This window comes from Papaver somniferum, chromosome 1 (genome assembly GCF_003573695.1).
Source record: "Papaver somniferum cultivar HN1 chromosome 1, ASM357369v1, whole genome shotgun sequence".
Lineage (NCBI taxonomy): Eukaryota > Viridiplantae > Streptophyta > Magnoliopsida > Ranunculales > Papaveraceae > Papaver > Papaver somniferum.
Window position 1 is genome coordinate 172,835,531 of NC_039358.1, and position 72,089 is coordinate 172,907,619.

A 72,089-nucleotide genomic window follows, 5' to 3' on the forward strand; every position below is an offset into this window, starting at 1 on the left:
TCTTTCAATAAAGACAATGGAAGAAGAAATATCCATAATGAAGTTTCATGCAACAAGGAATTAGAGGAAAGAATAATATTGTCAAGATTCTACGAAGTTCAAGAGTTATCATCACTAGTTGAAGACCGAAGATGAAGATAAGGATTGAAGACCGAAGATGTTTCTATGGATGTTGTGAGAGTGGTGCTAACTGCACGCCGAACGGATAACGAGGTAAGTAAGCATATTCCCACCTTCGTTAAGTGGTTGATTTCCTTTCGTAGAGATCGTCAGAAAAATGGGTTTTCAAAATGAATAAAAGATGTGGGTTTTCAAAACAATTTGGAGGGTTTTTACCTTCCCACGATTCAAACGTGTCTCAGGATTCTCTCTTCATTCCTACATGGACACATGTGTGACCCATAAAAAGCTATTTATTATTGAGAGCAACTTCATAAAACCCTTTATTGTGAGGCAGAGTCGAGACTTTTGATCACTCCGAACCCGAATTTCTTTCGATAAGGGATGGTTATTTCTCTCTCAACTTTTAAGGATGAGATTGTGTTCATTTATGTGTCTAACTTCTTATGACTAGTGTGCAGAATCTCTATGTCTTCTTAGCCCGTTGGATGCTATCATTTCGGAGAACTAGTAAGTTGGAAAAGTAGGTTTTGTGGGTATATCTCTAGTAAACCCTCACGAGACTATAACTCGTCCACTAGGGACACCTAGGGGTTTAAAGGCTTGTTATACGTGCTAAGTGTGACCGTAGCCTCGACGGCACTGAGTTGTATGTATGTTTTAGAATTTATTTTGTTTGATTTGATCGAGGACTAGCAAAGTCTAAGTGTGGGGGAATCTGATAGGTGTCTAAAACACCTAAATTTATTATCTATGGATTATGCTTTCTTTGCTATTTTTCATGTGAATTATGTATTTTATGTTTACTTTTGAGTATACAGGTGTTTGGAGTCATTTTGAACGAAATAAGAAGAAATCGCCAGTAATTTCACAAAAGCGCAAAAGGTAAAATTGTCATTTCACAGGCACGTGCTATCTGGAGCCAGTCACAGGTTAAGGGGATACTACTGGGTGGATTGTATCCATTTTTGGGGTGCAAATAGCCGTCCCAATGTTAAAGACCTCATTTTGGTCGAGAAGGAAGAACTAGCGTTCATTTTCCCCTTTCTTTCTTCTCTCCTTTGTTGCCGTTGTTAGAGATGCTGCTGAGACTCTATGTGGTGGATCTGTGAGAAGAATCAGAGAATGGGTCTCTTGTGATTTCAAGTTTGGCTGAGAATTGCAGCCCTGGACTGATAATTAGAAGAAGGTTGATGTTGGGTGTTGTTGTGAACCAGATGGAGAGATTCAGGGAAGAGACTTAAACAACAACGAGTTTGTTGTTGCCGATTGATGGAAGAAGAATTGTTGCTCGAGTTCAAGGAAGGAATTGAGGTTGTTGTTGACTGAGAAAACAACGATGGGTTATGAAATTCTGTTTTGATTCTGGTGATGGGGGTTTATGCGATTGAGAAGATTTAAATGGGTTTTTGGTTGAATCTAACAATGGAGCTGTTGCTGTTAATGGGTTTGAATTGGATTTCAAAGTGGAGGTTTCGAAATTATTGCAAATGGGGATGAGGAATAGCTGCTGCCAAGAACAAGGAAGAGCAGAGTTATTGTCGGCATGAACACAGGATTGTGGATTTAGAAGTGGTGTTGCTGTCATCAATGGGAGTTGGTAGTGAGATTGCCTTGTCTCTGATAAAGACAGAAAGAATGGAGCAGAATGAGTGTAATTTGTTAGCCGATGTTGCTGCAACTGAAATGATTTGAACTGCAAACTGGTTGCAGTTGCAGTGTTGTAGGAGTTGTGACTAGTGGCAGTGAAAAGCAGAGAATGGAACTGGGAGTTGCAGCTGCAGAACTTGGTGCTGCGGTGAACAAGAAATTGGCAGCGAAAGCAATGGCTGAAAGGCTTGAGCTGGTGTTGTAAATAGGAGATGGATCTGCTGGTACACAAGAAGTGAAATGGATGCTGGGAAGGCTGAATTGAAGATGATAATGTTGGTTTGCCTGGAGATATGTTGTAAGCTAGATGGAAAAATAAGAATACAAGGTTGCAGCTGTTGGTGGCGGTACTGGATTCGAAAGGAGATGGAGTTGTCCTTGCAGGAAGTTTGTGTTGCTGCTTCCAGTTGTTGCTGCTCCAATGGCAGAATTGGAGAGGTGATGTGCTTTAACACAAGCATTGAAGCTCAAATCTGTGAGCTGTGAACAACTGAGAAGAATTAACAGTGGGTTTGCGTTTGTCAATGAGGTGATAGAGAGTTGAGCTGAGATGCAGAGTATGCTGTGTCAGGTGGAATGAGTTATAAGCATTGACAACAAGAAGATGCAGCTGGAGGAACTGAATTTTAAAGTTGCAGAGGCTGTATTGCAAAGAATGAGGAAGGAACTGGTTCTGATGCAGAGAAGCACAATGAAACTGGAGGAGTTGAGTTTGTGGTTACTGATTTAGGTGGAGAAGTGTGCAACTGGTGCAACTAAAGGCAGGTGCAGTGACTATGGAGGTTGAAACTCAAGTCTGGAATGGGTTTTGAATTAGAGATATGATGCAGCTGCAATGAATGAATTATAGATGTATGCTAGGATGAAATGTTGTAGGAAAGAAGATTTGAAAGGCCTGGAATCGGCCGGAAATGATCAGAAAACAGTTAAAACTCGGAAGAAATCAGATGTGGCTGAGTTGACTCGGTGAGTTGGACCGAGTTGACAGAGAAGGACTTGGACCTGGATTGACTGGGTTGTAGCTGCTAATGGGCTGGAATGTTCACGCCTTTTGGAAAGATGATATATAACCTCTCTTTTGGGTTCTCTATAATGATATCTTATCTTCTCTTCTACTTTTAGCCTAGGGTTTAGAAAGATGGAAACTATTATTTTTCTTCTTGTGATGAACTCCTATGCCATGAGTACCTTGATTTTATTATTGGTTAAGGAATAAGTTGGATCTCCAAATATGGGTTTTCATTCAATAAATTAGTTTTGTCACCATGTTTTGTCGATTATGATTCGCTAGAAATATCGCCATGTATGATTGATTGTTAGTTTTGTCAAGTTACAAATTGGTAGAACTCGTAATCATATCTATTGCTAGTTTAGGATTTATTATACGTAAACGTGATACACCTTGAATACACGTAGCATAATTTTGATTATTGCTTGTAGTGATACATCCTAGTAGTTACATGTGGATCATAACCTTTGTTAAAACGGATTAGTGCTTTTACGCGTTTGTTTGCATTGATTAGTCTTATTTCATAGAACTTAGTGCTCTTAGGGAGTTAAACTTAATTGTGTTTTTACACTTTAGGTTGCTTTCTAGGAAGAATTCACTTTCACATCTTTTAATGTGTTTGCTGATAACAAGAGGAAATTAGCGGGATATTCTTGCGATCAAGGTATCCTAGGACTTTTGATAAAAGTTGAGATTAAATATCAATTCTAGTTATTGTTACAAATTCATGTTTGTGAATGAAAACTAATCCTTGACCAATATCTTCATCTTATTGATTTGCTTGTTTATTTCATTATTTGCTTTTACTTTATTTTCCTTTACATAAAAATCAGAAATCCCCCCTTGTTTATATAGGAAACCGAAACAACTTGACAACCTAGATCCTCTCTGTGGGAACGATCCTTTCTTACCCTTGCTATATTATTTATTTTGAGTTGTGAGAAAGTGTAATTTATTTTTGATGCATACGACAGCGATCAACGAACCAATCAATAAAAATCAATGCCAGTATCACATGTTTACTCCATATATTTCACCCCCTTTTTGTCACAAAAATGACAAAGAAACGAAAAAATAAAGGAAAACACGAAAAAGAATCTTACAAATCTCAAAATAGACTTGCAAACCTGTAGAGTTAGGCACGAGGGTTCCACACATCATGTTCTGATAACCAATATCAAAACCGAAACTACAAGTAGTTTTATTTTGATATGTTATCAAGGAAACAATTGTCCGAAACAATTTTTCCAATTTAGTTTAGCAAACCAAAAAAAACAACTAAGCACTTTAGTCCCTTTGCTAAACCGATTGTTCAAAAACAACCGCTTAATTCGATAAGACCAAAATAAAGATAAACTCTATTTTTCTCATCAGGTTCTAATTATCCATAAACTTAGATCTTTCAATTTTAAACAAGACAAGTATTAGGTTAGTTAACTATCATTTCTTGTTAAGGCATTCGATTAGACTTGAATAACCGAAACCTCACTTCGATAAGTCTAACTAAGATCAGAATTAACTTAGTTTCTCTTATCCGGAATCGAATTGGACTAAACAACTCATCACGTACACCTTTTTATTTCGTTAAGCCATAAATAATTTATACAAACAAAAATAAATCAACTTGCATAATTATTCACCTCAACCGGAAGCAATTGAAACAACATAGACATTAAAAGCACCGCAATTGCACCGAAATTTTGTAAGCCTAAACAATTGATACCATACAAAAGCAAGATAACAATAGTTTTTCTTAACCGGAACCAATTGAATCACACACAACATCAATTGTACCGAAATTTTGTAATCCTAAACAATTGATACCACACAATAAAGCAAGATAACAATAGTTTTTCTTAAGAGGAACCAATTGAATCACACATCCACACACACATCATGGAATAAACATCAATTTGTTAAGCAAAAGCAACAAATATGTATAATATAAACTCAGGCTTTTCTTAAACAGGGAAACAATTAACTAACAAGATTGTTACCTCAAATTTCGCATCCACTTCTCCAATATGTTTGCATCTTCGTCCAGGGATAATTGATATCAAAATATCATCACGTTATCATTCTTATGCCAAAACAAAAGAAAAACAATAACCCTCAACCTTTACCAGAGAAAGGTTGAAAACCGGTTTTAACAATTGCAAGCAAGAGTTGAAAACCGTCGAAACACATATGCTTTTATGCTAAACCAAAACCGATTCAACATATTGTGACTTTTTCACATATTGTTTCTACCAAAACCCCTCATGATTCTTTGATAAATCCTACCAACATGGGTTAGAACTTAATCCTGCTAAACCAAAAAGTCACCCAAACCATAAGGGTTCACAATAGATGAGATCGAATATTAAGGTAGTAAAACCGAAATCAAACATCCCATAAACATACATAGCAATAAGATAAAATCATTCAAGCACGGGCTATGTAAACTGAAAACAATCACAAGAAAAATTACCAATCAAATAATTTTATTCATAATAATTTTATTCATTAATAGACCAATAAAATCAATGAAAGAAATCAAAAATTGATGTCTATTAATCTTCTCTCTCATTTCTTGTGAAGATTGCATTCAAAAATTGGATTCAAATTCCTCTGAGCACTTCCCCTTTCAGTAGATTTGTTCATCTCCAACAATTGAGAATGAAGGTTAGCTAGTACTTCTTTTGAATCCTTTATCATCAGTTCATGATATCTAATTGTAGATGGTGGATTTTCGACAAAGGGTAGAATTGTAAAACTATACTCCAGATTCGGCAACCGGATGAGTATTGAGACTTGTGTCTCTCATTAAAGCATGAAAGCTCATGTCATAAATCTCTGACTGAGAAGGCTGTCTCTCAGAGTACGTGTAGATGTGTAGTCTCTCAGCTGAGGCCACGGTACATCTCATGAATACTGAGCAATTTCAGTAATTACTCCGGATCCGGAAATCGGATGAGTATCGAGACTCATGTCTCTGTGCATGAAAGCTCATCCCACCTCTGATGGAGAAAGTCTCTTAGAGAAGATGAAGATGTGCAGTCTCTCAGCTGAGGCCATGTCACATCTCATACGGTATAGAATCGAAAGATTGGGCGGCTCCTAGACAACATGTATGCTAGTATAGAGCGACAACGTCTTCGGGATGTAACGAGATTTTCCCCGACTATGCAAGAGGAATATGACACTCCAGCAAGTTCATATTGCTCAACCCTCAGATAATTAATGCTCCTAGACAGGAAGCCCTTCTAGTACAGAGCCAGCAATTAATTATCTTAAATCGTCTGAATATCCAGCAATATTCTACGAGCCATCGTCTGAATATCCAGCAATATTCTACGAGTCGTCAATTAATCGCCTGAATATTCAGCAATATTCTACGATTCCTCGTTATATTTCGTTACTTCAATCTGTGGTTCTTCCCAGCAGAATTCCACAGGTTAGTAATAAATATTCAACGAAACAGGCATCTGGGCATCGAATAAGCCCTGACAAAATGGTGCAAGTGTAATTAGCAGATAATACACAGACCAGCATTTTGAATGCGCAAACGAACATTTCAGAAAATACGAATGAACGAGGAACCTATACAAAATAGGAAGGAAAAATAGTAAAAATATTAGCAGAGGCGCCAGGGGACTGGGCTCACCAACCGTCCGGTCATGCCGTGACCAGCCCCACGCCCAATTTTATATTTTTATCATATTTTACTAATTTTCCCTAAAATTATGAAAATTACCTAATTTCATGTATTTTTATCTAAATCACATGATTTTATCAAAAAATAATAAAATTAGGGAAAGGTGTCGCGGGACCGCCGGCCGGTCGGTCATGCCGTGGCCGTCCCACACCTCACGCCCCATTATTTTATTATTTCCTCTTAAATTATGAAAATTCCCTTGATTTCATGAATTTTCCCTAAAATCACCTAATTTCATGTATTTTTCTCTAAAATCACATGATTTCATCAAAAAATAAGAAATTAGGGAAAGGTGTCGTGGGACCGAGCACCAGCCGGCCGTGCCTGGGCCGTAGCCGGTCCCACACCTCACGTCCCATTATTTTATTATTTCCTCTTAAATTATGAAAATTCCCTTGATTTCATAAATTTTCCCTAAAATTACCTAATTTCATGTATTTTCTCTAAAGTTATAGAAAATATTAAAAAATTAGGGAAAACTTGTGGGACCGGGCTCTAGCCGGCCGGCCATGCCCTAGTCGGTCCCACACGCCTATTATTTTATTATTATTTGGTGTTTTGTTTCATGATTTCATGAAAACTCCCTGATTTCAACAAAATATCTTGGTTTTCAACAAATCCTTTTGATTTTATGAAAGTTAGCTAAAATCATCAAAAATTACATAAAATTGGGAAGAGTGGCTTGGGACCCGCGCTCATGGCCGACCGGCCATGCCTTAGCCGTGCCGGTCCCACACTCTCATTCCCTATTTTATTATTATTTTATCTCTCATGAGAGTTCCCTAATTTCACCAAAGTCTCCAGTTTCATGAAATTTCCCTCAAATTAGAGAAAACACATAAAATCACATAAAACTGGGAAAAACATGTGGGACCGCGTGTCAGCCGGCCGGCCATTCCCTATCCGTGGCCGGTCCCACACCTTGTGATTCCTTGTTTATTTATTATTTACATCATCTCATGTATTTTTGCCGGTTTCAGCAAAACCATGGATTTTGCATATTTTCTCCAAATATTGTTCAAACGTGCATCAGAAAATATCAAAATTCTCAGGACTGAAGCACGGAAACTGTGGTGACACGGGCACATCCCCTTGATCGACCAAGGGTGACCCTGAGGCTTGCAAACAACTGGTCCCGCATGTTTTAATGATTTTAACCTAATTTGCTCAATTGCTCATATTAGGTTCGAACTCTTTCCAAACAATTGGAAGTTCGCTCAAACAACCATCTACTGGTCCTACGACCATCAAGAGCCGGTACCATGAACTCTTGGTCGGCCCCTCATATTTTCTACATCAGGTTTTATGATTTTTTGCTCACACGAGCATTATTTCAGTAAATGATTAAACCAGCATTTAATCATTCTTTCACCAACTAGTCCTCAAGAGACTTTGGTATTTTTTGCTCATTCGAGCATCTGGGCGTTATATGGTGAACCCGTCGTCCCATCTAGCCGGTCTCATGTTGATTTGCAATAAATCATCATTTCGGTAAAAATTAGGGTTTTGAATCCAGAGCTCTGCAGAAACTTGATTTTGTGCAGATTCGAACACTCTGGTAATTTTATGTTGATTCCATGATTGATATTCATATTTATTTTGCTCGACCCAGCAGTCAGTAACTTAAATTAATATTTTATTTGGTCCAGCTACCAATAATTCATCAAAAGAACAATATTTGCTCGAACTAGCAATATTCGCTCGAACCGACAATATTTATTCAATTAGCAATATTCGCTCAGACTAGCAATATTTGCTCAAACCAAAGAATATTGGTTCAACTACCAATATTCAACAATTTTGCAACACAGTTTTGCTCGTCTTAGGTTATAATGATACCTCGTCTCAGCAGACACATTAAATTCATGAGTTTCGAAACATTTGTTAATCATGTTCAAATCAGCAATACATGGACTCATCGTCCCATAAAGTCAACAGCTGACTCCACAATCACGAGATTTCAATCGTGCCACATTGGGGGATACTAACTGGGGTTTTGGTCTGGCGGTCTACGGCACGTGTGTTCACCCACGATGAGAATGTGAGAAAGTCGTGCAATCAGTTGGAAGAGTCATCAAAGTAGTGGGTGGAAAGTTAACCAAGTCTCCGCACGATGAGTAATTGGTTTTAACACGATTTCCCCATTTCCTATTCTCTGATTCCAGCAACTGTCACACTTCATGGGATCATGATGTTTTCAACTACGACATTATAAAACATCTCTGAATCCTGATTGAAAAGACAGAGGTTTTTCGAACAATCGAACAACATTCGCCAAAACGAGCAATTTCTCATCAAAGTTCATACATACAATCTTCGTCTACACGAACTCACAGAAATTACTCTCAATTTAGCAAAATTCAATCATTCAGATCATTTTCACGTTGAGTTCACAACACACCTACAATCTCAGATCACCATTGATCTCACGCATTTCTCAGCTTCCCTCCTACAGATCAACCCATCCTCTCTTGTGACCGAATTGACTTTGGAACGGCCATTGTTCTTGGTTTAGGCCGGGGTCTTACAGATTGATCTCTCGAACTTAAAGCACTCCCTTCTTGCAGTATATCTGTGTGAGGTTCAACATTTCGCTCGGTTCAAGGAGTCTCCACTCGGTCGACTCTTCAATTCCGTAAAAACCAGCAAATCGTTTTTCCCCATCCACAGATTAGCGACCACAGTGGGAGATTAATCTCTCAGTTGCAATCTCACGATTTCACAAGATGGCTGGTCTTAGGTATGGGTTAGTTACAGGTTCCAACACAAACGACGCTAGTACTAGCAACAACAACAATGGCAATCAGAATATCCCGGAAACGATTTCGGCCTCCAACACTGACGGTGGTGACATTACTCCTCCTAACACTGAAGGTCACCCCCTGATCGGTCGACACCTTGAAGAAGCCAGAGGAAATCCACCACCTACCATTGCTGATCTTATCAAAGTGCAGGAGACTCTCGCAAAGAATTAGACTGACATGGCTACTACACAGAAGGAGCTGTGTAATTATCTCAAAACTCTTACTGATAAGATGACAGAGAAGACTCAATAAAAGGGACAAGAGAAGGAGAAATCCTCAGATGTTGCTGATCCTGAAGTAATCCCAATCCATACAGTGGATGATGATGAAACTGGCAAATCTACAGATTCATCAGCAAAGGAACCATCAAATTTCATTACTCGGGAAGACGTGGAGCGCCTTCTGGAGAACCGTGTAAAAGACAAGATATCACATGTCCATCGTCACCAACCTCCTTATCCTGCCACTATGCAGAGGATTCCCCTTACAAAAGGTTATATTTCTCCAACCTTCACTCTGTATGACGGAACTGGCAATGCTCGAGAACATATCTCTCGCTTCCTCGAAGCCTTGGGAGAGCATGAGCATAACCATGTTGTTCGCCTCAAGGAGTTTTCAAAATCCTTGAAAGGCAGAGCATACACATGGTACAACAACATCGCACCGGGGACTATCAACAATTGGGGAGAAATGATCAACGCCTTCTACAGGAAGTACTTTTTCGTGTCAGAGCAAGTCACTCTCTCTGATCTTGGAAGAATGTTCCGGAGGGTCAGTGAAAATCCCAATGATTACGTGAAAAGATTCAGAGTCCAGGCCCTGGACTGTCATGACCCAAATGTCACAGAGCAGCAGCTGGTATATTTGTGTATCAACGGCATGCTCCCGGTTTACAGAGCTCTATTGGAGAATATTCGATTCCAGACTTTCTCAGAGCTTCACGAAGTCGCGAAGAGATCAGCAACCACTGCACCTTCCCTGTTAGAAAGAGCGAATTCTACAAAGACTGAGGAATCACGTGATACTCGAGGAAGCAGACGCCTGATCAACAAGTAGTACAACCTGCAGCCCTCTGCAAACGCTGCTGAAGGGAGCAAGCGCAAGGAATAATCCCCGAACAAGCATACTGCAGCTCCTCCAAAGACGCAAAAGAAGGACAACCCAGAGACACAGGCTCCTGGCCAACGCACAGATGCTCCTGATGATGCACCTGATTTTCCTCTCCCCATTGGAGAAGTGCTCGAACTATTAGACGCCTGGATCCAAGATGGCGCAATCAAATTGCCATACGTCAGGAGAGATCCAACTGAGGAAGACATGGAAAATCCTCGTTATTTCCGATTCCACCGGTTCGTGAATCATCCAACAAGCAGCTGCAAAGTTTTGAAACGTATATTCAGAGAAAAGGTTGAGTCGGGAGAACTTAATCTTGGAGCCGAGGGAGTACACAGAGACCCTCTTCCTTTTAGGACTTTCTCCATTTTCGAAGCACCAGTCAAGGAGGCAGTTCATTCATTAATAGAGCATGTCTACGAATTGCTCTACCTGTCGAAAGCACAAAGGGGAGACATGTTCACAGCCTTGAACCACATAGTTTTTGGAAAACGCCTGCTGATTCCAGATGTACCTCCTGAACCTTCAGCCACCGAAAAATAAATGTATGACTGGGGTCTGCTCACCACAGTGTACATTAAAGGAAATGAATTCAAAAGGGCATTTGTTGATGTTGGTACTGCTGTCAACATCATCCCTTTGAAAACTCTCAAAGCTGCCGGCATTACTCGACAAGAAGCTACTCACTCACCCATAAAAATCAGAGACCACGAAGGGGCTTCCCGGGATACATACGGCTTCGTTACTCTCAAAGCTACAGAAAGTTTGGTCTGCACTGAGACCAAATTTTACATAATCCGGGAAGACCCTGGATATGACATGATCCTTGGAAGGGTCTGGATTCATGATGGAAGGATCACTCCAAAGCCTTCAGCACGCTGCACCGCCGACGAAGACTTTGAGTCATAGGACGCAAAGGATGCCCCACCATTTGAGCACCTGCAGGAGGATAAACCTTGATGGGACTTACACAAGAACCTGGAGAAAGTCCACATACCTTTGTCAAGAGGTTTCAAGTTCAGGAAAGTCTTATTCCTCTCCATGTTCCAATACTACCAATGTTCAAATATGCTACTTTGACCCAGGGACTTCTCCCCATGAATAATTTAGCAATTACCAAGAGTTACGAATGGATAACTTCACCTCGGCAATATTATACCCAATGGTTGGATCCAGCGCATCTCAATGTTGATCATTCTATCAAAAGGTTTATTGCTGAAGACCTGGCTAAACACGACAGACAGTATGCTGGATACTCTCCTCTACACGAGTGTCCGTATGTGCCACAACCATGGAATCAGCGCAAGATATTCAAGGCACGAATTACAAAGCCGAACAAATTCAAAGAGGGAAATTTGGTTCTCAAGGCAACTAAACGAGATCTCCATTCTGCAAGGAGCTCCAATTGGGAAGGACCATTTATGGTTGCTAAGTCCATAACTGGTGGATACTACAAGTTGATCAACACAGATGGAAGAACCCTGCCAGTAATTCACGAGAAGTGGCTTAAGGCATTTGTCTGAAATTATTAGATATTTGAGGTACTGGGCGTTTGAGCACTCATCACGTCTGGATTTGGCATTTAGGATTTTCTTTCGTTGTATTTCAGTTCCTCCAAAACGTTTGCAATACTTGCAATCAGTATTTGAATTCAGCAATTTATGAAAAATTCAGTTCACTTTACTTAAAAGAAAATCTCTATCAAAGTCAAAGGAAAATCCTCAGTCATAGACTCAACACCTATCAAAAATCAAAACCCAAATAGATCTCATATCTCTCACAAAAGTTCACAAATTCATGGGATTATGGAAAGGAAACTAAAGAAAACCATCGAAGAAAGATTTATGCTCCTCTGCCTCCTCCAAGACTTTCAGAGCCGCCTTTTCCACCTCCAGATTCTTGGTTAGATCAGCAACTTCATTCATCTTCTTCAACACGGCATCACTGGTAGGGAAGGGAACATCGCACTTTACTGCTTTCCTGATAACTTCAAGTCTTTGACGGAGCCACTTCAGATTGAAGCCAAGATCTTCAGCATTCTTCAAGTTGTATTCCCAATCAAAGAGTACATCCTGAGTAACAACATTTCTGGAAGTAATCCGGATATCATCTATGACACGCAAGATAGCATGCACTTGTTTCTTCAGAAAATAACTGCGTTCTGGATCCCGAGTGACAACAATGTGTCCATACATTTTCCACAGTTCCTTGTACACAGCGGCATATCCGATAGGAACGCTAAATCCTCCAACAAGCTGGTGATACAGGAGTAACTCACCAAATTGAGGATCAAAGGAAATCCCTGCAGTCGGTACTCATGCACTATCATCTGGTTCTCAACTACTGGAGCAGCATCGGTGATCATAGAGACAATTTCAGAAGAAGTAGCTTCCGCTATTTCGGGTTCGGGTTCCACCGTCTGAAGAACAATTACAGTTTCTTTTACCTACACGGCATCAACGACCAGCGCTTTATCATCTTGAGGCATATATATGGAAGTCTTGTCACCGACAACTCCTGGATTTCCCAAACCATCATTACTGGATTCATAATTCCCAACTTCGTTATTCGACACCTAATGCGGAGATTACATGGGATTAGAATGATTCAAGGATGGAAATCCAATACGATTATAAAATTAAGAAAGTAAGTGAACTAACATCATCTAAGTTCCTTATCATGCATCTAAGACGTGTACAAGTGGCATCAAAATCATGATACACGTTTTCAAAGAAACTCAGATGAAGAAATTTTACACTTTCTTGTGTTCAATGACGAACTGGGGGCAATTGGTATGGAGTATAGAATTGGGTCATATACCATTATCTTCGTATGGAAGTCCTCTACAACATTTCAAAATTTCATGGAAATTGGGCGAACGATCTAGGAGCTGTGGTCAAAACATCGGGCAACATGCAATCTGAAAAAGTTCTGAAAATCTCCTAGAAGTTTACTATTTCGTCTTTTTCATGCCCTAAACGTGCTCAAAACTTAAAAAGCTTATATGTTAAAGCTTGGAAATTTCCTGGGCTTGAGGATACATATGCAAATATTGAAAATCCGACTCCAGATGAAGATTTTACGGCGTTTTTAGTAAAAAACTGGGTTCTGAATTTTCCGACGACGAAGTTCGACCAAGTTTTTTCATATATACACATAGCTTCTCATTCATTCATTCACAAATCAGCACTTTCATAGTTCTATGAAGAGGGTACATGGTATATACTTACTTTGGAGGTCTCCGAAGTACTTGAGGAATTATGATCCTCCGTATTAACGACAAGGGGTTCATTACTTCTATTTGGCTCTGAATCTTTGGAAGCGCCTTCATCTATATTCTCAGAGGAAGGTCGAACATCAGCACTTTCCGCCTCCATGATGACATCCTCCTGGACATATTATCAAGTAATTAGCATCTTCACATGAAACTTTTATGTCCGATGGTAAAGGAAATTACTCACGGCGACTTCTTCTTCAACGCTCAAATCAGAAGTCGTATGCACAACAGCTGAGAATCGAAGACCGTCAATACTAGATGGAGCAAAGTCCTGTAACCAAATAAAAAATATTGGTTTTGAGATCCTGATAATGCGGATGGAAGAAGTCACACCGGAAAAATATCAACAACTCACCAAAAAGGCGTCTGGGGACTTTATGGTGTTGGGCAACAACTTGCAATTCTTACTCCTGCCTTCTCCACCGTGGGCAATTGCCTCCGCTTCTGATAAAAAATTCACTTCAATTCGAGGTCTCACAGCACGACCCTCCTGCAAAAGAAATTTATGTAGTAATTAAAGACGATTATACGAGTTGTATGAGGAATATGCAAAAGAATACATACTGGTGAACCTCCTGGAGATGTCTTTCGTTTGTCACCACCATAAATATTCCTTAGTCTGGGACGAGAGGCACTCATCTCAGAAGAAGGGGGATCCTTCACTAAAGGTTGGGAGGCCTTCACATAATTATTAAGACGCTCAAGTTGCGGATCCCAGAATTCCATATAACCTGGAGTCACGTACGTGGTTCGATCAATACAAGGGAACCAATAGGAGCTCCCTTCATCACGTGTGTGATCTATACAAGTCTTAAGTTGTTCCACTGATGGTCTTCTCCTTATGAAGGTTGGAACACATTGGTCCATACCCATCTGACAGGCGGTTCTGTCAATATTATACTCCTCCACCGAAAAATCTCCATATGCTGCTGATATTATGTGATCGGGAGTACAACTCAGCATGAAAGATCTTTCGCCATCACTCAGATCAGCACCGGATTTCAGATACTTACTTTCTCCAGCATTGAAAGTCTTCAATTGAGAAATGTGAGAGAGGAACCACCACCCAAGGACAGAAGTTGAACTCAGACTCGTCATCTAATACGTCGATGAAGCGTGTCTTGGACTGAATTTTCTTCGTAGACCAGCGCATAATCCTAGCGTTGTCTTTCTCATGAAAGATACGTCGAGCATCAGCAGAGTTCAGACTTTGTAAGACACTACGGGGAATGGGTGCATAGTTTCCGAAACGCTCCCACATCATAGCTTGGAGAAACATTGTGTTGGCGTAGCATTCAATCTTCACGAAGCCGTTCGAAACACTAGAGTCTACGACTAAAGAGTCCGGGTTAGAATATAAAGAGCCCAATAATAATCTACCTAGCGGAAGTTATTCACCTTGAGCCAGCTTAATAGCGAAAGGAATTACAAACGGCTTCAACAAGGTACCAGCATCTTCAAACACATCCCTAGACAGCCATAAGCACAAGAAAGCAGCAATAGACAACATACCGTCGGGTTCATCAAGAGGGACGTCTCGTGGCCACCAATGTGTCAACCAATGAGCGTAACAACCTTTACCAAAAACCTTGTTGATTCTCTCCATCTCAGCTGTTAAAGTTTTGGAAGCTGCTTTCTCTTCCGCTGTCCAAAGTTCTTCAGGAAAGTTACCTGTAATTGGAAGATGCAATAAAGTAACTACATCTTCCAATGTAATAGTGAACTCTCCCCAGCTGCATATAAACGTGTGAGTTGGGATGCACCAGCGAGCAAAAAGAGCTACAATACCTCGTGCGTCATGAAAGATATACAAATCTCCAGATGTTTGAACGGCCCTGGTAATTTGTGCTCTATCCAGCATAGCTCTAACACGAGGAAATCCTAGCATGTGTCTAGACCATCCCGAGAAATTCTCTAAGGGGCGTCGAGAAAGCTTGAATTCAATCATTGAAGCCTGGAATAGTCCTCGTTCAAGACAGAACCGAATAGCAGCACGAGGAGTCACCAATTTCTTTTAAGTGACCGTCCTGAGATTGATCAGAAGGCGATATACCGGGGACTTGAGACGATTTTCGGGCTCCTGAATCTCAAAGAAAGCATCATCTATGTTTGGGACATTCTTGACTCCAGGTGTTTCGTCTTCCTCACCAACGGAAGTCTCATCCGTGCATGTTTCCTCTATGGAGATATCATCATCTGCACACCTTTCATCTCTCTAAGCGTCATTGGCTGGAGAATCAGACATCCTCGCAAAGCTGCTGTGAAATCCACACAATGTTTCAGTCATCTGCGAATCCAATAAGATGATGGAATCATGCAGATTAAAACACTGGTGTTTACAAAAGGTAAATCTTGAACTCTTACCTCTTTCAATTTCACTAACAATAGTGGTTGCAATACAAGAGTTAACACACGAAACCAATTCGTTCCTTGAAACCTGCAATAACGAACAACACTTCATTAGTTCATGAAAAATGATTTTCTCATAAAATCATAGACATAACTTTTATAATGTGAAAATTCACACAACTGACCTCATGAAATTTACAACAAGACACTATTTCATCGTAAATAAATTGTCTAGTTTGAAGGTTACTCAAAACCCACGTCTTGATTTTACAAAGCAACAATTAATGCAATTTTTTCACGTAAATTTTCAGAATTTATCTAATTAGAACAAGTCCATGTGAATAAGATATGTCATCATGTTTCACGTAAAATATGTCACGGCTCCATATATAAAAAATCTATTTTCCTTCGTATTAGTGATTTATTAAAAAAAAAAACGAAGGTTTATGCTAGTTTTGTGAAAGCTCACACCTCTTGTGATAAAATACTAGTTCACATGAAAGCTCATAAACAAAGTTTTATCACTGGACATAAATTTACATACATAAAATTACATGTATTTATTTTCCTCGAATGAGCATAATTTTCTAAAACGAGGTTTATTTCGGTTTTGTGAAAGCTCACATCTATTAAGGTAAAATCTTGGTTCACATGAAAGATCATACACTAAGTTTTATCACTGGACCTAAGTCCATATACATATAAAAAATTCCTTCTAAATCAGGGATTATTATTAGTTTTCAAAACTAACGATCGAACATACGGTTAATAAATAAGGGTTTTTCCACAAAACTCACATCAACATATACCCATGTATATAATTTTAACATGATGGAAGCATGAACATCTCATGAAATCAGCAAACTTTGAAAGAAAAAAAATTGCACGTACCTGGTTGGCACCGGCCGGAATTTGGTCGGACGGCGAGCTAACGGCGCCGGCGGGTGGAAGACCGGCGAATTGCTCCTGCTGCTCTCTGCCGCTGCTGCTGACGTGAAGGGAGGAAGGAGATGAAGGTGGCGGACGTGTGGGAGAAATTAAAAAGAAAAGAGGAATTAATTCCTTTTATACCTAATTTTATTTCCAAAACCTAATTCCATAAGGATTTCCTTTTTGGGCCCGTCCCGTGAATCCTAAACAGACCAAGGTTCCACCATCGAACCAGCGGTTCTACACGGTTTTATGTTCACTGGATGACGCTCTATTATGCCACAGAGGTTCCCGCTCAAACCATGGTTTGCTCATTCAGTCGAAATCCGGTAATATCTTATCTTATGACTAAGTTCAATTACTTATTTTTATACCTGAAAAATCACCATTAAATGCTGACCGAGGAACATGACTATTCCTCACTAAGCAGGGGACTTAATGTAGATGGTGGATTTTCGACAACGGGTAGAATTGTAAAACTATACTCCAGATTCGGCAACCGGATGAGTATTGAGACTCATGTCTCTCATTAAAGCATGAAAGATCATGTCATAAATCTCTGACTGAGAAGGTTGTCTCTCAGAGTACGTGTAGATGTGTAGTCTCTCAGCTGAGGCCACGGCACATCTCATGAATACTGAGCAATTTCAGTAATTACTCCGGATCCGGCAATCGGATGAGTATCGAGACTCATGTCTCTGTGCATGAAAGCTCATGCCACCTCTGATGGAGAAAGTCTCTCAGAGAAGATGAAGATGTGCAGTCTCTCAGCTGAGGCCACGACACATCTCATACTGTATAGAATCGAAATATTGGGCGGCTCCTAGACAACATGTCTGCTAGTATAGAGCGACAACGTCTTCGGGATGTAACCATATTTTCCCCGACTATGCAAGAGGAATATGACACTCCAGCAAGTCCATATTGCTCAACCCTCAGATAATTAATGCTCCTAGACAGGAAGCCCTTCTTGTACAGTTAATTATCTTAAATCGCCTGAATATCCATCAATATTCTACGAGCCATCGTCTGAATATCCAACAATATTCTACGAGTCGTCAATTAATCGCCTGAATATTCGTCAATATTCTACGATTCCTCGTTATATTTCGTTACTTCAATCTGTGGTTCTTCCCAGCAGAATTCCACAGGTTAGTAATAAATATTCAACGAAACAGGCATCTGGGCATCGAATAAGCCCTGACAAAATGGTGCAAGTGTAATTAGCAGATAATACACATACCAGCATTTTGAATGCGCAAACGAACATTTCAGAAAATACGAATGAACGAGGAACCTATGCAAAATAGGAAGGAAAAATAGTAAAAATATTAGCAGAGGCGCCAGGGGACTGGGCTCACCAACCGGACGGTCATGCCGTGACCAGTCCCACGCCCAATTTTATAATTTTATCATATTTTACTAATTTTCCCTAAAATCATGAAAACTACCTAATATCATGTATTTTTATCTAACACATGATTTTATCAAAAAATAATAAAATTAGGGAAAGGTGTCGCGGGACCGCCGGCGGGACGGTCATGCCTTGGCCGTGGCCGGTCCCACACCTCACGCCCCATTATTTTATTATTTCCTCTTAAATTATGAAAATTCCCTTGATTTCATGAATTTTCCCTAAAATCACCTAATTTCATGTATTTTTCTCTAAAATCACATGATTTCATCAAAAAATAATAAAATTAGGGAAAGGTGTCGTGGGATCGAGCACCAGCCGGCCGTGCCTGGGCCGTAGTCGGTCCCACACATCACGTCCCATTATTTTATTATTTCCTCTTAAATTATGAAAATTCCCTTGATTTCATGAATTTTCTCTAAAATTACCTAATTTCATGTATTTTCTCTAAAGTTATAGAAAATATTAAAAAATTAGGGAAAACTTGTGGGACCGGGATCTAGCCGGCCGTGCATGCCCTAGCCGGTCCCACACGCCTATTATTTTATTATTATTTGGTGTTTTGCTTCTTGATTTCATGAAAACTCCCTGATTTCAACAAAATATCTTGGTTTTCAACAAATCCTTTTGATTTATGAAAGTTAGCTAAAATCATCAAAAATTACATAAAATTGGGAAGAGTGGCTTGGGACCAGCGCTCATGGCCGACCGGCCATGCCTTAGCCGTGCCGGTCCCACACTCCCATTCCCTATTTTATTATTATTTTATCTCTCATGAGAGTTCCCTAATTTCACCAAACTCTCTAGTTTCATGAAATTTCCCTCAAATCAGAGAAAACCCATAAAAAATCACATAAAACTGGGAAAAGCATGTGGGACCGCGTGTCAGCCGACCGGCCATGCCCTAGCCTTGGCCGGTCCTACACCTTGTGATTCCTTGTTTATTTATTATTTACATCATCTCATGTTTTTTTGCCGGTTTCAGCAAAACCATGGATTTTGCATATTTTCTCCAAATGTTGCTCAAACTTGATCAGAAAATATCAAAATTCTCAGGACTGAAGCACGGACACTGTGGTGACACGGGAACATCCCCTTGACCGACCAAGGGTGACCCTGAGGCTTGCAAACAGCTGGTCCCACATGTTTTAATGATTTTAACCTAATTTGCTTATTTGCTCATATTAGGTTCGAACTCTTTCCAAACAATTGGAAGTTCGCTCAAACAACCATCTACTGGTCCTACGACCATCAAGAGCCGGTATCATGACCTCTTGGTCGGCCCCTAATATTTTCTACATCAGGTTTTATGATTTTTTGCTCACACGAGCATTATTTCAGTAAATGATTAAACCAGCATTTAATCATTCTTTCACCAACTGGTCCTCAAGAGACTTTGGTATTTTTTGCTCATTCGAGCATCTGGGCGTTATATGGTGAACCCGTCGTCCCGTGTAGCCGGTCCCGTGTTGATTTGCAATAAATCATCATTTCGGTAAAATTAGGGTTTTGAATCCAAAGCTCCGCAGAAACGTGATTCTGTGCAGATTCGAACACTCTGGTAATTTTATGTTGATTTCATGATTGATACTCATATTTATTTTGCTCGACTCAGCAGTCAGTAACTTAAATTAATATTTTATTTGGTCCAGCTACCAACAATTCATCAAAAGAACAATATTTGCTCGAACTAGCAATATTCGCTCGAACCAGCAATATTTATTCAATTAGCAATATTCGCTCAGACTAGCAATATTTTCTCAAATCAAAGAATATTGGTTCAACTACCAATATTCAACAATTTAGCAACACAATTTTGCTCGTCTTAGGTTATAATGATACCTCGTCTCAGCAGACACATTAAATTCATGAGTTTCGAAACATTTGCTAATCATGTTCAACTCAGCAATACATGGACTCATCGTCTCATAAAGTCAGCAGCTGACTCCACAATCACGAGATTTCAATCGTGCCACATTAGGGGATACTAACTAGGGTTTTGGTCTGGCGGTCTACGACACGTGTGTTCACCCACGATGAAAATGTGAGCAAGTCGTGCAATCAGTTGTAAGAGTCATCAAAGTAGTGGGTGGAAAGTTAACCAAGTCTCCGCACGATAAGTAATTGGTTTTAACACGATTTCCCCATTTCTCATTCTCTGATTCCAGCAACTGTCACACTTCATGGGATCATGGTGTTTTCAACTACGGCATTATAAAATGTCTCTGAATCTTGATTGAAAAGACAGAGGTTTTTCGAACAATCGAACAACATTCACCAAAACGAGCAATTTCTCATCAAAGTTCATACAGACAATCTTTCGTCTACACGAACTCACAGAAATTACTCTCAATTGAGCAAAATTCAATAATTTAGAGCATTTTTACGCTGAATTCACAACACACTTACAATCTCAGATCACCATTAATCTCACGCATTTCTCAACTTCCCTCCTACAGATCAACCCATCCTCTCTTGTGACCGAATTGACTCTGGAACGGCCATTGTTATTGGTTTAGCCCGGGGTCTTACAGATTGATCTCTCGAACTTAAAGCACTCCCTTCTTGCAGTGCATCTGTGTGGGGTTCAACATTTCGCTCGGTTCAAGGAGTCTCCACACGGTCGACTCTTCAATTCCGTAAATGCCAGCAAATCGTTTTTCCCCATCCACACTAATACAACCTTTAACAGAGTGAATCTGTTTTCTTAGAGAGTGTTGAGAGTTATCATGAAGAGGAACATCATGATTTTCAGTCACAACTGATGCACAAAGTGCTAAATCATCAAGGGATGATTCTTCTTTTACCAATTTCTCCATTGAAATATGATAGTCTTCTTTCGGACAGGAAGAAGATTTCTAAGATGGGAGAAAATCAAGGAATATAAAAATATTTAGTTTAAGGAAACCGAAACTATTTTTCCAAAAATAATAAATATTCAATATTTTTCACTAAAGAAACAAACATGAATAACTTGCCCAGATTTATGCTTCCTCACAATCAGAATTTTGGACAACAAGTGAGGATGGAAAACTCAACACAATCAGTGTGTGTTGAGGTGAGAATTATTCTCACCATTCTTAGCAAAAACATCCTTAGGATGATTTATCAACACAATGGACTGTGTTTTCTTCTGTTCTTCCTCTCTCTTGTAATTGCGAGAGTTTGCAATCACTTTTTGAAAGCCAAAAAATTTACTAGTCTTCCTTATCCCTTTTCTAAGGTCTTGGATAAGTTTGATTTCGCAAAGGATTGTAGCGAGATTATTTTCTTCACATGAAGAACTTGTTGTGTCATCAGAAAAACTGGTTTCCGATTCTCTTGGTATTTCACCCAATTTTTCTGGTTCAGATTGTACCATACATGATTTATCTGAAATGGACTTCAAAAGGTTTTCAAGATCTAGGCTTAACCTTTTATTTTTCTTAATTTCCAACTCAAGTTTTTCTAGGAGTTGATTAGATTCACCGATCATAATTAGAGTTGGCAAGAAGTGCATTGCAATTTGATATTTCTTCATTAGATTCTTCCTCCGGAATATTACCAAGAGTAGAGATATACGCCCTATTGCACTTTCTAGTTCTTCTGCTGGGATAGTATTTTGCCATATGTCCGAATCTACGGCACTCATAGCATTGAACATCATCATTACCTTTTTTTATGACAAACAGATAATGTATCAGGAACACTTTATCAAAATATAAAATGTTCTTAACCCGTTACGCTAAAAGCACAATAGTTGAGTCAATCTCCTTTTCAACAGGTGCCTTTATCTCTTGGCAACGTTTCTCAGTGTGATTCTTCAACAGAATTTCTCTATCAAAGATATTTAACTTTCCTACAAGAGAGCTTCGAGAAAGTGTAGAAAGATCATTCCCTTCTATTATAGCATGTTTCTTAGACTCGTATCTGGATGGTAACAATTTGAGAATTTTGCATACTATTTCTTTTTCAGGTATTGCCTTTCCAAAGAAAAAGAATACGTTAACAATCTCAGAAAGTTTAGAGTTAAACTCATCGAAAGTGTCGTTATCATCCATATTGATATGTTCCCATTCAGATGAAAGGGAAAGAAGTCTAGTTTCTTTTTCAGATTCATCTCCCTCAAATACGGTCTCAAGAATATCCCATGCTTCTTTAAAAGTTCTACAAGCCAGCACATGATGTAGAAGATCATCACTAACTGCATGTATAATGGTGTTCAAACCATCACAATTTTTTTTTGCAAGAATCCTTTCTTCAAGGGTATAGGACGCTAGCCGTTTGAACTCAGACTCCGAATAGTCTATCGGACGTTGGTATCCGTCTTCGATTAATAACCATGTATTAAAATATCGGGATTGAAGAAAGGCCTTCATAGCCGATATCCATAATGGATAATTAGTCCCATTAAATCTTGGTGGAACGTTAACTGAATCACTCATTAGATTCATTCTTATAGGTTGGATCGCACCAAACACAAATTGTTAGATCTTTTCGTGTTTCCCTGCTCTAATACCAATTGAAAAGGCGAGGGTACCCAAATATACCTCAAGCTAAAACTTTTCCTACCTATAAGTCCTTTCTCCGAAAGTGATTGTCTATGGACAAAGTCGAGACAGTACAACTAATCGGTTCACACTTCGTGTGATCGTCTATGGATACGAGATCGAGACAATACAACAACGAAGTATGTTTACTTGAGACAAAGGTTCGGACTTAACTAAACACAATATGATTGCTTATCAAGTAAATAGGAATTAACGTTTGTGTAATTTACTTTAATTATAATAAAACAATTATAATGCGGAAAATAAAAGTAAATGACACAACAAGATTTTGTTAACGAGGAATCCGGAAATGCAGAAAAACCCCGGGACCTTGGCCAAAATTGAATACTCTCAGGATTAAGCCGCTATACAAAATTACACCAACTACGTATAGTTGAGACCAAGCAACTAAACCTATAGTTCACCTAGTTCCGTCTGTATTCCTACGTCTCCAACTTATAAATAAGTCACGTACTTGGAACAATTCCTTTGGTTCGTATTCCAAACAATAAAGGAACAAAATATCTGTTTGGCATCAACTCTCTTCAACCAAGTGATATGAGTCAAACAAAGGCTCTTCCGTTTATCTTAACATAAACTCCTTCATCAGGTCCTTAGATCTATCTTATGTTCAATTACCGAAGTAATCGTTTAAGATTAAGCCAACAACACTCTTAATCCAAAGAATTGTGTTGACGCCGATCTAATCAATTAATCAATCCAATCTACCACAAGGATAAACCGATTATTAATTGGATCCTCTTTTACCAAAACAAGTATTGTGCACACCAAAGATTATAAAACCCAAGTCAGATCTTCAATATCTTCTTTGTCTTCAAATCTTCTTAAATCTTCAATAAAACCCTGCACACAATCACCTGAATCTATTGTGATCAATCACGCACAAAACGAAGTCTGTTAACGATGGATTATCACAAGATCGTCTTTAGAACTAACAATAGTCTAAAGATCCATGTCGAAACTCTGAACTAGTTTGAGTGAATCTTATATCGGAAGAGAAGATTCTCAAGCACAAACAAACTAGGTGCAATCATATTTCAACCACCGTTAGTCAGTCAAATCAATCGAAAACAAAAGATAAACCGCAATTATCTAGTTTCCCACCAACGGTACACGCTAGAGCTTCTCAATCCCAAAGAATACTTTAAACTGAGCGGTCGTAAGAGATTTCACCTAATTAGGTTACAATCCTGTCCGAATAGGCGGCTACACCAGTAACAACAACAAAAGAGGAAGTCTGTTGTTACGAAGGATTAGTTTGCTAGAAAGGAAAACTTCAAGTATTTATAGACAAGGAAGTTTGGACACCAAGGAATTTCCAAAACCGAAAATATTCTCAAGATATTCATTAAAGCACAAATTCGGTTTTCATAATTCCTGGAAATGCTCTGTCCAAAAATAATGATCGAAATCTCCCGGAAAATCTAATTAGTAAATGCACATCTAGTTTCCCACCAACGGTACACGCTAGAGATTCTCAATCCCAAATAAGACTTTAAACTGAGCGGTCGTAAGAGATTTCACCTAATTAGGTTACTCTCCTGTCCGAATAGGCGGCTACACCAGTAACAACAACAAAAGAGGAAGTCTGTTGTTCGAAGGATTAGTTTGCTAGAAAGGCAAACTTCAAGTATTTATAGACAAGGAAGTTTGGACACCAAGGAATTTCCAAAACCAAAAATATTCTCAAGATATTCATTAAAGCACAAATTCGGTTTTCATAATTCCTGGAAATGCTCTGTCCAAAAATAATGATCGAAATCTCTCGAAAAATCTAATTAGTAAATGCACATTACTAATTCTGGAATTTCCCTACAAAATGAAATTAATAACCTTAATTAAAATATTCTTAACTTACTTATGTTTCGATCATGGGATTCTCTTCCCTTAGCCGTTAAGGAATATCTTTGAACAATTAAAGAAATAAACATTCATAGCACGTGTTCAAAGTATGTCGACATCCTTACTTTGTAAGTTATCTTTCACACTTACAACCTTGAAACCGATTTGCCACACTTCCAAACAAGTTTAGAATTGGTTCATCTGACTTTCAAGAACTATGTGATTGATAAAACCAACATTCAATCATAATCATGGGTTTAACGGTTCTACCAAAACAAGTTTCGGTTCTACCTCCATGTGAGTGATGTGCATAGTCACACTAGATTTCCAAAATTTGGTTGACTAGGTACTATGATCGGTTCCCCACATATATATGGTATCTAACTTATATGTGTTGCACATGTCCATAGGATCAGTTCCCCTTTGCCTAAAAACGTGTTGTGCATGTCCATAGGATTGGCTCCCCTTTCTGCTATAAACCTTGTTCCACCCCGTAAAAGGATCGGTTCCCCTTTGTGATGTACTGCACCTCTTACTAGGATCGGTTCCCCTTTCCCATAATTTGTCAGACAAAATACAAACCCGATCATACCATCTCAGGTGATTACTTAAGATCGGTTTCACTAATAAAAGTCATACCAATACATAAGTCGGGCCTTTGTGAATAGTTCTACCAAGAACACAAACAAGTTGTGGGCGGTTATGCTCAATCACACATATTGGTTGTCCATAAGATATGCAATGAATAACAAAACCAATAACACATGTCAATTTACTTTTCTATTCACAAACAAGTTTATGAACTTATTTCCTTAGAACACATGTAAACATTGTTCCCTAGGATGAAATCCTCACCTCATACCCATACATAATCACAATAGCATTCAAATGATTATGGCGATGTCTTATCTACAAATTTTAATGGTTAAGCAATAGACCTCGTATTATATTCCTTGATACTATGTCTATCTAGAGTTCAAATATGCTTCGCAGTTATGTTTTCAATATGCACGACTTGAAAGATACGTTAGGGAATGAAACATTTCAAGTCAAATATCACTAACCTCAAGTGGAAGGATGATTGTTGTCGTTGTAGATCCTTGCTTCTTCACATCTTCAAGACTTCGCAATACTTGTAATGTCTCATACCCTAATACTTTCAAGCTAACCTATACAAAGTTGACTCTAGTACATAATCAAGCGACTCTTAACATGAGTTTTGATTCACTAAAATAAGAAAACCAAACTTGACATACCAACGCTTGGTGGGGTCAACCGATCCATGCTCTAACACAATTATATAGAAAATATAATGCGAAAAAAAAATAACATAGACACCAGAAGTTTTGTTAAAGAGGAAACCGCAAATGCAGAAAAACCACGGGACCTAGTCCAGATTTGAACACCACACTGTATTAAGCCGCTACATACACTAGCCTACTACGAGTTAACTTAGGGGTGGAATGTAGTTGATACTTAACCAAGTCTCACACTGATTAAGGTACAGTCGCATTCCTTACGTCTCTGAATCCCTGTAGGACTCTACGCACATGATTCACTTAGATGATCTCACCCACGACTAAGAGTTGTTACGACCCAAAGTCGAAGACTTCATAAACAAATATGTCTCCCGCGGAAAAGTCTATTCTGATAGATAAATCTGTCTCCCACAGAAATACCTACGATGTTTTGTTCCGTCTTTTGATAAATCAAGGTGAACATGAACCAATTGATATTCCGCTCTTATATTCCCGAAGAACATCCTAGAAATATCAATCACCTCACAATAACTTAACTATATGGTAGTAGAACAAGTTATTGTGGAGTCACAAAGAATGAGACGAAGAGCTTTGTGATTACTTTTTATATCTTACCTATCAGAGATAAATCTCGAGCAAATCTTAGAGAAGATAATACTCAACACGATAGAACAAGTAAGATCAGAACACGCAACTACAAAGAAAATAGTTGGGTCTGGCTTCAGAATCCCAATGAAGTCTTTAAGTCGTTAACCTATAATGGTTTTAGGAAAAACCTAGGTTAAAGGAGAAACGATTCTAGTTGGAACTAGTATCACGCAGGAGGTGTGGGGATTAGGTTTTCATGTTGCTAGAGTTCTCCCTTATATAGGCTTCCAATCAGGGTTTGATAGCTTTGAAACAAAACAATCAATATTCACCGTCAGATGAAATCCTGATTTAAGATTCAAGCTAAGTTTTCTTAAAACCAAAACAATTTCTCTCCACCGTTAGATGGTCTTAGCTTGTTACACACAAATGAAATATACCTTCATTTAGTAACTGTACCTAAAAGTGTATATTGAGTTGGCTCAATAACAGTTAACCGAAGTTATCCATATGAACACTTTTGAATTAACCACATTCATCTAACACTTATAGATCAAATAATAATCAAATTAATCTAATTGTGTTACTCATAGAGTTGTCCAATTATTTATATTCTCATTGAATTATACAAGACATAATTGAAACAAAATTGGATTGATTCAAGAGAATCATTTCATGAACATTTTAGCCATTGTTTGCAAAGACTGCATTCCTTAATTTATAAATGTATTTGTTCATGAGTATGAAATCATACTTAACCGATTTTAGAACTTAATCCAACTCAGTTTGCAAACGGGTACGCAAACTAGAGTTCCGGACTTTGGTCATGTCTGGCAGTTCTCAAACGGGTACGCATATTATCGTTCCAAACCGAACTCAGGTGAAACAGTTTGCAAACGGGTATGCAAACTTGGTTCCCGAACTTTAACAGTTAAAACCGTTCGCATGCGGGTATGCATACTTGGTTCCCGGACCTGAATCATATGACAACAATTTGCATACTGGTATGCATGTGTTATATCCATACAATGGTTTAATTGTTCTAAACTCCCATTTCAATCATTGAAAGATCCTTAGAAGATGACAATAGCTGTCTCACACAAACTATTAGCTTATAAGTCATTGAATGATCAATATGAAACATTCCGAGTCTACATCAAATGACTGTCTCACACAAATCATGTAAGATGTTACAAGGTAATATTCACATGATTATCTTTTGACTCATTATTTAGTTTCCAACAAATAAATTGTTTCCAACTAAATGCGTCAAGAATAATGATGAACGTAGTTAAAGCAAAAAGCATCCAACACATATTTCGAGAAAAATATAAGCGAGTTAAGCTCAACTCAAAATATCAAATGTGTATAATGTAAAAGTTTATTTAGCTATACGACTTAGTATCAATAGAAGATAGAATAGAATAGACTTCTGAGTGATAGATGAGTTTAAGTCTACACATACCTTTTGTTGATGAAGTTCCTCCAAGCTCCCCTTAGTAGATCTCCGTCTTCAATCGATGAACGCCGTAAAGTATAAAGCTCAACTACACATTCTATCCTAATCCTAGACATAGCTATAAGTAGACTAGAAATCAAGATTTATAGTTTTGATCACCTAAACTTGACAAACAAGCTTGAGATAACAACGCTTGCGAGTTAGACCGAGCAGTGCTCTAACAATAACTTCCCCTTGAACTTTGGGATAACTAAATTTTTGCATTCTCCAGCCGCCTATAAGAAGAAATTTAGGGAAGGATATTCATTAAATTCCTTTTTCTTCTCCCACTGTCGTTCTCCATCTCTGTCTCTTTCACAGAGATTTCTTCTTCTCCATTTCCAACTGTTAGTCTTCCCATCGATTCCCAAATGCTCTTGTCTTCGCTTGATATTCATCAACAGGTTAGTAATCTTTTGCTTTTCTTTTCCCTTGTTTGTGTATTCTCCATGTTCGGTTCGGATTTTGAATCTTTGATTACCAATGAAGTTTTTGTGGTGCTTGCATGTATGAATTTTGATCTTTACTTTCTTATTCATGTTATTTGAGAACATGGGTTACTCCTCATTTGTGTTTTTACCTATGATTCACCATGATAAATTTTGCCTGCAAGTTTGATCGCGAGGATCAACTAATCTTCGTTGCTTCATTAGAACTCGTTAGATGATTCTTTGTTTGCTTGCTTTTGGTTGGTTAAGTTAAACCCATGCCCAAAGTCCATTTGGTTTTTCCCCAATCGAGTTTTGGATCCTCTGCAAGTTTCTCCTGCCATTTTTGATGAACTGTATTTTCTGCTGGTGTTAGCAATTATGAGGCTTCCGAAGAAACCCGCACGCAAAGATTCCCGACCTAGATCTGCAGCTGAGCCACCTCCGCGCGTGGATCATCCTAATGCTACGCCTTCTCCGCCTCCTGAGGCTGGTGAGGAAACTGAGATACCTGAGGTTGCTGAGATGCCTGAGGTAGAGGAGGATGATGTTGAAAATCTTCCCAATCTCCGCCCCACTATGAGCTACAGAGGTTGCATCTTCATGACAAAGATAGCTACTCCAGCTGGTCGCTTACTGAGATCTCCAAGTATTTTCGTCTAAACAAGTTCGAGATCTCCTTCGTTGATGGTCCTGACGTTCTTACTAAGTCTTTGATTAGAAGTTTTCCTTATGACAAGAACAATTTGTTTATTAGTGCCAGTCAGTTAGCCGCAGGCATGCTTCTTCCTCTTTATAGCAGAAAAGATTCCTTCTATTACGATGTCTTGTCCGCTAGGGATGATCCCATGAAAAAGACTCAGGTTCGTGGGATGATGCAGTATACTGGTAATTACTGGCGTGCTTTCCGTGAGTATTGGTACCATATCAAGGGTAAGATCACTCTGAAATCTTATGATCCTTTTGCTCCTGGGAGGTGTAAGAAGGAGGATTTTACTCCTGCCAACTTCAAAGCTATGTACGCTGATGTTATTCAAAAGAGCAACCTTCTTCCTTGTTATGTTGGTCCGTGTCGTATTCATGTTACCGTTAAGAAAATTAGAGAAGGTAACACCCTTCATTTGTTGGAGGAGGTTGATAAGACGGGGTTGATTGTTATCCCTTATTCTGTTAAGCTCTTTCCGCCTCAGTCTGATCGTATTCGTCTTGATCATGATAAGCGTTGGGCACGCACTCCTCTTTGTGTGGTTGGTCCTTGGGCCCGCGGGTTTACTACCGCAGATCCCAATGTTTCTCGTCCTGCTTCGTCCCTACCCTCTAAGTATGATGGATATCAGCCTTGGGTTTGCAACCCTACTGTTCCTGACGAGGTAACCTTTGAGTAAATTTCTTTGTTCTTCAATCTTTGTTGTGTCGAGACCTTTCCTGAAAATTTTGATGTTGTAGCCTTCCCCTGCGTCTTCCCCTGGGACTGCTCCTGGTTCTGATGGTAAATCTGTGGCCACTCGTACTAGGAAGAGGAAATCTTCGATTGAAGCTAGCAATTTCACACCTATGGAGGTAAGGATTATAACCCTACCTTAGTGTATGTATGTACCTAGGTATTTTTCCCCTGATCCTTAGTTTGCGCATGTGCTCGTTTACAGTTTTCCAAGAAAAAGGGCAAGTTAAAAGTCGTGATCGACGTAGAAGAGTCTGACGATGACCCAAAAGTTGTTGAAGAGGAGTCTGAGGATGTTGAGGACATGAAAGATGTTGAGGATACTGCCCTTATCCCTCATTTGGATGATATCGAGGAAAAGTTTTCAAAAGAAAGTCTTAGCCCTGTTCGTGTTGTTTCTGTAGAAGGTGATAATCTCCATATTGATGGTGGTTCTTTGTTAACGATCCAAGAGATTTCTCAGGTTGCCGCGATCCCTCCTCCTTTATCGAGAGTTCCTACATCCTCTGTTCCTGGTAGTATGCAGCCCACTTCTCCTATTACCACTAATTTTACGGTGTTGTCTTCTAAGGGACCTTCGGCTTCTCCAGCTACTTCGCATCATTCAACTGGCTCGTTTGTGAAGGGTGAAGTCCCGGTGGTAAGGGTCAGTAGCTCAGATTCTCAGTCTAAGAAGAAGGTTGTGATTTAACATGGAATCTTCTCATTCAACGCTACGCCTACCTCTTTGGGAAGTGCTCAATCTGTTTCTACTTCCCCAACAAGTAAACCTGTTGGTCCACCACCTTTGTCGCCTGATTGGACCATCCTTGGTAATCTTCCCTCCGCTGGTGACATGAACTTGGGTGGTACCTCTGGAAAAGCACCTTTTGTTGTTCCCAGCTCTTCCACTATGCCGACTCTTCGTCGTGGTGATGATCAAATACTTGTATCCCATGCTCGCTCTCAAGCGATTGGTGGGACATCTACAGATCAAGGAAAAGGTAAGTTACTTGAGAATCTGAGCCTTGGGAGTTCTGACGATGTCATCCTTGAAGCTATACTTCGAGATTCCAAGGGTCCTTTTTCTGTTGAGGTTGGTCTGCATCAGTTGAGTAACTCCTTGGAGATTGCTTCTAATTTGGATGCTTTGACAACTTAGTACCAGATGTCCAAGGACTTATTCCTCGATCCGGATCGTCTTTGTTCTTTCCAGAGCCTTGGTGACATCCGGAGGGGTAGTATTTGGGAGATGGAGGCTTTCATGGATATTTATGCTGACTTCCTTCCTTGCTTTTTCATGTTTTCGGTAAGTATTCTTCTTTTCCTTGCCTTTGTCGCTTCATTTGTGACCGTCGTTTTGCTTGTAGCTTTGCAAGCAAATCGATATTGATTGCACCTTGTTCAAGTTTTATAGGGCTAAGTGTACTCACTTGAGTGCTCTTTTGGAGCTTGAACGTCAAGATTATGCCTTTGTTACTGCTCAGCAATCTCTTCTGGTGATGTTGCTTCTTCTACTAAGATGCCTCCGTTGGAGAATGAACTAAAAAAGACTCAAAGGTTTTTGGAAGCGTGCTTGCTGGATCTTAAGAAGGCCAATGATGCTGCAAAGATTTCTGAAGAGGGGCGTAAGACGGCTGACACAGCTTTGGCTTCTGAATCTTCCAAAGTTATAGGTTCGTTCTTTCTTCTCCTTAGTCTTATTCCTATTTCTTTTGGTAGCTACGTCTTGAGAGTGCCTACGCCTGCAAGTTGGTAGCCCTGGTGAGCTCGAACGCCTTCGGGAGAAAGTGACCAAGTTGACCTCCGATGTTTGGTATTATCATAAGAAATATGATTGGTTGATGAACGTGACCGTTCATAATGAGGCCCAAATCTCCCTTGAATCTGCTCATAATTCAGACCTTGTGAAGAAGATGTTCCTCCTCCGTAAAGATAGTGCGGAAACTATTAAGTGGAAGGAGATTCTCATACTAAAGCAAAAGGAGGACATTGATTTGTTGGAAAAACGTATCTCAGCTCAGGAGACCATTCGTAAGAAGTACTATACGGACTTTGAAGATGCCTGCGCTTCCTTAGCCAAAGTGACTGCTGAACGTAACGTGTTGTCCTCCGAAGTGTGTACCTTTATGAACAGACTTACTGAGGATTCTCAAGCTTCTTCTTTCGTGTATCCTGCATTTATGGTCAGGAGATTAACAGAGTTAGAGGATATTTACCGAGTTTTATCCTCTGAGAATGCTTCGCTCCGGATAGATGTTGACGATCTCCGGACCGAACGCAATACTTTGGCTGAGGATCTTAATGCTTCTGAGGAAGAACTTGACGAAGCTGAGCATAGTTTAGAAGATTCCCTTAACCACGCCGGAGGTAGCTTAGGGTCTTCTTGCAACACCCCGTGTTTTTAGCATGGCGCATGCTAAAAGATGCGCCATGGCCCGAGATGAAGCTTCATCAAAGCTTTTGTTTCATAGGAAAATGAACATTGGACCTTGGCCAATGTTTTGACAATGTTCAGCCCATCATGGATGGACATCAGGTTGGAAGCAGACAGCCATCATGGATGGACATCGGGTTGGCATCAGACAACCATTATGGTCGGACATTGGAACCGACCTGTGAGCCAGAATTGAATGTACAACCATCTTGGCCGGTTATTCAGAAATATATGACAACGACCATGAATAGTAAAAGTGGGACTTGGTGAATGATTTTTCCTTCATTTATCAAAGTTTTAAAAGTGTCGAGTTAACATATATATAGGGAGGGGTACTTGGTTGAAGGTTCATATACGGACCATGCACCAAGTAAGCTTTATAGCTTAGCCGGAACGGTGTAAATGATGCTTAGGCCTTATTTATAGTTGTGTAGACTTGCCAATGGAACATGTTAAGCATGGGAATTACTACGCCATGACACGGGCTCGACGATGTATATCCTCTATGCATTTTGATGGAACGGCGTATACGGACTAGGCCATTACCATTATTACTTGGTCACAGCCTTGCAAACGAGTTGGTTTAAGTTTCTGTTCCTTCGAGGATGAACTACGGTATGTGCTTGATCCCTTTGGAGTAGGGAAGGGTACGTAGGCAGCCGCAATGAGTTGTAGCATTGCTGGTCCAGCACGTTGGCCCCTCATATCGTCTAATCTCGGTAGCTCGATGCAAGAGATGATTGCTTCCAAGATTGATGAGGCAAGTTGCATGCCAGCAAAGGGATGCTCATACTTACTATCAAGCTACACAAAGTTGGTAAGCGCAGTAGGGAAATGGCAATAGGATTGGAGCGGCCTATGCCTAAGTCTAAGGCTTATGCCTCATGCATGGACAAGACTCGGTAGTATGACGATCGCTCAGCTAGATAGGAAATTCAATGATGAATTTCTTACGTTGAAGGAAAGCCAGTGAAGCATACAATATGCAATGGCCTTGGCCCTATGGCCTTATACCCTTTTATGGACAAGGGTAAGTTTGGAATGGTGCACCATGCTCCACGAACATGCCTGCAAGGGCTAATGGACGTGCGTTTTCCTAACTTTAAGTCCCGGATCGTAGCTTCATCATGGCGCATCGGGGAAGTTATGGCCTGCGCGCCCAGGCGCGCAAGGCGTAATTTTCCGGTCCATCACACTCGATAACGGCGAAACCAAGTGAATTCTAAGGTGAAATTGTACTGCTGAAATCAGATTTCGTCAACCCAAGCTATAAGCAACACTGTCATACAGTTCGGAAGTCCGAAATAAAACTCACACATTTAGCTAATAAGGGAAGGAACTCAAAATTCAAAGCAATGAAGTATCATTTGGTGTCTGGCCCACTCATAATGGCAAAACAAAACTTTCATAATTTACCCACAAAATAGTAGACTTACCAATGGGAATGCATCATTAACATTTAGGTGTAAATTTGATGAAACACCAAAGACAACAAAGTAAACCAACGTTTTATGGTTTAAATTCACAAAACTACAATCCTCGAAAGTCGACCCACGCGGTAAGCAACAGTAGCAAATCCCTTAATATTTTTTTCATTTCCCTTACACTAAGATCATCGGATTCAAGTTATGTTAAAAAACACTAAATTTTATACAAAACGAGAACAATGGTTAATACAAAGAAACCACAACATCAGTTAACGACAAATATCTTTGCGAAGGAAGATGAAAGCTGATCAACTAGATACTAAGACATTAAGAGAAAATAAATTATTTTATAACCAAGCTTAAGTGTAACAGACAAGGTTTAAGTTTATGGACTAAATCCATAGAAACAAAGTACGCATTTCGTATCTAACCCCTTCTATTTGTGGAGTTTGAAATAAGAAATTGCTTAATCATCCAATAATCAACTGATGCCTCAAGTGGTAAGAAAAAAACAACGGTACTAAATTTAAAACAACCAATTTAAATATTCTGAACTAGTGAATCCAAAGGTTAACGGAAGTTGATGAACATGAAATAGATGATACCCAACGATCGTATGAAATATAAATCGAAATTGCTTCATACTTGAATTTTAGAGGAAGGACGGTAAATCATATGGCAAGAGAGAAGATTTAAATACCCATTTGGTCAAAAATGCAAAATTCAGATATTAGCCCAGAAATCAAGATCAAGCTACTGGAAGTTAGGTTCATGAAAGAAATTTGTTCAAACATTTTATCAAATAAGGTGCGGGCTAAATAAGAACACCATTTATTTCTAGCTTAGAATTTATGTAACACAAACCAAATCAAGTACTTCAACGATTTAGATTCACAACCAAGAACTACTTGCACAATGATCGTGAAAAGATTGCAGGAATTGAACACAAGAAATATACTATGTAGTATTTCATACCCATTTGAAGAACTCTGAAACAGAAATCAAAGAAAGAAGAACCCTTACCTAGAAAGCTTAGTCCTAAAATACTTGGCAAAACTTAGACGAGGCGAATGTGATTCCATCTCCATGATTAAATCACGCACTCCTTACTGCAAGTTTGTCGCAACGCACTTTGTCTTATTACTAAAAGCCTTTCGCGCTTCTAGCTGATATAGTTTCCAAACTTGTACTACGATACATCTTATAAGATAAGCACACTCATTATGGTTACGTCCTACAGTTAGCAACGATGACTATACTAAAAGTCTAAGACTCAGAAAAAGCTATATATATATATATATATATCATGGCTTTGAACTATTTACCCCAACCCTAAGGCAATGGGAAATCAATAAATTTATTCATCCCAAAACGAACTTTTTGAAGCATTCATTTACTCAAAACTAGAGAAAATTTGCCGGACAATGCAAAACATAACATTTTACTTATGTCTTAAAATCAAATAGGCGGCATTGGAAAATCAGCAAGTCGAAAGCACACAGTCCAAGTAAATAGGAACTGGGGTATGATACCAACTGTAACGGACCGGTAAATTTTCCTTCTAATGGATTGATTTCCAACCCATTCATCAAGGCTAAAATCCCGCTCCATCTCTCGATAGTCTAAAATGATACGTAAATTCAGTTAAAAAAATAAAAAAAATGAAAGAAATGGATAAACAACGACAAAATGAATTCAGTTTCTGAATAAAAAGGCTCAACGATAAACATTCACTTAGAAAAAGAAAATAAACATAACAGAAATAACATTGGCAGTTGATTTTAAAAACTATAAAAAATAAGGAGATCTGATACTCAACTCCCATTAACAAATAAAGTTAACTATAAAATTGTACATCAAAATATATACCAGTGTTCTGCATAAGAAATTTTTTGAGAAGAAACTTAATTCAGCTGTAGTATAGAGAACCCATAATATGTTTATATAAGACAAACAAGACATGAACTGAAATAGCTCAATACAAGTTTTGTAGGCTATCATCCATTTACAAAGGCATTTGAGTACTTAACAACAGAAATTTAAGCAGACCGAACACTGTTCCCAAAATAATCCCAAACCCACCTAAAAATTATTCCATGAGTCAGTGAAGCGTGACTTGGAAAAGCAGCGGAATTTAACGGAAGAAAATGCGTTGGATAGACAGAAGTGGAGAGCAGCGATTCACGTGAAAGAGGTAGGATTTTTGTACCCGGATTGAGTTGGACTGTCTATGACAGTTTCGCTCACAGCGTGTCCATTCAGAATGATCTGTCTCGAGAGCTCGTGTTTCTCTTGTCACCACTGACATGAGTTGCTAGTTCTTTCCGAAACGGTTGTTGCTCGATGGACAATACGTGTTGGCGTATAAGTGCTGTTTGGTTTTCTGGTGCTTGTTGGCTCCCCGCCCCTAGTGGTAAACGACAAGCCCGATTACCTCTTCATGCCCGCCTTGTGTCCCCATTTTGGTTCTTGTGTTGCCTATGCACCGAGAAGGTATCAATGGTGTCCCCTCGTTTGTTGCTTAATCTTACCTATTGTTGGTAAGACAGTTCTTTCGTGAAGGTATCGATGGTGTCCCCTCATTTGTTGCTTAATCTTACCTATTGTTGGTAAGATAGTTCTTTCGTGCACAGCGTGTCCGCTTGAAACAACTTGTACCTGGTGCTCGTGCTCGCCTGGCCTTAAAAGGCTTGGATGGGTTGTTCTACTGGAGAAGGTCGTTACAATACGTGTTAGTGTATGAGTGGTGCTTGGTTATTGGGTGCTGGTTGGCTCCACGCTCTGCGCGGCGACAACAAGCCAGACTACCTCTTCAACATCTTTCCGGATTCGTATTCGGGAAAGACTCGTTTGGTTCATGTGCCTATCTATCGAGAAGGTGTCGATTATTGTCCCTTTGGTTCATGTGCCTATCTATCGAGAAGGTGTCGATTATTGTCCCTTGAAACGATAAACAAGTGAAACTATCCTAGCATATTGTGACGGGGGAATCCATCCCGTAGCTATGCAGGCAGCAAGATCGTGAAAGGGATGACTCCTCCCTCTAGCCTTATGCAGGCAGCAAGATCGTGAAAGGGATGACTCCTCCCTCTAGCCCTGCAACCTTGAACAGGGATATAGTGGGTATGCTACTTTAACTGTCGCGAACGCGTAAACCCTGCTAGAGTAGTGTGTCCAACCCCAGTTCCACCCGCGACACGGAATGTGCCAAGGATTTACCACTATCTTTGTACAGGTTGCTCAGGCATGCGAACCGGCGCAAAAACTTAGCCATATTTTGGAGATTAGATCTTCACGAGATATTATCTCTGCTCTACTCTGTCTTGCTTGGGACTAAAGAGATTGGTTTTGGTTTTGGTATATATATATATATAAGGACAACAAAGTAAATACCAGCTTTGCATCCCTAGCGTTGCTACCGCAAGTTTTTGCAACTTAATGAACAAAGTCAATTCTTATCTCTGTGGTGGAAAAACAAAACAAAACGCCGCAAGTTTTTGCAACTTAATGAGCAAAGTCAATTCTTATCTCTGTGGTGGAAAAACAAAACAAAACGGAGTGAGCCACAACCCAGTAGGGGATATAACGACAATCGATGTCAGGAGATAAACAAATAAAATGCCAACAGTTAAAAGCATCAAACTAGAATATGAAATTCGTAATTAAATGTAAAGCATATGTTCATAAACATTTGTAACCTGTCATTCAATCAAATTCAGATAAAATTACTCTACTATTTACAATGCCAGTGTCAACGTTAGGGTAGTCCGATACCAGCCACTCAATCAAATTCAGATAAAATTACTCTACTATTTACAATGCCAGTGTCAACGTTAGGGTAGTCCGATACCAGCCACCGCTATCAAACAAACGGTCTTCCGGGTTGCCATCTGTAGATGGGGTGCCAATTAGGGCCGACGATCCTATAATAGAGTTCTCTAGTTTCCAGATCAAATCAGTTGTCATCAAGGAAACCTCCAAAAAACCAAGTTATGAAAATCCCGTAAATCCATAACTAAAATCTTACACAAATATAATCTTGGAAGCATTCTTAAAACCTTACCAGGACACATTTTTGAGAGCGTAATACAAGCTCATAAAGCTGTAAGCAAACATGAATACAAGGGAGAAAACCACTCGCTTTAAGTCTGGCACAACGTGGAAAATGTTTCGAATATACTCACATATGTAAATTCTACCAAATAAAATTAGCCCTAATTGCCGAGAGAGAGAGCTATCTTGAAATAGAGAAATAAAACACAGTGAAGTTGTTATAGGTAAACCAAGGGACCATTTAAAAGCTTTTCCTCCCATTTTGCTAACAATTATGTCAAAACTCAAGATAGATAGGGCATAATTCAAATCTACAGCATAAGAAAGTCTGGACCCTCTTATCAAAGGCGCCAAATAGTATAGTAAAAGAAGACATAAGATCTTTTTATAATAAAATCTTCATAAGAGAACAAATACGCTAGTGTAGTGGAGAAATGTGCACTTCTTATACCAAGACGAAATCATTAAAACAATGTGTTTTTAAGGTAGTACATTTATTAAAAATTAAGTGACGCAAATATGGATTGTAAATACTCAAGATGTTAATGTAAAGCAACATCAAGGGGCTTGAACCTTTGAGTTACGGGGTTGGAAAGGAAATTCAAATACAAAATCCATGAAAATCAAATCAATTCTCGACTAACACTGGAGTTTCAAATAGGCGGTTCACTGGGTCATTTTCACAAACTGGTGTTGAGCTATTTCATAACACTCAATTCAATACTTGGATTTATGATGGAAACTTAGTAGCTATATGCTGCAAATCATTTCTATTCTTCGTAAAATCATTTACAAACCCTTGATGCAGTTGGATAAGCAAATAAATAAAATATGTAAGCTTTCAAGCCAAGTTTCCTGCAAGTTCGGGACATTCAAAGGGAGTATTCACAAACCCACCAAATGAGATGTTTTTATAAAATCAAAGACTAACCGGTACTGCAAACAATAAGAATTCAAACCAAGTCATATAAAAGATAAATCTAGATGGGGGTAGGGGTGGGGGGAATTCAAGTTTGCTCTCGGCAACTACGACAAACAGGTAAAATTTATAGGGAATTTTCATGTTAAGAAATTCAGCAACAGTTTAGTTAAACAAAAAGCACAAGAGTAAATTATAGTTACCCATTCTTTGATTTGTAACAATTACGAAATATCGAAAGGAAATAAAATATAACATGCAATAGCAATATCGATTAACACCATTGGAACCCAGAGTTCAAAATCAAAAGGAAAAGAAAACCCCTACCGTCATCCCACATCAAGAGCACCCATTTGCATCCTTCTTCTTGAAACTTCAAATCATTTAACAAACAAATTAATTAAGACTTTATTTTATGCAACGAGTTGGTCAACGAGATTACAATTAGAAATCGAGAGAGGAGTTCCTTACCTCTTCACACTATTGCACCACAAGGAGCTATATCAACAAACTCTCAACGATTCACCCTCCAACACTCACTATTACTGGGGCTTTAGCGATGGGAAAAAATTTATTAAGAGAAAAGGGACGAGAACAAAGGACGGGAGATAAACTGGAATTTTATTCCTTTTCCCAAACACCCTTGACATCTGTGTAGTTGCATAAATATTTTCTTCCAGGCACTTTGACATGTGTCTCACCGCAAGACTTATCAAGGCAACCGATTATTGGATTAGATCTGACAGGTAAGTTAGACGCATCCAAAGTTAGGTTTCTAACAAAGCAAATAAATTGATAAAGGGACTCGACAACGACTATGAGCTTCACGTACTAAAATTCTGCACCCGAATACATTAGGATTGGGACTAAAGAACTAGGAACTTTTTTAGAATGTTACAGATACTCAGATCCAAAGGATACTTTATCAGAAAAGGTTCTTCCTCGTAAGAACAAAAGTTAAACGTTTTTGAACACGTTCTAGAAGAAAACTTTGTAAATCTACAATAGTGCAAGTCTTTTGAGGCTAGGAATTCAAAGAACTTGCGTAAAGGAAAGATGAATGTATCACTAGAAAGTGAGATCCACCCTTCTTAAACTAAGATCTCTTTTTCAAAGAAGATTTGTAAGAAAGTAAAATCAAAGAATATTAAGAACTCGGACTTACAGAGCATGTTTCTAGCGCCAAACTGTGACTACTATTTTTCCCATAGTCTACGTAATGTATACAACTCAGAAAATCCAATATTAAGTAGTAGTGATATCTCAGTTGAACAGATATAGCTAAGTAATAAAAGGTACTCGAGATAAAGACAATAATAACGGACAATACTGAGGTAATGTAAATGCTACTGAGTTATAATGAGACACAAGAGATTACGTGGTTCGACTTCGTATACGTCCACGGGGTAATGAGTGATCGTTTGTATTAAGTTGTGGTTGTTACAAAGATTATAAATGCTTCCTAAAGTAATAGAGAGAACTCAAGTTTTAGTAAATGCTTAATTTCTAAACATTAAAGAGGTATAAGCTTAAGACTAGATCTTCCTTCCGGTATTGAATGTCTTTCTATGTTGGTGAAGCTTGGTATTTATAGCCCCTCCTGCTCTAGAAACATCTTCGCTGTCTTTGGGTCCATCGTATCCTGATGTATCTTCCATACAAATGGTACCTTCTGTTAGAGCATAGCTCGGTTGAACTCACCAAGCGTTGGTATGTCAAGTTTGGTTGCCATATTTTAGTGACTCAGAACTCATCTAAAGTCGCTTGATTGTATACTAGAGTCAACTTCGTTTAGGTTAGACTAGAAAGTCTAGGAATGTTGAGACATACAAGTATTACTCCGAAGACCTGAAGAAAGTAAAGAAGAAGCGAACTACAACGACAACATCATCATTCCTCTTGAGGTTAGTAATATTGACTTGAACTGCTTTCATTCCTAACGTATCTTTCAAGTCGTGTAATATTGAAAACATAACTGCGAAGCTTTATATACTGTATATATTGTATGATACTATAGTGATGTGACATGGTCATATTTGTATGATCATAGTATTAGGGAATTAGACTACGAAGTATAACGCTTATCTTTTGAACTTCGTAAATATGATATCGAGATAATCTTGTATATATTGTTATGATTATGTGAATGGGTTATGATGAAAATTTCATCCTAGGAAAACAATGTTTTACATTTGTTTAAAGGAAGTACATTCATGAACTTGTTTTATGAATCGAAAGGGAAATCGCTAGGCTTATTGGTACGGCTATTCATTGCAAACTTTTGGATTACCAATATGTGTGAGACGGTAGAAACGATCGTAACTTTGTTGTGTATCTTGGTATAATTAATCACAGTGTCTGACTTATGATTTGGTATGACTAGTTTTTATTAATTAGTGTAACCGATCCTAAGTAATCACCATGAGATGGTATGATCGATATTTGTAATTGGTGTGACTGATCACAGAGAGTTGTGTAATTGATCCTTGTAATTGGTGTAACCGGTCCTGGTAATTGGTGTAACCGATCCTGGTAACTGGTCTGACCGATCACAAGCAATACCATGAGTATATGGTAACCGATCCTGGTAATTGATGTAACCGATTCTGGTAATTGATGTAACTGGTCCTGGTAACTTGTGTGGCCGATCACAAGTGTTTCCATATTAAGGTATAACCGATCCTGGTGATTGGTAGAACCGACTGAACCTATGTATGTGATTTGATATTTGATCAATCACATGGTGATCTTGGAATACAGGTGATCCAATTCTAAACTTGTTTGGAAGTGTGGTATAACCGATTCCAAGAATGTAAATCCATGTAAATATGAATAAGGATTTACAGTGAAAATATGTCAACATACTTTGAACACGTTCAGTAACTCTTATCATTTATTCTTCAAAGATATTCCTTAGTACTTGATAGACGCATTTATGTGTCTAATTTGTCCCAATTGTTTATATTGTTAGTGCTCGATTTTGTACTTATTAGGTTATTTTATGTCTTTGTAGGTGTTTTTGGAGAAATAAGATTTTACGGCGAAATTGGCTCAAAATGTGGCATTTGAACCTCCGTAGATAACGTACCAGAAGCACCCCAGAAGTATGTTGGAAGCACCCCAGAAATACCCCGGAGGAACCCTGAAAAAGTGTTGAAAATATCCCAGAAAAATTACTATTTGCACCCAAGGGGAAAGTGTTATTCGGACTCTCACTATGGATAAGGGGCACCCATTTCAGGGCATGTACTAAAGGGACTCTCGAACTGGATAATGGGGAGGTCATCTTCATAATTCAAATCTGAAAAAAAAGGCGGGAAAACTTGGTTTCACGCTGTTGATTTTGGAAGCAAATTGTTTGAGATGTTCAGGGAGATTCAATGCTGCAAATCGATTGGGATGAACTTCCAGACAATAACAAGCCCAGTACAATCGACTGGACCCATCCGATTGGGCTGGAACGGCCGAGAGAGGGTTTCAAAGTCCCAACAGAGAGACGTGTTCTGTTTCGAGTTTAGAAGATTTTTGAGAGATTTCTGGAGGACTTTGACGCTGGATTAACATGTACATGGTCCTATTCAAGTCTAGGGAAGAGTTTGGTAGCTATTATATAGCTAACAGCACGTGAAAAAAAAGAAAACAGAACTGATTATCGTTTCAACCTCAGAGAAGAAAAAGAGGAGATTTCATCGGGATTTGATGACCCTGTTGAGTTATAAAAAGGTTGGGTCGAGTCATAAGAAGGGTTAGAAAGTTTTAGGAGAGAGTTTGGAGGAGTTTAGAGACGAGAAGAAGAAGTTACAGGAGGTATTGTTGCTCCTGCTGCTGCTGCTCGAGGAGGAAGAAGAAGACGAAGAACAGACTCGCAGAGTCCGTCGTTCTTCGACAGTCTTAAAGGCAGAACAAGTATCGTTCTTATACAGCAGAAAGGGCTTATCATTTACAGCAGTCTCAAAAACACTTACCCCTTTGTAACAGTGACGCTGTAACACTTCTGCAGCGTTGCTAATTTCAATTATCAATTATTTTCATCAATAAAAACACTTATTTAGCCATGAATACATCTTGTGAGTGTGTTTTCGGGATGAGGAGCTAAACCCATTAGCCAAGGCGACGGAGGAAGCCATTGTTCCACATTAATTGGTATAATTCTAATTTTAATATTTATTTGCAATATTTTTACATGATTATTTGCATGGAATTTATATTGGATAATTGATTTTATTGAATAATTGTGATTCGTTTTGATGGAGCATGCTTAGTTTAAGACTTTTGATGTTTCATGCTTGGTGTTTACATTTATTACTTCAAAAATCTACAAAAGGCATAAAATTAGAATCACTCTAAAAGAAAAATTGCATGAATATTAATTATTAGAATTTATCAAATAATGGGTCAATGGTGGAATCCAAGTCTTGGTGTTTTTTCTCTATAACTTTGAACAACTCTTTTTATTTGCTTGTTTAATTTAAATCTAAAAATTGTTTTCTTCACAAGTCTGAAAAGAACCCAGTTTTTACCACAACTACAACATCATTTGAAAATCCATCAGTACTCAAGGAGATCCCGTGCCGAAATAAATTGAGAATCTTTTAATTAAGGTTTTTGGTTTATATGTTTTAATTACCAGCAATTAAATGCATATCTCTAGAGAATAAAAATTAGTAATGTGCATTTACTAATTGAAGATTTTTTATTGAGAGATTTCGGAAATTTTGGACAAGCATTTATTGGAATTAAAAAAACCGAATTTTTTTATTCATTGCATATCTTGAGAATATTTTCGGTTTTGGAAATATCTAGTGTCTATAAATACCGAAGTTTGCATTTCTAGCAAACTATCCTAAGAGCCAAGAAAACTTCATCTTTTTGTTGTTTCTGGTGGATCCGTTTATTCGTAGAGGAAAGTACCCTAATTATACAAAATCTCTTACAACTGCTCGTTTAAAGACTTCTGTGGGATCAAGAAGTTCTACGAGTACTGTTGGTGGGAAACTAGATAATTGCAGTGTTATTAGTTTTCGATAGATTTGATTGACTAATGGTTGTTAAAACTTTGATTGCACCTAGTTTTTTTTATTTTTGAGAGTCTTCTCTTATGATATAAGATTCACTCAAACTAGATCGAAGTATCGACGAGATATTTAGAACTGTTTATAGATCTAAAGACATCTTGTGATAATCCATTGTTAACAGACTCCGTTCTGTATGTGATTGATTACAAGAGATTCAAGTGGTGTTGTACAGGTTTTTATTGAAGATTAAAGAAGATTTGAAGACAAAGAAGATTTCTTATTTGGTTCTCATATCTTTGGTTGTGCACAAACCTTGATCGGCTGGGATCCAACTAGAATCAGATTTATTTGATTGATTAGTTGCGTGAGATCGGCATCACTTTATAGTTTCTTGTTGGAATCTATATCGATTGATTGCAAATCTAAACTTGACTACTTTGGTAGTTATTGTATAGATTGATCTAACCAGGCAAAGAAGTTTATTAGATTAAACAGAAGAGCCTTTGCGCATGACTTGAGATATCTTTATCTTGAAAGAATAGAAACAGTTGTTACCAAACAGATTTGTTGTTCCTTTACTGTTTGAAATACGATCCAAAGGAATTGTTCTAGTGCGTGCACTTATCGAAGTCGGAAGCGCAGGGATACTGTGGAAACTAAGTGAACTAGGGGTAGTTGTTTGGTCTCAATTATACGAAGTTGGTTTAGATTTTGTATAGCGACTTAATTATGAGAATATTCAATTATGGACTAGGTCCCGGGGTTTTTCTGCATTTGCAGTTTCCTCGTTAACAAAATCTTGTTGTGTCTTTTACTTTTCTATTTCCGCAATTATAATTGTTTTATTATAATTAAAAGTAAAATACACAAACGCTAACTCCATACATACTTGATAGTGATCCTATAGAGTTTGGTTAAGTCTGAACCTATTATCAAGTATCACACTTTGGTAGTTGTATTGTCTCGATATCGTATCCATAGACAATCATACAAAGTGTGGATACCGATTTGTTGCATTGTCTCAACTTTTCCCATAAACGATCACTTTCGGTAAGAGGACTTATAGGTGGATAAATAAAAGATTGTGGTGTATTTGGGTACCCTCGTCTTTTCACCTTCGTTGGCCGCACGATTTCTCCAGTCGAGCTTTGCCACCTCAGCTTACCCACGTTCCCTCGAGAACTACCCAACCTTAGTACAGGTTGTACCTTCGTTCACCACGAGCCTTCGCCAGTCATAGAATTCCATCTCACTTTTCTCCCCGCGCTTTGACCAAGCGTGTGGATAAGGGCTCGCTGCATTAAATGATGATTAGATATGTCATCTGTCTTTGTCCTTTCGGAAGTTGCCACCTCCCTATGCTAGAGTCTACTTTACCATCTGAGCCGTCGAGGTATGCTTCCTCGAGATGAGATAAAGTAGATCAGGAAGGGATATGTTGCTTCTCAGATACCCGTGTATCGCTGGGGCTATTTTGTTAACTTGCATGTGACCGCCTAAACCGTGACACATGCTCAAGAGAATATTAGTATTCACAGACATAAACTTTGTGACATATGTTACACTGTTGATCATGATGATAATACTTATGAGGAGGTGGCATAATTTTTGAAACAAAGGGTGATGACCATTAAAGAATATGAAGAACACATTAAGGAAAATGAGTCTGAACAAAATCTTGTTGATGCTGAGCCTGAGAACCCAGAAAAGTTATCCAAATGAAGAAACTGATCCGTATCCCGAGAATACGAGAAACACTAAGATGCTAAAAACCAACCTATAGTCACTAATGGCAATGATCCTTACCTGAAAACCAACGTGATGGCTGCTAATGGACCTAACTTTACATGCAATGATGGTAATACTGGAAATATATGGATTCAGATCATAGCGAAGGAATTGAAATGGATGTTAATGAAAACATGTGACGAGCACAAATGAGTCTACTCGTATAAACCAAGCAATCCCTACAACCATGGTAATCCTTTATAACAAAACTCATTAAATTTTTTAATTTAATTTCTTTCATTTTTTTCCTTCTAAGTTTTATCATCTTAATTATTCCCTCCCCCACTCTTACCTTCTCAGTGCCTAGTTTTAATTTCAGCATGAAAATTCGTAGATGAAATGGTCAAGGGTTTGATGGAAAGGACACTAGAGACCATCTTAGATATCTCAATAATTTACATGCCCCTGACATCATATTTTTATCTGAAAGAAAAATGAATGATAATAGAATTGAAAAGCTTACCAAATTTCTTCAGGTGCCTAATTGCTCTTATGTCTCGTCTATTGGGCTTGCGGGTGGTATCATCCTTTTATGGAAAGATGGTTTTGAAATGGATATCCTTAACTCATCCACTAATATGTTTCATATCCTAGTTAAGAATGATCCTGCTAAGGGAGATTGGTTTTTGTCCCGTGTCTATGGCACTTCTTATAGAAATGAGCAAGTTGCTCAATGAAATTATATTAAAGATCTTAGTAGTTCTGTCAATATCCCTGGGTTGTTTTTGGCGATCTCAATATCACTATTGACCCTGAAGAGAGGCTTAATCAGGATGTAGGGACTAATATCCCCCCTGCCATTATTAATATGTGAAAAAGCGTGGGTACAACAACCACACCCAATATCTCGGTTAGCAATCTGTATGGACAAACTCCAACATACTTTCTAGAGAATCAACTAGACAGTCAGACTCAATCTAGATAAAAAGTATATCAAATAGTTTATATCTCAATCTCTCGATTTGATATATACTCAAGCAAATAGAAATGTGTGAGTCTTTATCAAATACTAGAGAGATAACTTGGATGGTACCAAAGACCAATATCCAAGTGTCAATCAATTTAAATCAACAACCAAAAGGTCGGATATTCTAATTGATTGAACGACGCACAACCTGTGATATTCCAATTATATAACAAAATATAATGCGGAAAAGAAATAACACAGACACCAGAATTTTGTTAACAAGGAAACCACAAATGCAGAAAAACCCCGGGACCTAGTCCAGATTGAACACACACTGTATTAAGCCGCTACAGACACTAGCCTACTCCAAACTAACTTCGGTCTGGACTGTAGTTGAACCCCAATCAATCTCACATTGATCCAAGGTACAGTTATGCTCCTACGTCTGTGATCCCAGCATGATGCTACGTACTTGATTCCCTTAGATGATCTCACCCACAACTAAGAGTTGCTACGACCCAAATTCGAAGACTTTAATAAATAAATCTGTATCACACATAAAAGTTTACGGTAATAGATAAATCCTTCTCCCACGAATGTACCTACGAGTTTTGTTCCGTCTTTTGATAAATCAAGGTGAATAGGAACCAATTGATAACCCGGACTTATATTCCCGAAGAACAACCTAGTATTATCAATCACCTCACAATAATCTTAATCGACGCAGCGAAAAAAGATATTGCGGAATCACAAACGATGAGACGAAGTGTTTGTGCTTACTTTTATATCTTTCCTATTGGAGATATCAATCTCAAGACAATTATTACAATTGTACTCGTACGATAGAAAAACAACATCAGATCACACAACTACAAGAAAGTAGTATCAGTCTGGCTTCACAATCCCAATGAAGTCTTTAAGTCGTTAACCTGGTTTAGAAGAAGAAACCAAAGGTTAAAGGAGAATCGACTCTAGCTTAGCACAACTAGTATCACACAAAAGGTGTGGGGATTAGGTTTCCCAGTTGCTAGAGTTATCCCTTATATAGTCTTTCAAATCAGGGTTTGCAATCAATATTAGCTTGGTAACAAAGCATTCAATATTCACCGTTAGATGAAAACCTGATTAGATTCAAGATAATATCTTTCAACCGTTAGATCGAAAACTAGCTTGTTACACACAAATGAAATGAACGTTTATAGGCTTGTGTAACCGTACCCAAACTGGTACATTTGTTGGTTCAACAATAGTTAACCAAATGGTTAGCCATATGATCACTTTCATATCAACCATATTCTTCTTCACCATAACTAGTTCAAGTGACTCAAATGAACTAGTTAGAGAGTTGTTCAATTGCAAGGAAATATTATGTAACTACACAAGACATAGTCGAAGCAAAAACGATTTGATTCACTCGAATCGGTTCATGAACTATATAGCCACCATTTGCAATTTGCATTTCTTAGTTTATATAAGAATAAGTTCACAAACATCATTTTTAGATATAATCTACTCGAGTTCACGGATTGGGTTTGCAGACTTAAGTTCTTGGACGGAGTTCACAAACTCCAGCAGAATTTCTCGGGTCGAGAACTTCCGCCAGTTCGCGGACTGGGTTCAAGGAATAAGGACTTATACATATATGTGTTTCCACAACAATGTTTATATCCTCCAATGGTTATATTATCTAAACTCTCATTTCAATCATTGAAACATTCTTAGAGGACGTTGATATTCTATAGTTGTTATTCACAAACTATTTTTCGTCAAAGTAAGCAATTTTCAAAGTGATTGAAACTTTTCATGACTTTTGTCACTAGGTAAAGATGAACTTGGCTAAAGCGAAAGCTTTCCAACACATATTTCGAGAAATAGATAGGCGAGATAAACTCGGCTCGAAATAGAAAATGTGTATAATCTAAGTCTATACAGCAAAACGACTTTTGTCTGAAGATAGGAGATAAATAGACTTTTGAGTGATAGATAACTTCAAGTCTCCACATACCTTTTAGGCGATGAAGATCCACCGGTTCCTTGATTAGTCCTTCGTCTTTTATGATGATTTCCATGGAGTTCTTGAGCTCAACTACACTTTATATCCTAGTCCGAGACCTTAGCTATAGTAGACTAGAAATCAAGACTTATAGTTTTGATCACTAACATTGACAAACATGCTTGAGATAGAAACGCATGCGATTTCGACCGAATGCTCTAACAATCTCCCCCTTTGTCAATTTTAGTGACAAAACTATCAATACATATGGAATACAAAAAATAAATAAATTAACTTTTGTAGCTCCTATTCCATACGCCTAATCTTCAACATTACTTGAAATCTTCGTCACTTCCAAGTACTCCAATGATCCCAAAGGTTGTAAGTTCAGCATCATCGTTATTGAAAATCCGTAGCTATAACAACAAGAAAACAAGAGTTCTCAATCATTGTTATACAGTGTCATAGTATCATTATACAACGTCAAAGTTCAATTGTATCACAACTTCAACAACAATACTATGGTGATATGTATCACTCCCCCTTAGTCAATACTCCATCTCACATGGAAACCACTCCCCCTTACATAATAATCCGAAAACCATATGTATTTGTAGTGTGAACTACATATTAATTCTCCCCCTTTTTGTCAATAAAATTGGCAAAGGTACAAGACGGGATCCTAATGAAATTTCTGAAAGAGACATTTCATGACCAAAAGAAAGAAACACATATCATCTTATTTGGATGCAATCATATAGCCGAAGCTAAATGCATTCATCAAGGAGTTTATAAAGATACAAGATAATCCCTATAACATTCCACAGCCGCACTCCCCACAAAGATTTGGAAATTAAGCACAAGTTTGATTAAGAACTCTCCCCCATAATATGTCATTCTCAAAAGAACAACAAGAGCGACCTTAATTTCGAAAGAAAATAAGGATTTCTTTGGACACCAAAAACCATAAGAAAGTGATTTTGTATCCAAAAATTCTCAATTAAACTAATCACAAGAGAACCCATGATTAATTTAATAGGAATACACAACCAAATTAATCACAAACGAATCTATGATTAGTCTAGTTGGAAATGCTCACATAAGAATACTTATGGAGCCGCACAGTATATACATAAAATATGGATCAGGGAAGATCAATACTGCTTAATATATAAAGATTCATTCTATCTTCATCACTATTTGCATAACGACATATAATAGACATAATCTTTGTAGACAGAAGATTTTAACCTATCTTCCATCAATAAATGACATAATAGGCTTAACTTTTGTTTGTCAAAAGTTCCTCGATCTTGTATCAATACATGCATATCGACATATGAAAGAGGTAACTTTTGACATCGTATGGGACGGATGCAAACACACATATCCCATAACATATTGCAATATATAACACCATAAAGATTAATACTGCAAAAACAATTTTTGCCCTTTGAAGGTAGAATCAATATTTTTCGCACGTATTTACACCAAGAGTGGTTACCAAAGGCGTATAAAAATATTTTCTTAACAAAGAAGAACATACAAAGTCATTAAAGACCATGCATCATAGTTCACATAAGATGATTGTGAACATTCAAGAATCCCACAGTAATGCGTACTACTGCCTATTCTTGAACTTCCTTCTTTGTGATTCACCAACATCATTTTTATAAAATCTACAAATGATATTATAAGAGAATTACTCCAAGAATCCAAGTGTTCAAGTCCAACAGAAGTAGAAAAAGTGCGACGAAACGGAGAAAATTACTCAAAAACAAGATACTGGACAAAGACCAACCTCAAATCATTAAAATTTAGTATTTCTCATCACCATTTTGAAGATAATTCAAAGAGGAAGAGAATGCAAAAATAATGAGGTCATTCCGAGTTCGGACGAAGAAGTTACGACCAAAACAAATTTACCGAATATCGACGTCAAGTATGCATACGGGTTTGCAAACGAATTTTCGTATCCTGGAGCAGTATGCAAACGAGTATGCATACTTAAACCCCTTGACTTTGATTTTAAATGAGGTTATGCATACCAGGTAGGTGTACCATGAAGTCCAAACATCCCGAACTACTATTTTCAAACCTAAACTTTTAAGAACCTTAAACACAGATCAAGTTAGGTAGAAATGAACAATAAGCAAGGTACATGGATCATTATAAGTATTCTAAGAAAATAAAAAAACAAATCTTGCTCATGTTTATAGATGTACCTTTTTCGAAGAATCCTGTCGAATTCTACAGCCTTACCGAACATAATCTGTGTGCCCCAATTCTCGTGCTTCCCTCACCGTATACATAGCAGGGCATTCCTCGGTGAGGATGCACTTACAACACAATCAAGTTGTGTTGGGGTGAAAAATATCTTGCTCACCACAAGTGACCGTTGGATTATCATGAAAGAGATCGCTTTTAGAACCTTTCACATCCAATTCCATTTTTCCAAAAAACTTGTTAAGTTCCAACATCATGGATACCGCCTTCTCCATAGTCATGGGATTTTATGGAAGATCATTCCTTTTCACACTCAAAGCATCATAGGCTTTATTTGTGTGGATGGGGATAAACGGTTTACTGGTTTTTTAGGGAAGTGAAGAGTCGAGCGTGTTGTCGAGACTCCTCGACCGAGCAAACTGTTGAACCTCATACAGATGCACTGCAAAGGGAGTGATTAGATTCGAGACATTAATTTGTAGTACTCCGGCCTAAACAAAGCCAATGGCCGTTCCAGAGTCAATTCGGTCACAAAGAGGGAGATGGGTTGATCTGTAGGAGGGAAGCTGAGAATAGTGTGGAATCAATGATGATCAAGGATTGTGGATGTGTTAAAGGTTTCTGCAATAATTGGTAAACTGTGAAGTTTTTGAATAAGTTCTGAAAGATTGATGAATTCTTGAGAGTGATTACTCGTAAAATTCTTGTTAGACGAGTGTTCGAGTGTTCGAATCTTGTCTTTGGTGTGATTCGAACCCAGCACATTGTGTGTGTTAGGTGAGTGCTCCACCGTTGTACTGTTGACCAGTTGGTGAAGGAATGATGATTAATGCCGATCTCATCATTTACTGAAATATTGTTGGGTTCAGCATTAGGTGATAAAACCTGGGTATGAAATATGAGGACCGACCAAGAGAGCATGTGACCGGCTCTTGGTGGTCACGGGACCAGTTGTCGGCCGTTTGAGCAAACCCAGGTTGGTTGGAGAGAGTTTGGGCCCAATATGAGCAATTGAGCAAATTAGGTCAGAATTATGAAAACGTGGGGGACCGGATTTGTGCAAGCCCTAGGGATGACTCTGGTCGGTCATGAAGGCATGCATGTGTTTCCGTGGTGGCCATGTCTCCATACTGAGAGTTTCAGTATTTTCTGATGTGCGTTCGAGCAACATTGTGAATTTTCAGAAAAAATTTCATCTTGAATGAAATTCTTGATTTTGTTGGAATGAGCATGTATGCTCAATTGATCAATATTTTGTAAATATTAAAATAAGAGTTTCTAACATTTAAAATTGTCGTGAGAGGCTAGCCGGTCGTGTGACCATGTTGGCTTTTGGTTTTTCATGATTCGAGCAAAATTTGAGAAGTTATGACGAAATCATGATTTTTGCTCAAACCAAGGAGTTTAATGAATTGAGAAAAATAATAATTATAAAAGACTAGGAATTGCAAGGTGTGGGACCGGACACGGCTAGGGCATGGCCGGCTGGCTATGTTGCTCGGTCCCGCACAACTTTCCCTAATTTTATATTATTATTTTTCATGAAACCGTGATATTATGGAGAATCCATGAGTTTTTGTTGAAATGGAGGAGTTTCGTGAAATTGGGAAATAATAATTATAAAAACCTTATAAGGTGTGGGACCGGCCACGGCTTGGGCATGGCCGGCCGGCCGGCTAGGTTAACCGGTCCCGCACACCTCTCCTAATTTTATATTATTATCTTTCATGAATCCGTGAAGTTATGGAGAATTTATGAGTTTTTGTTGAAACGGAGGAGTTTCGTGAAATTGGGAAATAATAATTATAAAAGACCTTGTAAGGTGTGGGACCGGCCACGGCTTGGGCATGGCCGGTCGGCTAGGTTGCCCGGTCCTGCACACCTTTCCTAATTTTATATTATTATCTTTCATGAATCCGTGAAGTTATGGAGAATCCATGAGTTTTCTTTGAAACTGAGGAGTTTCATGAGTTTAGGGAATAATAATTATAAAAAGCTAGGGATTATGAGGTGTGGGACCGGCCACGGCTCGGGCATGGTCAACCGGCTAGGTTGCCCGGTCCCGCACACCTTTCCCTATTTTATAATATTTTCATGAATCCACGAAGTTATGGGGAATTCATGAGTTTTGCACAAACAAGGAAAGTTGCTAAATTGAAGGAGTTTTTCATGAGTTCATGAAAATAACAAAAAAAGGCAAAATAATGGAAGAGGCGTGGTACCGGCCACGGCTAGGGCATGGCCGGTCGGTGGGCCCGGCCCCTGGGCGCCTCTCATTATTTTATTAATATTTGTTGTTTCCTCCTGTTTTGCGTAGGATTCCTCGTCTATCCATATTTTTTGGATGCTCGTTTATGCATCCGGGTGCAGTCGTGCATCATTGTCGAGTACGGTTGCACCATTTTTGTGGGGCTTACTCAGTGATGATCCAGATGCCCGATTGTTGAGTATTTATTACTAATTTATGAAATTCAATGGAGAATGATTCATGAAATTGAGTAATAAAAGTGAGTAGTTGTTTATTATCAATCCATAGGATCAGCCGCGGATTCTACCATGAAATCGGAGTAATAGAGTCGAATATTACCATTTCATGGGATCGTGGATTCGACCATAGAATCTGAGTAATTAAATATTACCATTTCATGATATCAGCCGTGGATTCGATCATGAAATCGGAGTAATAAAATTATCTATTATCATTCCATGAGATTAGCCGTGAATTCGATCATGAAATCGGAATAATGAGATGATACAATTGTTTATTGCCATTCCATGGGATCAGGCCGTGGATTCAACCATGGCATAGGAGCAATTGTTATTGTCATTCCATGGGGTCAGGTCGTGGATGGAATAGGAGCAATTGTGATTGCCATTCCATGGGATCAGGCCGTGGATTCGACCATGGAATATGAGCAATTGTTATTTCCATTCCATGGGATCAGGACGTGGATTCGACCATGGAATATGAGAAATAATAGATCATTATGGGAATTCAGTGGTAAATGTCACGGCAGAATTAATCTATTGCAGAAGATATATTAGCCAGTTAAAGCGTAACATCCATTCTGAACGGTGCATAGTCAGGGAGTCACGGGTGTTGTTTACGACCTGAAGGCATTATTGCTCTCAATCTACGGAGAACCGCCTGAATCTATACTCGGTCTCTCCACATAGTCAGGGAACAGTGAGTGTCACCGACGTCCTTAAGGCGTTAATGCTCTCAATCTACGGAGAACCGCCTAATCGTTCTTCTATGTGGAGGTGGGTTTCTCTCTTGCAGTCAGGGAACAGTGAATGTCACCGACGTCCTGAAGACGTTAAGCTCTCAATCTACGGAGAACCGCCCAATTATGTTATTCTGCATAGAGGTCACGATGAAATTCCAGGGATCGAATCGCTCAGCTAGTGGGGCTTTTCAAAAATATATTCATCATGGCTTCGTAAAATATGAATCGTTGCATGCCTGAAAGCCGTGTCAAAAACATGCCTCATGATTTTACGATTTTGCCCTTTGTTGAAAACCCACCATCAACATTAAGTCCTCTGCTTAGTGGGGAACAGTCATGTTCCGCAGTAATGTATTAAATGGTGATTTTCAGTGGATGAGGTCGGTGGTTGAACTCAGTCTACAAAGGTATACTCAGAATCCTCGGTTTGTTGCAATGGTGTCACGTACGGGAAAATATTTGAGTGAGGATCCTAATAGCGTGATAGAGCGTTATTTTGTGAGCACGGAGAAGTGAGGTGCTGCTGATTTGGTCAGTTAAAAGCCTAGTTTTGGTCGGTTTAGCGTTCGTGGGCCCAAACCCAAAAGAGGAAACCTATGTGTTTTAGGTTTTGGAAATAAAATTAATATAAAAGGGACGTGACCCTAAAAAATTTTATTTTTCGTCAAGCTGACCGACCACCCTCTCTTCACCTCCTTCACGTCTGCAGGAAGCAAAGGAGCTGCTGGAACTTCCGCCGCCGGCGACCGTTGACTCACCGCCAGCCAAATTCCGGCAACCGCGCCGACCAGGTGATTTTTTATTTTTTATTTTTTTTTGTTGTGTGTTTCATGATTCATGAGTTGCTCATAAAACAAGAAAATCCCATAGTTGCAAGCATGCGTAGGATTTATGAAGAATTTTTAGAAAACGTATATGTGCGCCCGTTTGTTCGTTAGTTTAAGAGACGAGCAAAAATCCATAATATGAAAGAGATACATAAAATTTTGAATAGACATGGTCTAGTTGCAGTAGTAAAAGTTTTGTTTATTAGGTTTCATGAAAACCCAAGGTTTTTTCGAAGCATGAACTTTGCAAATACTTTTAGGAACGTAGGTTTGTTCGTAATAAAAGTAATAAATAATGATCATTAGGGTTAAAGGAAATTTTGAAAAGACCTGGAGTTCATGATAAAATTTATTTGCAGAATTTCAAAGTCTTATTTGAAATATGTGGACCTTTACAAAAATAGAAAAGACCCTCGTTTCGTAGACAAATGCTCGTTTGAGCAAAAAGAAGTTTTTTTTTTTATATATATTCACGTGAGTTATTAGCTCACGAATTATTATTTTTTAAATACGTGACTTATTCACGTTTTTATTTGAAGGAAAGTCAAGTTCTGATTTATGAAAAATTGTTGAAAGCAAATAATATTTCTATGAGTCGATGAGTTGGTAGTATATGTATGAGTTTGGCGATTTTATAGTGTACTTACACGTAAAAATCAGCGAATATTCACATGGAAGGTTATGTGAATTATTCATAGTTTCGTGAAAAGCCAATGTCGACTTTTAAATAACAAGATTTTTGCTCGGCTTTGCAGGCTTGAAAGAACGAGCAAGTTTTTGTGGTTTTACGCCGTTATCACTAAGTTCGTGAAATCGTAAATAGGTAAGAGTTAAGGATTACCATTTTTGTAGACATTGATGTGAGCATCATAATTGTCTTGTTGTTTTAATTCCATTGTGTTGATGAAATTCGCGTATGGATGTCGCAACAACTTTGCAAAAATGACTCAGTCCCGTAGCGCTTCTGAAGACGATGTTTCTTCTAGAGAGGATGTTTCTACAGACGAATCTTCCAGAGATGATGATTACTCCAAAAATGGAAATTCTGGGACTTTTCAGGGGAATGAGGAAATTACCAAACCCAAGAAAATCCCAAGCATCGAAGACAGATTCTTTGAGTATTTGTACAGGCCTGAAAAGCGTCCTTTAGGTTCCTCGTTTTGGTTACTCATAAATCCCAGGACCACTGCTCAGAACAAATTGGTGTATCCTTCAGCAATAACTCGGTTCTGTTTGGAAGGGAAACATTATTTGGCTTCTCATGTGGAATTCAAGCTTTCCCGAAAACCGTTGGCACACTTCTCCGGATGGGCAAGACATATGCTGGGTCACAGTCGTGTCAGGACCATGCTGGATCGTGCACAAGTAACACGAGCCATTCAAGCCGCTGGGGATTTAATCATTAATCATGACATACCAGGTATCGTGGCTTTACTTGCTCGTTGGTGCATCCCTACTCACACATTTATATGCAGATAGGGAGAGTTCACTGTTATTTTGGAAGATGTAGTCGCTTTGTTGCATCTTCCAGTCACCGAAAATTTCCCTGAAAAACTCTCAGCAGAAGAGAAGTTGATATCTGGCGCTTTGGAAGCTAAAACACATGAATTCAATAAGTCTCCCAAATTTTGTTACGCTCAATGGCTGAGATACTGGTGGCCGAGAGATGGAGCCCCTGAAGAACCCGTTGATGGCGCCTTGTCCATTGCTGCTTTCTTATGCTTGTGGATTTCTAGAGATATTCTTGAGGATAGTGGACATTTGTTGAAGCCGTTTGTGATTCCATTCGCCATAAAAATGGCTAAAGGTGAGAACCTTCCAATTGGTAGTCTATTTTTGGGTTCATTGTTTGCCAATTTAGACTCTTTGGTTATAGACTCCAGCGTCTCTAATGGCTTCATGAAAATCGAAACATATATTAATACTATGTTCCTCCAAGCTTTGATGTGGGAGCATCTTGAGAAATATGCTCCAATTCCCCGTAGTATCTTGCAAGGACCCAATGTCGACACTCGCCATGCTTTCCTTGAGAAAGACAACGCCAGGATATGCGGTGGTCCACAAAGCAGCCATAATACAAGGTATGTATTACTGACATTTTGGACATTGAATCCGAGTTCAACTTTCACCCCTGGGTGTTGGTCCCTGATCTCTTCTCGCAATTGATCACTTTTAACACCGCTGAGGAAAATGTCACGTTGAAGACTGGTACTCATTTGAATGATGGATAGAGATCTTCACTCCTGGCCACCTAGTATCAGTAATGCATGGAGAATTCCGAGTAGAAGAATATAACATTGATAGGGAAGCTCGACAAATGGGCGTCGACCAGTGTGTCCCAGGTCACCGAATGAACAAACCATCAGTCGAGTATTCTGAAGGCTAATTTAGATTGCACTCGTGTGGAGGGAAATGAGTATTTATTCCCATGTTATGATCGTGCTAATTTCGTGACTCCAGGTTACATAGACTTCTGGCGTCAACAGCTTGAGCATTTGTATGCTTTTGTGATGGATGTTAAATCTCTAAAACAAGATTTTCCTTCCCTTGACCTTATTTCTGCTCGACCAAGGTTGAAATACCTTTCCCGTGGTGACAAGAGGAAGACGTCTCCAGAATGTGCACAGGTAAGTTTCCCCATGATTTTGACAAAGAATGTGATAGTTGCACTTTAATCATTTGTTAATTTTGTGTAGGATGGTCGTGCTGTGAGATCTCGAATTCTTGTAGACTTCTTAGAACTCCAAGAAAGTCCCCAAGGCGGAGAAGGTAGGAGCAAGACATCTCATAGGATGATACCGAATGATGTGCAGTCTCCTGCTGCTTCGTTGGTGAGTTGTTAGCGCTTTTCCTTATTGTAGCAGCTTTGTCGTCCAAGCGATTAGGATCTTAAAAGAATATTGTTAATTCGTTTCAGAATTTTGCTCCATCGATTATTGACGGTCTTCGTTTTGCTCCTGGTCGAACAATTCAGGGATCCAGCGTTGACGAGGAAGTCAACGTAAGTATCTTTCTTTATGTCAATCATCGTAATATGCCTGGAAATGCATTAATGATAATTGTTTTTGATGCATCCAGGAGGAAATCATCGTAGATAAGCAGCATGTTGATGAAGCACACTCTTCTTTGGGACATGAGAATATGGGAAATTCCCGAAATCCCGAACCGAATGAAGATGGCGGGGTTGCCAATGGAGATTCTGGCATTGCCGAGCCTTTAAATGATCTAGAGACTCTTCTAGTAAGTATATCTCCTATAATTTCTTCATAGAAGTATGATATTGCTGATTTGTGAATGAATGAATGAGAATCCATGTGAGTACGAGTAATTTTGCTGAAATACGTCACCAGAAAATTTCAGACTTCGGCCTTTTAGTAAAATCACCGTAGAATATTCGTTCGGAGTCGGATTTTCGCGATGTGCATATGTATCCTCAATCCCAGGAAATTCCCAATCTGTAGCAAACATTCTTTTTGAGTTTTGAACATGTTTAGGGCCTGAAAAATGCGAAACAGTAAACTTCCAGGAAACTTTCAGAACTTTTTCAGATTGTATGTTGTACAATGTTTTGGCCACATGTCCTTACTCATTCATCCGATTATTACGAAATTTTGACATATTGTAGAGGACATCGATATGAAGAGAATGGTATATGACTCAACCTTAGATTCCTTACCAAATTCTCCCAGTTCATTGTTTCATACAGGAAAGTGTAGAATTTCTTCAGATGTGCTTGTTTGAAAAACGTATTTCATGACTTCTACATTATTTGTTCATGTCTTGAATTCATAATAAAGGACTTATATAGTGTTAGTTCACTTACGTGTTGGATTTTATGATTGTGTTGGATTTATTCTACACTATTTCTCTAATCCCATGTAATCTTCGCATTAGGTGTCAAATACCGAAGTTGGGAATAATGGATCCAACAATGACGAATTGGGCAGTCCTGGAGCTGTTGATAACGAGGCTACCATTTCTGCACTTCAAGGCCACGAGACGCTTTCTGTTGATATTGTTGGAGAGACCGAAACACCAATGGTGACCGCTTCATAAATAGAGGGAATCGTATTGGAAAATACTGTTCCAGAAGAAACTGTGCCTATGATTGTTGAGGTTGCTCCAGTGATCGAGAAATGCATAATAGTACATGAATACTCCACAGAAGGGATTATTTGTGATCCTCCATTTAGTGTTTTACTCCCGTATCACGTATTGGTTGGCGGATTCAGTGTTCCCACTGGGTATGCCAATATGTATGAGAAGTTATGGAAGATGTATGGCCATATTGTCGTTACAAGAGATCCTAAACGCAGCTACTTTTTGACAATGCAATTAGGAAATATATTGCGTGTCATAGATGATATTCGTACCAGGTCTAGAAGTTCTGTCACTCGAGATGTACTCTTTGATTGGGAGTACAACTTGAAGAATGCTGAAGAACTCGGCTTTAATCTGAAGTGGCTTCGTCAAAAGGTTGATGCTATCAAGGAAGTAGTAGAAGGAAACACACCTTTTACCAGTGAGGCCGTAATGAAAAAAAAATGGCTGAAGTTGCTGAGTTGACCAGGAAGCTGGAGTTGGAGAAAGCGGCTTTGCAAGTCTTGGAGAATGCTGAGAAGCAGAAATCATACTTTGATGGCTTTCTTTAGTTTTATTTCCATGATCTCTTGAACTTTGGACTTCTGAGAGATATGAGATTTTATTTTGGTTTTGAATTTCTGAGTGACTAAGGATTTTCTTTTGTATTTTGGGTTTGAAAGAGATATTTTTTAAATAAAGAACTTTTGATAAATTGCTGAATTCAAATACTGGATGCAAGTATTGCAAACGTTTTGGAGGAATTGAAATTACAGGTAAAAGAAAATCCTAAAGTGCAAACGTCAAATGTCTTGAGCGTTTGTATTGGACATAAAACACCCAATGTTGAATGCTTCATGCGTCGAAAATATTGAGCCAATTCTCATGAATCACTGGGATACTTGTCTTGCCCTTGATATTAGCCAATTTGTAGTATCCTCCAGCAACTGACTTAGCAATCATGAAAGGTCCTTTCCAGTTAGAATTCTTTGCGGAATGCAAATTGCGTCTGGTTGTCTTAAGAACCAAATCTCCTTCATGAAATTTGTTAGGCTTGGTTGTCCGTGATTTGAATATTTTCTGTTGGTTTGGAATTCCTCGTATAGTAGGATTCCATGTTGGTGGAGCTTTCCAATTCTGTGGCACATGTGGACACTCGTGCAAAGGAGAATATTTAGGGTATTGATTGTGAAAATCAGTCATTATCCTAACGATGACCGTGTTAGTGAGATGATGGATTTGAAGAGGTTCTGCGTCTAACCATTTGGTGAAGTATTGTTGAGGTGAGACTAACCACTCATAGCGCTTGGTGATAGCTAGGTTTTGAGCAGAACTGGGTCCTCGGACTAGGGTAGCATATTTGAAAGTTGGTAACACATATGCATCAGGGGGAATAAGACTTTCCTGAGCGCGGAACCTGCTGACGAATTCGTGGGCGTTTTCCCAGGGTTTTTGTGTGAGTTCCGTCAAGGTTTCGACTTTTCCCAAATGCTCGAACGGTTGATCATCTTCCGAGTCAGAGCTTTCTTCAACGGAGAATTGTCCAACTGAAGATGAAGATATCGTAGTAACTTTTCCATCATGGATCCATGCTCGCCCGAGAATCATGTCATATCCTGGATCTTCCTTTATTATAAAGAATTTAGTTTCTGTCCAGGCTGAATCATTTCTTATCTTGAGAATGATGTAACCGTAAGCATCTCTGGAAATTCCTTCATGGTCTCTGACTGAGATAGGGGGATGAGTTGCTTCTTTTTGAGTGATGCCAGCAGCTCTGAGGGTTTTCATAGGGATGATGTTAATAGCAGTGCCAACATTGACCAACGCTCGCTTGAATTTGTTTCCTTTGAGATGGACTGTGGTGAGAAGTCCCCAGTCATACATCTCCTCGTCTGTGGTTGGAGGTTCAGGGAGTAATTTTGGATAAGTAAACGCTTCCTAGATACTACATGGTTTAGAGCTGTGAACAGATCTTCCCTTTGAGCCTTCGATAAATAAAGTAATTCGCAAGCGTTCTCGATCAATGACTGAACTGCTTCTTTGACCGGTTGTTCAGAGAGTGTGAATGTTCTGATTGGGAGAGGATTTCTATGCACTCCTTCAGTCCCCAGTTCTTCTGAGTCAGCCTTTTCTTTGAATATGCGCATCAAGGTTCTGCAATCACTTGTCGGATGACTGACATACATATGGAAATGGCAGTAGCGTGCATTTTCCATCTGTTCCTCAGTTGGTTCCTTTTTGACAGGAGGTAATTTGATCGCACCGTCTTGGATCCAGACTTCCAATAGTTCGATCACTTCTTCAATGGGAAAAGGAAAGTCAGGTGCATCTTGATCGTTCTGTTGATGTTGAGTCGGCGGTTGTGCATTCCTGGCTTGACCATCTTTCCTTGGCGCTTTTGAGGGATTGGACGCTGGAGGAGCATTTTTATGTGTTTGTGCATCATCTTTTCTCTTGCTCCCTTCAGAAACATCCATGGAAGTTTCAACACTGTACTGCTTGTTGATTAGACGCCTGGCAGTGTTGCTTCGAGTGTCTTTCGATTCCTCTACTTTGACAGTTTTCGTTCTTTCTAGCAAGGCGGTAGCAATAGTTGATGATCGCTTGGCCGCTTCATGAAGTTCTGAGAAGGTCTGGAAATGAAGGTTTTCCAGCAAAACTCTGTAGACCGGGATCATCCCATTGATGCACAAGTCCAACAGTTGTTGTTCAGTAACGTTGGGATCATGGCAATCCAAAGCTTGAATTCTGAACCTCTTCACATAGTCATTCGGATTTTCAGCATTCTTATGAGCCATCCTTCCTAGGTCGGAAAGAGTAACTTGCTCAGAAACAAAGAAGTATTTCCTATAGAAAGCATTAATCATTTATCCCTAATTAGCTATGCTTCCTGGTGCGATGTTGTTGTACCAAGTATATGCTCGACCCGTCAGGTATTTTGAAAACTCCTTCAAACGGACGACATGGTTGTGTTCATACTCTCCTAATGCTTCCAAGAATCGAGAAACGTGTTCTCTAGCATTCCCCGTTCCATTGTAGAGTGTGAACGTTGGAGAAGTGTAACCCTTTGGGAGAGGGATTATTTGTGTAGCAGCAAGATATGGAGGTTGATGACGGTGTACATATAGCGCATGGCCCTTTCCCCGATTCTCCATAAAACGCTCCAAGTCTTCACGAGTGATGAAACCGGCGGGTTCAGGTTCTGCAGCTTTGTGGGCTTCGTCATCGTCAGGGACTGGAATAACTTCGGGAGGAGATGCTTCTTTGTCTTTTCCCTTTTCCTAAGTATTGTCTGACATCTTGTCAGTGAGAGTTTTGAGGTAGTTACATAACTCCTTCTGAGTCGCAGCCATATCAGTTTGATTCTTAGCGAGAACTTCCTGTACTTTCATGAGATCAGCGATGGTGGGTGGATTTTCTCTGATCCCCTCAGGATGTCGGCCGAAGAGAGAATGACTTTCGACATTGGTGTGAGGAGGAGTAATGTCACCACCACTGTAGGAAGCGGGAATAGTTTTTGGAATTTCATTGTTGTTGCTAGTGCTAGCGTTGTTTGTGTTAGGATTTGTAACTGAACCTGACCTAAGATCAACCATTTTTGCGAAAATGTGAGATTGCAACCGAGAGATTAATCTCCCATTGTGTTCGCTAATCTGTGGATGGGAAAAACGGTTTAATGGTTTTTTAGGGAACTGAAGAGTCGAGCGAGTTGTAGAGACTCCTCGACCGAGCAAACTGTTGAACCTCACGCAGATGCACTGCAAAGGGAGTGCTTAGATTCGAGAGATAAATTTGTAGGACTCCGGCCTAAACCAAGTCAATGGCCGTTCCAGAGTCAATTCGGTCACAAAGAGGGAGATGGGTTGATCTGTAGGAGGGAAGCTGAGAATAGTGTGGAATCAATGATGATCAAGGATTGTGGATGTGTTGAAGGTTTTTGCAAGAATTGGTAAACTGTGAAGTTTTTGAATAAGTTCTGAAAGATTGATGAATTCTTGAGAGTGATTACTCGTAAAATTCTTGTTAGATGAGTGTTCGAGTGTTCGAATCTTGTCTTTGGTGTGATTCGAACCCAGCACGTTGTGTGCGTTAGGTGAATGCTCCACCGTTGTACTGTTGACCAGTTGGTGAAGGAATGATGATTAATGCCGATCTCATCATTTACTGAAATATTGCTGGGTTCAGCATTAGGTGATAAAACCTAGGTATGAAAGATGGGGACCGATCAAGAGAGCATGGGACCGGCTCTTGGTGGTCACAGAAACAGTTGTCGGCCGTTTGAGCAATCCCCATGTTGGTTGGAGAGAGTTTGGTCCCAATATGAGCAATTGAGGAAATTAGGTCAAAATTATGAAAACGTGTGGGACCGGATTTGTGCAAGCCCTAGGGATGACTCTGGTCGGTCATGAAGGCATGCACGTGTTTCCGTGGGGTTCTTGTCTTCGTACTGAGAGTTTCAGTATTTTCTGATGTGCGTTCGAGCAACATTGTGAATTTTCAGAAAAGTTTCATCTTGACTGAATTCTTGATTTTGTTGGAATGAGCATGTATGATCAATTGATCAATATTCTGTAAATATTACAATAAGAGTATTCTAACATTTAAAATTGTCGTGAGAGGCTAGCCGGTCGTGTGACCGTGTTGGCTTTTGGTTTTTCATGATTCGAGCAAAATTTGAGAAGTTATGACGAAATGATGATTTTTGCTCAAACCAAGGAGTTTCATGAATTGAGAAAAATAATAATTATAAAAGACTAGGGATTGCAAGGTGTGGGACTGGCCACGGCTAGGGCATGGACGGATTGCTATGTTGCCCGGTCCCGCACACTTTTCCCTAATTTTATATTATTATTTTTCATGAAACCGTGATATTTGTTGAAACAAGGAGTTTCGTGAAATTGGGAAATAATAATTATAAAAGACCTTGTAAGGTGTGGGACCGGCCACGGCTTGGGCATGGACGACCGGCTAGGTTGCCCAGTCCCGCACACCTCTCCTAATTTTATATTATTAGCTTTCATGAATCCGTGAAGTTATGGAGAATTCATGAGTTTTTGTTGAAACGGAGGAGTTTCGTGAAATTGGGAAATAATAATTATAAAAGACCTTGTAAGGTGTGGGACCGGCCACGGCTTGGGCATGGACGGCCGGCTAGGTTGCCCGATCCCGCACACCTCTCCTAATTTTATATTATTTTCTTTCATGAATCCGTGAAGTTATAGAGAATTCATGAGTTTTCGTTGAAACGGAGGAGTTTCATGAGTTTAGGGAATAATAATTATAAAAAGCTAGGGGATGTGAGGTGTGGGACCGGCCACGGCTCGGGCATGGTCAACCGGCTAGGTTGCACGGTCCCGCACACCTTTCCCTATTTTATAATATTTTCATGAATCCACGAAGTTATGGGGAATTCATGAGTTTTGCACAAACAAGGAAAGTTGCTAAATTGAAGGAGTTTTTCATAAGTTCATGAAAATAACAAAATAGGGCAAAATAATGGAAGAGGTGTGGGACCGGCCACGACTAGGGCATGGCCAGCCGGCCGGTGGGCCCGGCCCCTGGGAGCCTCTCATTGTTTTATTAATATTTGTTGTTTTCTCTTGTTTTGCGTAGGATTCCTCATATATCCATATTTTTTTGATGCTCGTTTGTGCATCTGGGTGCTCAGTCGTGCATCATTGTCGAGTACACTTGCACCATTTTTGTGGGGCTAACTCAGTGATGATCCAGATGCCCGATTGTTGAGTATTTATTACTAATTTATGAAATTCAGTGGAGAGTGATTCATGAAACTGAGTAATAAAAGTGAGTAGTTGTTTATTATCAATCCATAGGATCAGCCGTGGATTCGACCATGAATTCGGAGTAATAGAGTCGAATATTACCATTCCATGGGATCGTGGATTCGACTATAGAATCAGAGTAATTAAATATTACCATTTCATGATATCAGCCGTGGATTCGATCATGAAATCGGAGTAATAAAATTATATATTATCACTCCATGAGATTAGTCGTGAATTCGATCATGAGATCGGAATAATGAGATGATACAATTGTTTATTGCCATTCCATGGGATCAGGCCGTGGATTCAACCATGGCATAGGATCAATTGTTATTGCCATTCCATGGGATCATGTCGTGGATTCGACCATGGAATATGAGCAATTGTTATTGCCATTCCATGGGATCAGGCCGTGGACTCGACCATGGAATAGGAGAAATTGTTATTGCCATTCCATGGGATCAGGTCGTGGATTCGACCATGGAATAGAAGCCATAATAGATCATTCTGGGAATTCAGTGGTAAATGTCACGGAAGAATTAATCTATTACAGAAGAGATATTTGCCAGTTAAAGCATCACATCCATTCTGAATGGTGCATAGTCAGGGAGTCACGGGTGTTGTTTACGACCTGAATGCGTTATTGCTCTCAATCTACGGAGAACCGCCTGAATCTATACACGGTCTCTCCACATAGTCAGGGAACAGTGAGTGTCACCGACGTCCTGAAGGAATTAATACTCTCAATCTACAGAGAACCGCCTAATCGTTCTTCTATGTGGAGGTGGGTCTCTCTCCTGCAGTCAGGGAACAATGAGTGTCACTGACGTCCTGAAGGCGTTAAGCTTTCAATCTATGGAGAACCGCCCAATTACGTTATTCTGCATAGAGGTCACGATTAAATGCCAGGGATCGAATCGCTCAGCTAGTGGGGCTTTTCGAAAACATATTCATCATGGCTTCGTAAAATATGAATCGTTGCATGCCTGAAAGCCGTGTCAAAAACATGCCTCATGATTTTACGGTTTTTCCCTTTGTTGAAAATCCACCATCAACACTTTGGTACCCACTTCTGAGTGCGTTTAGGAATAACCAGAACCTTCTTCCCATTACTCACTTCAAGATTTCTCGGAAGAGAATTGGATTGACTATTCTTTTGCAAGTTAGTCTTTCTCCAATTGGGAGCATCAGATGTTGTCTTAGTCTTTACGAAGTTATCCCTTTGATAACCATTACGATTGTGAAAAGACTTCGTACGACGTTTATAAGCAAATATAGGATTATCAAAACACTGATTCCTTTTCCTAAAGGTCGGACATTTACAACCCGTAATGTCGAGAGTGTTAGCCTTAACATATGATCCCGGTTTAATCACTTCTTTTGACACCCAAATAAGAATATCATGAAGTTTTTCATTCCTTAAACGAAAACGACATCTTCTTTCTAGGTGACCTTTGTTTCCAGAATAATGACAAATATAAGGAACGTTCTTACCCGGATTCATGTGTGCTGGTTTTGGAGGTTGATATACTTTGCTCTTTTGAACCTTAACTGCCCGTGAAGGTATTTCACTTTTTCCATCAGTGGAAGCCTTTTGTTGAGAAGAATCACTAGCCTTGATAAATTTTACCTCTTTATTAATATTTGGAGCATCTATTCCCTTATAGCCCAATCCTCGTGTATCACGATGATTTTTACTTGCTCCTAGCATAGTGGTTAATTTGCTTGAACTAGTATTGAACTTTTTCAAGTCATCTCCCAACATCTTGATTTTATCAAGAGCAACAGCTAGATCATCCTCAAGGCGTTTTTCTCGAGCGAGACAACCACTTTCTCTATCATCAAAACTAATTTGTTGAGAGTTAAACCTTGCTTCAGATCTGCAAGCTTTTCTTCCAACAAAAAGTTCTTTTGATAAATATTATCACACTCAAGTGACTTCATACGTAGGTTTTCTTCACAATCCTTTAGGATCGATTCGTTAGAACGATTCGAAAAATAAACACATGCGTAACATCTTCTCAATTTCTTGTTTTCTCGACAGAGAGGAGTCAGAAGAGGTGAGACATGAGAAGTTGTAATCTTATTCATATTCCACGAATCCAAAACTTAACATACTCTGAGACTTCCTCATCAACATCTCTATCAATATCTGAATCGCCTTCATCATAAAGTTCATCCAATTGTTCTTCTAGGAGAGTTTCCCAATCAACAGTTTTTACATCAAGAGAATGTTTAGATATTGACTTAGATGTGACAGTTCTCTCAGGTGAATCCAAGCTTTTAGAATCATCTGGTAATTTCTTAACTGGTACCTTATTAGAGATAGACTCGTCCATAATCAGATCGCTACAAACACAGACTTATAAGGTCTTTAACGTGTTTTCCTGCTATGATACCAATTGAAAAAGCGGGGGTACAACGACCACACCCAATATTTCTCTTAGCAATCTGTATGGACAAACTCAAATATACTTTCTAGAGAATCAACTAGATAGTCAGACTCAATCTAGATAAAAAGTATATCAAAGAGTTTATATCTCAATCTCTCGATTTCATATATACTCAAGCAAATAGCAATCTGCGAGTCTTTATCAAATACTAGAGAGATAACTTGGATGGTACCAAAGACCAATATCCGAGTGACAATCAATTTAAATCAACAACCAAAAGGTCGGATATTCTAATTGATTGAACTATGCACAACCTGTGATTTTCAGTTATATAACAAAATATAATGCGGAAAAGAAATAACACAGACACCGGAGTTTTGTTAACGAGGAAACCGCAAATGCAGAAAAACCCCGGGACCTAGTCCAGATTGAACACACACTGTATTAATCCGCTACAGACACTAGCCTACTCCAAATTAACTTCGTTCTGGACTGTAGTTGAACCCCGATCAATCTCACACTGATCCAAGGTACAGTTATGCTCCTACGTATCTGATCCCAGCAGGACGCTACGTACTTGATTCCCTTAGCTGATCTCACCCACAACTAAGAGTTGCTATGACCCAAAGTCAAAGACTTTAATAAACAAATTTGTACCACACAGAAAAGTCTACGGTAATATATAAATCCGTCTCCCACGAATATACCTACGAGTTTTGTTCCGTATTTTGATAAATCAAGGTGAACAGGAACCAATTGATAACCCAGACTTATATTCTCGAAGAATAGCCTAGTATTATCAATCACCTCACAATAATCTTAATTGACGCAGCGAAAAAAATATTGCGGAATCACAAACGATGAGATGAAGTGTTTGTGATTACTTTTATATCTTGCCTATCGGAGATATCAATTTCAAGCCAATTATTACAATTGTACTCGTACGAAAGAAACAGCAAGATCAGATCACACAACTACAAGAAAGTAGTATCGGTCTGGCTTCACAATCCAATGAAGTCTTTAAGTCGTTAACCTGGTTTAGAATAAGAAACCAAAGGTTAAAGGAGAATCGACTCTAGCTTAGCACAACTAGTATCACACAGAAGGTGTGGGGATTAGGTTTCCCAGTTGCTAGAGTTCTCCCTTATATAGTCTTTCAAATCAGGGTTTGCAATCAATATTAGCTTGGTAACAAAGCATTCAATATTCACCGTTAGATGAAAACCTGATTAGATTCAAGCTAATATCTTTCAACCGTTAGATCGAAAACTAGCTTGTTACAAACAAATGAAATGCACGTTTCTAGGCTTGTGTAACCGTACCCAAACTTGTACATTTGTTGGTTCAACAATAGTTAACCAAATGGTTAGCCATACGATCACTTTCATATCAACCATATTCTTCTTCACCATAACTAGTTCAAGTGACTCAAATGAACTAGTTAGAGAGTTGTTCAATTGCAAGGAAATCTTATGTAACTACACAAGACACAATCGAAGCAAAAACGATTTGATTCACTCGAATCCGTTCATGAACTATATAGCCACCGTTTTCAATTTGCATTCCTTAGTTTATATAAGAATAAGTTCACAAACATCGTTTTTAGATATAACCTACTCGAGTTCGCGGACTGGGTTTGCAGACTTAAGTTCCCGGACGGAGTTCACAAACTCCAGCAGAATTTCTCGGGTCGAGAACTTCCGCCAGTTCGCGGACTGGGTTCGTGGACTTGGCTCACGCCACTATTCTGGTTCTCTTGATCAACAAAGTTCGCAAACTTCGGTTCAAGGAATAAGGACTTATACATATATGTGTTTCCACAACAATGCTTATATCCTCCAATGGTTATATTATCTAAACTCTCATTTCAATCATTGAAACATTCTTAGAGGACGCTGATATTCTATAGTTGTTATTCGCAAACTATTTTTCGTCAAAGTAAGCAATTTTCAAAGTGATTGAAACTTGTCATGACTTTCGTCACTAGGTAAATATGAACTTGGCTAAATCGAAAGCTTACCAACACATATTTTGAGAAATAGATAGGCGAGATAAACTCGGCTCGAAATAGCAAATGTGTATATTCTAAGTCTATATAGCAAAATGACTTTTGTCTCAAGATAGGAGATAAATAGACTTTTGAGTGATAGATAAGTTCAAGTCTCCACATACCTTTTAGTCGATGAAGATCCACCGGTTCCTTGAGTAGTCCTTCGTCTTGTATGATGATTGCCATGGAGTTCTTGATCTCAACTACACATTCTATCCTAATCCGATACATAGCTATAAGTAGACTAGAAATCAAGATTTATAGTTTTGATCACCTAAACTTGACAAACAAGCTTGAGATAGCAACGAATGCGAGTTCGACCGAGCAATGCTCTAACAATATGGTTAATGAGTTTGATTTATCTAATTTGGGTTCCAATGGAAACCCCTACACTTGGTCTATCAATAATCATGGAACCGGTAGAATTAAATCCAGACTAGACAGGGCTTTAGTAAGTAGCTTATGGTCGCTATCTTCTCCTGAGTCAAATCTTCAACACTGAAACCAAAATGGTTCAGACCATACGCTCATTATGTTAACCCTCGATAATAATGTGGGCTCTAAAGGTAGAAATTGAAAGTTTTTCAAATTCTGGCTAACTAATTCTTCTTGCAGTGAAAATACTAAGAATTCTTGGCAGTCTAACTTATCTGGTTCTACATCATACGTTTTTGATAAAAAGAACTCACTAATACGAAGAAATATTTGTCCATTTGGAACCAAACTATTTTTGGCCATATCCAGAATATCATCTCTACTTTCCAGAAAGATCTCCACAAAATTCAGCAACAAGATAGGGGGTGGTAATAATCACTATAAGGTTCTAAATATTGAAGTTGATATTGAAAAGTGGAACGAGTTAGAAACGAGGTATTGGAAGCAAAAGGTTGGAGATCATTTTTCAAAAGATATGACAGAAACACAAAGTATTTTCACATAAAAGCTAACAGGAGGAAAGCAAGGACCAAAATAATTTTATTCTAGCACCAGATAACACTTGGTGTCAAGACAGAGAGAGTCTTGAAAATCTTCCAAGGAATCACTTTCACAATATCAGTTCTACTTCTGGGCCATCTGATAACACTGAGTTCTTAAGTCATATTCCTTCAATTATCACAGCTGAAGAAAATGAACAACTTACTAGAATTCCAGATGAAGAAGAAATCCAAGATATTATCAAGCCCATGGAAGCTTGGACCTTACCGGGTCCGGATGGTTTTCCGCTCGGATTTTACCAAACTCAATGGCAAACAATTAAGGAATATGTGTGTGAAATGGTTCAGGGTTTCTTCCATACATGATAAATTCTTAAAAAGCTCAACAAGACGATATTTAATCTCATTCCTAAGTCTAAAACCTCACACAATCCAAAAGATTACAAGCCTATAGCTCTCTGCAATACCACATATAAGCTGATTTCCAAGATCTTACAAAGAAGAATGAAGCCTCTCATTGAAAGATTGATTTCTCCCATGCAAGCTGCATAACTGCCTGGTAGACTAATATCTGAATATATCATGATGGTTCAAGAAATTTTGCATACTATGAAGAGAACTGAAGCCAAAGAAGGATTTTTCGCCTTGAAAATGGATACGTCCAAGACATTTGATAGGTTGGAATGGTCTTTCCTACTACCACAGAGAAATTTATGTTTTGCGATAAATGGTGTCAGCTTATCCACCAATGTATCAGCACTACACAAGTAGAGGTAATGTTAAATGGATCTTGAAAATGCGGGGATCTAACAACCACACCCAATAATTCGTTTGGCAATCTGTTATGACTTACTCCAATACACTTTCTAGAGAATCAACTAGACAGTCAGAAATCTAGAATAAAGTATATCAAAGAGTTTAATATCTCTAACTCTTAACTCAATCAGCAAATAGAAATCTGTGAGCCCGATTGAATAAGAGGAGTAACTTGAACGGTACCAAAGACCAATGTTCAAGTGTCAATCAATGTAAATCAACAACCCAATGTTGGATATTCTAATTTATTGATCTTAACGCACAACCTGTGATATCTCAATTATATAACAAAATATAATGCTGAAAAGAAATAACACAGACACCAGAATTTTGTTAACGAAGAAACCGCAAAGGCAGAAAAACCCCGGGACCTAGTCCAGATTGAACACCACATTGTATTAAGCCGCTATAGACACTAGCCTACTACCAATTAACTTCGGACTGGACCGTAGATGAACCCTAATCAATCTCACACTGATTGAAGGTACAATTTCGCTCCTTACGTCTCTGATCCCAGCAGGATACTACGCACTTGATTTCCTTAGTTGATCTCACCCACAACCAAGAGTTGCTACGACCCAAAGTCGAAGACTTGATAAACAAATTTGTCTCACACAGAAAAGTCTATAAAATTGAATAAATCTGTCTCCCACATAAATACCCAAGAGTTTTTGTTCCGTCTTTTGATAAATCAAGGTGAACATGAACCAATTGATAACCCGTACTTATATTCCCGAAGAACATCCTAGAATTATAAATCACCTCACAATAAACTTAATCGACTAGCGAAACAAGTTATTGTGGAATCGCAAACGATGAGACGAAGTGTTTGTGATTACTTTTTTATCTTGCCTATCGGAGATATAAAATCTCGAGCCAATTATTTCAATTGCACTCAACGCGATAGAAATAGCAAGATCAGATCACGCAACTACAAAGATAATAGTTGGGTCTGGCTTCACAATCCAATGAAGTCTTCAAGTCGTTAACCTACAGGGTCTCGAGAAGAAACCTAAGGTTAAAGGAGAATCGACTCTAGTTATGCAACTAGTAACACACAGGAGATGTGGGGATTAGGTTCCCAGTTGATAGAGTTCTCCTTTATATGGTTTTCAAATCAGGGTTTGCAATCCAAGTTACCTTGTGACAAAGCATTCAATATTCACCATTAGATGAAAAACCTGATTCAACCAAGCTAATATCTTTCAGCCGTTAGATCGAACTTAGCTTGTTACACACAAATGAAATGTACCCTCATT